The sequence below is a fragment of the Onychomys torridus genome, chromosome 20, assembly GCF_903995425.1.
Source record: "Onychomys torridus chromosome 20, mOncTor1.1, whole genome shotgun sequence".
NCBI lineage: Eukaryota > Metazoa > Chordata > Mammalia > Rodentia > Cricetidae > Onychomys > Onychomys torridus.
This window is the reverse complement of record NC_050462.1, coordinates 17,867,427-17,939,515: the sequence shown is the minus strand read 5'-3', so window position 1 is coordinate 17,939,515 and position 72,089 is coordinate 17,867,427. Positions and strand designations below refer to the sequence as shown.

At 37.6% G+C, this 72,089-nt stretch overlaps 2 protein-coding genes across 2 annotated transcripts; both read right to left on the bottom strand.

Annotated features, from left to right (window-relative positions):
* Positions 1–2,184: 2,184 nt before the first annotated feature.
* Ccer1 (coiled-coil glutamate rich protein 1) lies at positions 2,185–3,411 on the bottom strand. The gene has a single exon (XM_036169585.1). The coding sequence runs from the start codon at positions 3,409–3,411 to the stop codon at positions 2,185–2,187; it is 1,227 nt and encodes a 408-aa protein (XP_036025478.1).
* Positions 3,412–13,133: 9,722 nt separating this feature from the next.
* Positions 13,134–46,212, bottom strand: Epyc (epiphycan). The gene is given in 8 exon segments (XM_036169399.1): positions 13,134–13,573; positions 16,438–16,533; positions 17,694–17,896; positions 18,014–18,172; positions 24,170–24,344; positions 40,272–40,444; positions 42,644–42,807; positions 46,136–46,212. Coding segments are annotated over 8 exon segments (1,218 nt in total). The 3' UTR covers positions 13,134–13,402.
* Positions 46,213–72,089: the final 25,877 nt, after the last annotated feature.

Genomic DNA, 72,089 nt, shown 5'->3' with positions numbered 1-72,089 from the left:
GGAAATGTATCACTAGAGATGGGTTTGGGAGTTTCAAAAATAATAGCAGTCCTAGCTGCTCTTTCTCTCTCTCCTCCCCCATCATCTCTCTCTGTCTCTGTCTCTGTCTCTCTCCTCTCCCCTACCACCTGTGAATCAGGATGCAGTTCTCAGCTACTTTCTAGTACCTTGGCCTGCCATGCATACTGCCTTGATCCCTGTCACAATAATAATGAACTAAGCCTCGGAAACTGCAAGAAAGCCCAAATCAAAAGATCTTCTTGGAGTTGCCTTGGTAATAGTGTCTCTTCATAGCAATAGGTCAGAGACTAAGACAATCCCTAGTACTTATTTTTAAAAAGCCTAGGAGGCATTGAATGTGCTGAATTTAATTTTTTTAGAGACCACAAAGTTGGGAGGATGTTATGATGCAATGTCAGGGAACCAAGGGAGAAAATTCAGTTGGAGTGGATATGATCCTAATACATCACATACATGGCAAAAATTTATAAATAATAAAAATTTAGAATTTTTAAATTTAAAAGAAATATGTCTTACAAGAAGAAATTGGGAATTTTCCAGGTGTGAGAATGTAAAGACATTCAAACTTAAGTAGATTTCTTGAAAGCTATGTGCATTCAACATAGTGATTTTTCATAAACATTTTGAGCAAAGCACATTTGAGTTTTGATGAGTAGGGAATGACCAGTATCAGGGGCAAAGGGTTTTGTTTTCTCTATATACACATAGAGTAACTGTAACTGGAAGGCAAATGATGGCCAATTTGATAGGAAATTTAGAAACTGAGTCTTATAAAAAGCAATACTTTCTTAGCTTACAATGAAATGTTCCATATTTACTGATGTACTTTGTAATGTTTGGTGTGATTTTTAGAATCTTACAAAGAAGTATTTTTTCTTCATTCTGTTGGACATGGGAGTACATCTGCATAGACTTCTGATTTTTTAATACAAATGAGGATATTTTTAATAATTTTATTACTTAAGACCTTATAGTCCTGCAAGTTAAAATCAATACCCAAGAAAGAGATCAACAAGAAAATTTTCTGATCAACCAATGAATACTAGCATTTCAAGTTAAGAAGCCTCGCTGACAAGGTGGAATTCTGAAGAAGCTGTATTCAAATTCTTCATCTGGCTGTTCCTGGACAAATGTTGTCAGCAGACCATACACAACCAGGGGGGAAAAAGAACTCTTTGCACCAAAGTTGCTATCTGAAAAGATGTATTCTCCATAGGTGGTAGTTTACAGATTGTCAAAAAACATTCACACAAGCTCATATTTACACATCATTTTTACTCTCCTTCTTAAAAGAGACAAACTGGGAAACAAAATTAGATATTCCACCCCCACAAAAGTCAACAATCATTTCTTTAATCCATTCTGCAAAACTATGTTTCTATTTTCTCTGAACGTATACAAGGAATATATGCATGATCAAAGGCTTCAAAATCTAAGCCATGTGCCCTTGTTTGCAGTTACCTTGGATCTTAACTAGATGTGCAAGTTGACTTCTGACCATGGGGAATCCTCTCCATGCATGGATTATGGATTGTTGAGGCCATGGCAGATAACCAGTTTCCACAGAAGCAACTTCATGTTCCTCTGAGGAAGATCCATAGCACTGTGGAACAAGGGATATAAATGAGCAATGCCGCTACAGACTGGAAAGGGGTTACCAAAACACAGCCCTCAAAATGAACTCTGCAGGTGGAAAATCTATAGCAGTAGAAAGATCCTGTTCTAAGTGCCCTCAGTAACAAGAGCACTGGTAGACAGTGGCCACCATTTGTGCTGTTTAAGCACATGACAGCCAAAAATCTGTTGATTGCAAGCTCATTAAGCTACTGTGTAAATTTAAATGTTTTTCAATATTGCAAAAATTTTGAGCTACAAAGCCTCACTTGTCTGAAGAGGGAGACAGCAAATGAAAATATTCAAACTGTAGTAATAAAATATTTGGCCTTTAATCATTTCCAATAAAATATATCTGAAATATTCCCCTCCCCCACCCATAGTCATACACAAACACACCAATGTTTAAATATTTTATAATGGCCAACGAAGGTGTTTACATTGATGTTTATTAATGGGACTCACTTTTGAATTTGTTATTTACTAAGTTGTTAATCCATATTAGCCTCAAATCAGTTCCATTTCGTTTCTCAGTTCCCTTCCTGATGGCTAATGGCTAATGTCCGGTACCATAAACAGATCTGCCTCTGGCACATTGGGAATTATTTGTTCTTGGCTTAAATAATCATAGTTTATAAAGTTCTCTCTGTCCTCTTCGTCCCCTACTAGGATTGACAAAGGCATTCCCAGAGGCAAGAATTTGTTTTCCTCTCTCTGCTCTCCCTCCTCCAGCCCCTCCTCTTCCAACATATCCTCATCTTCTTGGTCCTCTTCTCCTTCTTCGCCATTGTCAGCCTCTTCAACTTCCTCCTCATCCACATCTTCTTCCTCTGTGGCTCTATCCTCCTCGTCGTCCTCCTCTTCCTCACTCTCCTTTCCATCACAAACCTCGTCATCACCATCATCACCATCATCACCATCATCATCACCACCACCATCATCATTTTTCTCTTCCTCCTCTACCCGCTGTGGGGTGGGAGACTGAATTTGCTGCACTGGAGCAGGACTGAAGTTTAGAGAGGAATCCTGCATGAAGCCGTACAGATCTTCCGGCAACTCCGAGTCTTCCTCGACGCCGTTGTGGGGCGCCTCCTTGGCAGTGGAGCCTCCCGAGGAGGCCTGGGCTTGCTGTGCCCTCAAAGCCGCTTGCTGGCGCTCCAGCTTCTCTTGCTGCCTCATGTCTTCGTAGACCTGGTTCATGATGAACTGAGTGGTGTTCCGGGGCGCTCGCATCCCGGGCGCCCGCCACCCGTAAAGGTTGACGGGCCGCAGCAGCTTGCTCAGGTCTATCGGTGGGTTCCTCGGGAAGGAGCGACGAGAGTGGCGGCGCAGGCCACGGCCCCTGCGGCCCCAGCGCTTCTTTCTGCCCGGGGGTCTCTCCCAACAGGGGTTCCAGGGCCCGCTCCAGCAGGAGCAGCAGCAGAGGCAGAGCGGGTGCAGACCGTAGGCCCGGATCATCTGCGCTGGGCACAGAGGGCTCTGGAATGCCATCAGGGGTGGGCGCCAGGGCCCTCCGCAGCGCCCCCAGTTGGAGTACACGGCCCAATAGGGCCGTCTGGGTGGTTGGAACCAAGGGCCAGGGCTATGCTGTTGCTTGGGCTGTTTCCTGGAAGCCTCGTACTCAGCTTTGGAGCCGTCGCGGTACCGCTTCTTGGACATTTGAGCGCTCCTCTGCCGTCGATGGTAGGAGGACCAGGTGCGCAGTGGGATGGAGGATGCCCAGCCGCCGCCGCCCAGATTGAGGGGATCCTCCCTTTCGTTGACCGTCTGGGTCATGGTTCAGGGATCCTCCGATGGGACAATCAGAAGAGCCTCCTCAGTTGGGGGGGGTCCCTGAGTGCCACGTGTTCGTGCCTGTGAGCTCACCTTCCCTCTTCCCGAGGAGGATCACCCTCTTTCTTCTCCACCTACTAGCTCTTCCTTTAGAATCACTGTCTTTCGCACCTGGGTTGGCTTGCCCAGGTAGTTTGGGTAGGGTAAGGATGGTGGGGGAGGAAGGTGTTGGTGGGCGATGAACTGTGAGAGCCACTCCCGGGTCCCACACACACCCGCCTCAGCCGAGGCGTGGGCTGGGGATGGGAGAGGCAGGGGTCGCCTGTTACCTTGCTCCTCCCTCTCAACCCAGGTGCTTCACCGTCGCCGTCCTGGCCGGACTGAATGGGCCTCGGCAGGGGCAGCCTTTAAATACCCGCTGGTCCACCCCCCCCCCCCACCCCCCACCCCGCGTGCCCACCGCGTCCTTGGTTGCCCAGGACGACAGCCAATTGGGGTGGACCTGGAGCTCTCTGTGAGGAGGGTGGGTTCCTGCCGGAACTAGATGTTCCATGAACATTCGCAAGGGGGCTTGTGACGCCGGATTTGAGGCAGAGGTAAAGGTGGGCAATGCTCGTACCCTGGCAACGCTTGGGGGAGGGGGGCATTTGAAATTTTTACTGTAAGTCTGTTGGGGAATGTTGGACTGTGGGCCTTCAGCTTCAACAGAGTGGAATGGGGGAAGCCTGTATCTTCTCTACACCTCTGTATGTGGCTGCAGTAAAGGAAACCGGGCCCCCATTTCTTCCCAACTTGTCTAAGTTCAGAAGTTGGATTCATGGTACATGAAACATCATCACAAACATTTACTGTGTGTGCATCCCAAGCATGTAATGCCCCTGCCTACTTCAAGAGATGGTTAGCAGGTTTCATAGATTCGGGAACTGAAGTGCCTTTGCCCAAGGTCGTTGAGACTGATGGACTTCCCAGCTAGCCTGTAAACCCAAACCTGTTTGACCGTAGAGATGAGTTCATAACATCGCTGCACTACCAACTCATCTTTAGTAGACCCCTTGTGATAAGTTAATGGAATACATATGAGAACGCACCTTATTAATTCTCGTGTTCCATAGATGGATCTGTTGATTAAGCGTTATCGTGGAGAATGACATGAACTTGATTTTGAGAACAGGACTGTTCTGGTTCATGACATACTCAAGACATGGTGTTTGACTCAGATAAACGACTATGAATCAGATTCATTTTTCTTTGTGAGTTCTTAGGAAGTTCCTTAGGGGTTCCTCGCTCATACTATGAGCATGGTTCTGTTGTATATAGAACGTATTCCCTAGGGTTGGAAGGAAGACTGAAAAAAAGAAAGCATGGTCCTTAAATATCCAGTGACTTAAAACATGATTTTCATATTGACTTTTCATACAGAATATGCAAAAACACCTGGCTCTATGTCTGAGCAACAATAAGCATCTCTACTTCTTCCTCTCCCACACCAATCCTTGAGCCCATCTTTTGTAGCGACATCAAAGAAGCTTCCCAGGCTTGACCACAGAGGAGAAAAGCTACAATATTACTATCCTGTTCCTGTGGTGAACAGAACTGTGGGAAAGAGAACACTGCCCACTGGGAAGTCAGTACCAGAGGAGCAACATGTGCAAAAGCCCGAAAGCCCTCTAAGGTCGAGTGTAAAGTGTCTGAAAATTGAGCCCAGAATGGGCTTTCTGGAGTCAGGATTCCAGTTGCCTTGGGGGTGTAGATTCCACAGAGGTCATTCAGTTTCATTTGTTCAGTGGCTTGCTTAAGGCAGCCTACTTGACTCAAAATGCAGAGTGATGACTCAGTCTCCAAGGACCCTCTTCTAGAGACATTCTAGGCAGACATTGTTACTGTTTACTCAAAATGGCACAGTGCTAGCCAAGCTCTATTTCTTAAAGGACTCAGTATGGTTTTAAATGTGAGATCAATATGTAAATATTGATATATTGAAATAAATATATCAACAATATATAATATATGAATGTATAAAAATAATGTGTATTTAAAATATATAGTATATATATAGTAATATATATATATTACTATAGTAAAATCTCCCTTTTCTAAATTTAAAAAGATGTGTATCATTTTTCAAATAATTTATACTCGTCAGTTTTTGATCAGTTGATATGACTTTTGGTCAAATAGTATTAGCATATCTTTACTAGTTGTATTGTCTACTAAAATGGATTGAGTCAGAAATGTTTACCCTGTTCTTAAGAAAGCAACATAATGTAATTCATGATTTTTTTTAAAAAAATTCTTTTTCTAAATATATTACTTTCTTACTTTTAACATGTGCCTAAGTGAGTATATGACACATATGAGCAGGTGCCTACAGAAGTCAGAACAAAATGTTGGATCATTTTAAGCTAGAATTACAAGTTTCTGTGAGCTAAATCACATAGACACTAAGCCCTAAACTATGGTCCTCTGGTGCACTCTTAGCCACCAAACCACCTCTCCCATCTCCATCCTCTGGGTTTTCATATTTTCTAAACTTGGGATTATAGTAAAAGCTTTATATATATATATACTGGAAGAGTAATGCAGCCATAACTCAATGTGATTTACTGGCACAATAAACATTGCAGCCAGGAGTATAATAGGGATTAAAAAAAAAAACAACCAGACATTTGTCCTTCATTTATGTACATTAAATGTTGACACATGAATATGATCTCAAAACAAGATATATTTATGATGTCCATATATTGTTTTAGTTGTCTCTATGTATAATCAAATTATGACAGACAAGGTGGCTTAAAGCAGCTTGAGTTCATATGTCAGCTTCTAATTGTTAGGATCCCAGGGATAGTATAGTCCTCCTTTTCACTAAGGATTGACACAAGCTGAAAGGAACAGACCGAGTTAGATTGCCACCTGAGAAACCTATTTGGAAAAATACAATCACAAAATAATTTATGTTGCTGGCAGAATTCACTCCTTTGTGACTGTGGCTGAGGACACTGCCATCTTTTTGTATGTTACCTGGAAGTCACTGTCATAACTCAAAGGCCATCTGCAAGACCTTGGAACCAAAGTTAGTTACTTGTAATGGACTCACTGTACATAGTTTCTCACTTTATTAAGCCAGTGAAGAGAATCGCTTTAGTTTTTCCTAGCAAAGTGTGCCTTGTGTCCTGTCTGTGTCTGTGTGTCTATGTGTCAGTCTATTTGTCTGTCTGTCTGTCTGCCATAATAAAGGCCATGACATTTTTAGAAACAAAATCATTAATGTTTATCTTATATTTTGTTTACTAAGTATATTAAGTAAATCCAGTAAAATATATTTAATCTCTTCACTAGTATTCACTTTGTTTGGACAGGTTTTTTGTTGCTATACAGTGACATAGGCTGGCGTACATTTTCAATTTAAAACATACATCTCTGTTCTTGAATCCTAACACTTGGTGGCAGTAGTAGTTCATCCAAAATTCAGTCAGCATTAGTCTTTATTCAGAATAAACAGACTCACAAACGCCTCATTTCAAAAAGTTGTACCTTTTAAATGACAATAGAATGACGTTTTTTCCTTCCCTTTTTCTCTCCAGTTCCTTCGAGGTACCCACCTTTCAACTCCTGCATGCCACCCCACTCTCAAATCAAGGACCCTTTCCTTTGATTCTGATTGTTACACACATGCACACACACATATATGTACATACATACAACGTACTGAATCCACTTTGGGTTTTAGTGTGTGTAGTTTCAGGGCTGAAACCATACATTGTATTGGGTAATCAATAAGGGGGCTCATCCCTGGGACAGGCTGATTCTTCCTCTCCCAGCAGTCATATCTCTAAGGATAGGATCCCCCATATAATTCCCCCCTTTCATGTTAGCATATCCACTGATACTGACATTGTTCTAGTCTTCTTTACATAGCCATTTCACAGCAGACTCCCTGGTAAACTGGCTCATATGATCTCTGTAGACCCTCTTCTATGATGTCCCCAGAGCCCTATATGTAGGAGTTATGATATAGATGAAGCCACTGAGACTGAGCTCCCCAGTATCTATTCACCTTTGCATAGTGTGCTGTTGTGATTTTTTCTGATGATCTCTATTTACCGAAAGGAAGTTTCTTTGATGATGGGTAGTAGCTACACTTATCTATGGGTGTAAGGGTAAGATTTGGAATATAGTAAGGAATTGTGCTGGACTATCGGAGTGGTGGCAGTAGCTTCTTTTCTAGAGTTTCTGTATTAATTAAGATTACCATTGCTATGGTGAAACACCATGACCAAAGGCAAGTTGCGGACAAAAGGTTTAATTTGGCTTAAACTTCCACACCTTAGTCCATCAGTGAAGGGACTCAGGACAGGATCTCAAATAGGACAGGAACTTGGAAGCAGGAGCTGATGTAGAGGCCATGGAGGAGTGCTGCTTACTGCCTTGCTCTCATGGTTTGCTCAGTTTGAGCTTTCAAAAAGAGCCCGGGACTACCAGCCCAAGGATGGCACTGCCCACAATGGGCCAGGTCCTCCTGTATCAATCACTAGTGAAGAACATGCCTTACAGGTTGTTTACAGCCCAATCTTATGGAGTATTTTCTTCTTTGAGGTCCCCTTCTCTTAGGTGACTCTAGCTTGTGTCAAGCTGACATAGAACTACCCAGGACAACTGACCCCTTTGTCAATTTGACACAGCAATACATTCCTGTTAAGCCACAACCTTTCCTTTCTTGTTCATTTCCAAGATCACATGTTAAAATCATCATTAAATTATACACATACCAAATTTTAAATGTCCCATGGTCTTTAAAAGTTCAAATACTTAAAAGTTCATTCTCTTTAAATTATCCAGTGTCTTTTAAAATCCAACATCTTTTCAAACCCATTATCTCTTTAAAATAAAAGTTAATTGAAATACTTTGTTACTTCAAGAGGGAAGAACCAGGGCACAGTCACAATCTGAACACAGCCAAACCAATCTCCCTTTTAAGGCTCAGGAGTGACTGAAGAAGAGAGGGCAGGAAGAATGTAAGAGCCTGAAGGAGTGAATGATGACATGGAACCATTATCTTCTGCACAGAGCAGGGTAGTTCCACATATGAACTCACAGTGTTTTCAGCAGCTTGTTCAAAACCTGTGAAAACCCATGTCATACCTGTTGTGGGATGTTCTGTATGTTACGTGAGGTGTGTTGCTCTGATTGGGTAATAAATAAAACACTGATCGGCCAGTAGCCAGGCAGGAAGTATAGGCGAGACAAAGAGAATAGAATTCTGGGAAGAGGAAGGCTGAGGCAGGGAGACCAGCCAGCCACCGCCATGACAAACAAGATGTAAGGTACCAGTAAGCCACAAGCCACATGGCAACTTATAGATTAATAGAAATGGCTTGATTTAAGATAGAAGAAGTAGATAACAAGAAGCCTGCCATGGCCATACAGTTTATAAGTATTATAAGCATCTGAGTGATTATTTTATACGTGGGTTGTGGGACTCCGGGGCTTGGTTGACATGGAGAGAAGCTCTCTAGCTACACAGACCAAATCCCAGAATGAGGAGAGGAGTCATGCAAACAATACACCCCAAGCCATAGAGCTGTTGGCAGTTATCAGCTGTAGGAAGAATGGCAGGAAGACTGCATCTTTGAAGAGTGTAACCCTTGATAAGTTGACTACTCTCTAGTGGCAGACCACACATCCAAGGATATTTGAACAGCAAATATTGGTCTTGAAAGACTAAAAAAACAACAACCCCCCCACACAAAGATATGTGAATAAGAAGGTTTAGTGGTGAATTGGGAATGATTTTCAGGGAGTGAGTGAGGGTGGGCAACAAGGGTCAAAAATTTGTATTAATCTCTCAAAGATCTAATAAAAATGCATTTTAATTGTTTGGATATAAGCGATTATGAAGGGGGTGGAAAAATGGGGATGAGGTGGCTTTAACTGGGAGGGGGAGAACAATACAGAAAGAGAAGGAGGGAAGAGGGGTACATAACACTGAGGATGTTTGAAAAAGACACAAAGAATCTAATTTTTATAGTACGTAAAATTACACACATACACACACACACACACACACACACATTCACATGAAGTTAAGTCACTTGGGGTAATAGTACTCCTCCCAAAAGAAATAGACTAAACAAAAGCCCCAGTACCAAGCATAAGAAATCTCTGCCCCAGATATTGGTCAGGGGAGAGCAAGAGACTCCCAAAACATTGTAGGCACTTGCCTTTACCTTTAGAAACCTCCCAGACATTCAGTGTAGGCCCCTATTGCTGAAGACACCACATAATTCAGACATAGGATTCAGAGGATTCATGCTAGGTCTGATTCACCAACCTCTTCTCTGAGAACTAACTTGATAGTGCTGGAAGGTGCTATATAAGCTTCAAAGACAAGAATGCAATCAGTAGTTGTACACAACTGTGGCTCTTGTGAACCACAACAAAGACTAGCATGAAATTACATTCCTAGAAATGCAATAGTAGCATTTATAAGTTGGCAGTAGCCAATATCAATCTAATTGGACATAAGATTCATTTAACAGAAGGGAAATAATGTCTGATTCTGGAAAATAATGCACTAACCATGGCCAGTGAGGGCATAGGTCTTAAAGAAGATCCTTCTATCCACTTTCTAAATCAGTATAATTCCTAACTGCATTTTAAATTCTTTTTATACCCACAGCTAAGTGTAGCTCTAACTCAACATCAAATGAGTTTATTTTTTCAGCAAATAGAGACCTTTGTAGAAAGACACAGCTGGTCAAAATGCGATGAACAATTGACTCTGGGATTCCCAGCAAAAAAAGTGATACACGTACAATACAACTTTTACATTGGAGGTCAAGGAACATTGGTGGAAAGATTGTTACAGAGCCATAGGCCTAGGAAGTATGCCCCAAGATTGAGCCTGCCACATATGACAGGGAAGCTTGACATGGGAAAGCTTTACAGTATGGCTGCTTAAACAAGAATGGAATAATTCTAACACAGTTGGACTCCCAACATAGATGTGGGAAATCTCATGCCTAGAAAGTATGCCCCAAGAGTCTCCCACATACAACAGGGAAGCTGGGCACAGGAAAGCTCTACAGTATGGCTGCTTAAACAAGAACAGAATAATTCTAACACCAGTTGAACTCCCAACATAGATTCAGGAAATCTCATGGGGCCCCAACCTTAGATAAAGAGCTGTAGACAATTAACAACTACCGAGAGAGGGAAAATCAGTCTTTCCCCAGGGATAATCCCCCTCATTGGGTTATCTAATACCAAGTGGGTGGCCTTAAAAGCATATAAATACATGTAACACTATATAGACTCAGCAGGTTGTATTTATATATTTACTCATAGATATGTAATTAATGGAAAAGAAGTGAGCATTTTGTGAACAAGTGAGAGGGCTTGGGGAAAATTTCTTATTCATTTATTTTGAGAATTTGGGACAATATATGGCTACTTTACAAATTTGTGAGGTATGGGTTTTCCCATCTGTGAGCCATTAAGTCATTTTAAATTATAAAGAGAAATTTGATTTTATGGTAAGTACAAAGAGTGTTGCTTATCCTTTCCATATAATGCATGTATAATAAATAATGTCATGCATATATTATCATTCCCTATCACCTTTTGAAAATGCTGTTAATCCTGCAATAACAATAAGTTAGTTTTTGAAAACTAAGAAAGTAGAGAGCATTAACATTGGGAAATGTGTGCTCAGTACAGGGACTCAAGGAAGGAAACTGGAGTCAGCAATCATGGAGGAAGGTTTCTTACTCCTTGACTCACTGGCTTAGCTAATTTTGTTACACAAGCCCATCTGCCCAGGAATGAATGGTGCTGCCTAAAATAGATTGGATTCTCTCACATCAGTTATACATCTCAAGAAAGCCTCTCCATTCAGAAAAGGGCAGATATCCCATGGGCTTGAACAAAGCATGGCACATGAAGTTGAGGCAGGATCAAGCCCCTCCCCCTGCATCAAGGCTGGTCAAGGCAACCCTGCATGGGGACTGGGTTCCCAAAAGCCAGCTCAAGCACTGTGGACAGGTCCTGATCCCAGTGCTAGGAGCCTTACAAACAGACCAAGCCACACAACTGTCACACACACATATATATAGAGGGCCTAGGCCAATCCCATGCAGGTTCCCACATTAGAAAAACTGCTCTAAAATCTGAGTAATTGTTTTAATGTCTATAGTTATTGGATGTATAAATGATAAGGAACATGGGAAAATTTAGTGATTTCAATGTTTTTAATGAGTCCAAAGGAGAACCTGCTATTATTTTGTTAAATGCACATAGTATCAAGTTGCCTTCTAAATACATATTTTTATACATATAGATTGGTGCAGCTCTCAGCCTTCATCAGAGACATTTTTCCCCAGCAGCTGGAGATGAATATAGAGACACGCAACTGGTCAATGAGAATATGTGTTAGTAGTGCTCAACCCTAGGCACAGCATCCATACCAAACCTCCACCCTGCTCAAGGCTCAACCAGTTATTTATCAACTTTTGTGAAAATTTAATAACATTTATTAAGAACTTATATAGCATTTGACCCAGAATCTTACTTCTTTGACTTTACCCATAGAGTTGCTCTTAAGCATATAGTCATGTATGTTCAAACATGGGCATTATTTACAGTTTTGGTGTAAATGCAAAATTTTAATACCCATGGAATGGAATGACAACTTCTCAGAATGCCAGGGGCTATACTCATATGGAAATGGCCCCAGAGACTATTTTGAAATTATATAAGCAATGTTCTGAATACTTAGTATTTTTTGCACTTAAAAATGAATGTTCATATTTTTGGTTGTGAGCCTAGCCTTCAATGGCAGAGCCATCTCTCCAGCTCATGCTGGGCAGTGGTGGCACACGCTTGTAATCCCAGCACTCAGGAGACAGAGCCAGGCAGATCTTTGTGAGTTTGAGGCCAGCCTGGTCTACAGAGCGAGATCCAGGAAAGGTGCAAAGCTACACAGAGAAACCCTGTCTCAAAAAACAAAAACAAAAACAAAAACAAAAACAAAAACAAAAAAGCCCCCTAAAATGAATTTTCATGTGTACATGAACATGTAACAGTACTGCACACACACACACACACACACACACACACACACACACACATATATCACATTTGCAGCAGATATTTCTATAAAAGGAGGAATTATTTTTATTTTTTTCTGGGAGAAATTTTTATAGAGTTATATAAGATCAGTGATTGGAGCTTGGGGTCTTGCTCCTAAAGCAAATCTTTTCCATTATTTCAGTTTTTAACCATGTATTTACATTATGATTAATTTTCAAAGATTTTAAAAATAATCAACTCTCCTTATAAGGCTTTTTTCTGCTCTTGCTTAGCGTTGTTACCACAGCAGCTTCAATATGTTGCATATCCCATATATTATTTTCAAAGCTAGAGAAATACAGGTAGTTACTTGGATAATCAAGGGTATAGAATGAGTTGATGGGTCTTAAAAATGACAGATGTCATTAGGAAACTGTATACCATGATTATAAGGAACACTTTCTCACAAGACCATGTATTTTTCAAACACATTTAATTTCCTTTGCTTCTTAAATGAACTAGATGGGAAGCATACACCAGTGAAAATAAAGACTAGAAAAGTTCAATTAAAATGTGTACATCTTATCAACATATCTAAAGTTTTCATTTGAAATGTTTTCTTTCTTACATATTTAATTTGATGTGAACCCCTAAAGTTTTCAAATTTCATGTAATTTGTAAGAATAGCTGAAATATGTTGTCATTTCATTTACTGTCTACATATTTTATAAACTTATACCTACCTCATGTTTAGTTAACTTATTAAATCCTTATTTTATCGTAACACCCTTAGCTTATTGCTTTATATAATGATGCCACATTCTTCAATGCACCTGAAATATACTGAGTTTGTTTCTGAAGAGAGCTATGAGTCACTTGGCTACAAAAAGCATCACAATTGTGACGTTTGCCTAACATTCTAACATTAGATAAAACTTCCAATGGGCAAACGAGGTAGACACATGTATGCTTGAGGAGTTTTGCTGAGGTTGATAGGGTTTCCATCCAGTCGAATATCCTCTAACGCCTTACGGACATAGGTTAAATTTTTAACATTACAGAAAGTATCCTCATGCATTTCCAGTATGTTGTTATTCTAAAAACAAAAACAAAAACAAAAAAGTGAAAAGACAAGACTTAACACACCTAAGGTTTTGAATAGACTGCAGTCCATTTTGAGTCACCTCTTCTAACTCTTGTATGTGTTCTGTCAGTCAAGACTATTCAGTATTTGATTATTATACACCAAGAATTGTTTGTGCCGCAGGGAAAAATTCATTAACAAGACAGATATGTTCTTACCAGATGGAACATATGGAGAATATAAGTAGGTGAGGAAGATTATTGAAGGAAAGAACTGATTCTAAAAATGATGAAAACTTTGAAGACAATGTGGTAGCAAGGAGACATGGGCATGGGAAGAGCCAAGGGAAGAATATCCAGGGAAGAGAAAAAGAAAGCACAAAGTCCTGAGCATCTGCATGGAGATGCCTCTGCACAATTAACATTCAACTCAACATGCCTGAAGGAAGTGAGAGACTAAGGAAGCAGATGTTGGGGAAATACATTTTTCCTCCCCCCCCCCCCCACCTCCTCCCCCTCCCCGCCACACCCCAGTCCTGTGCAGCTACTGACGTACATTCTGTTTTCATGGATTTCTCTGTTCTGAGCATTTTACATATGTATAATTATGAAGTGCTATCTTCTGAAAGAAATGCATATTTCCAGAAATATTGAATATTAGGAGAAAGAGGAGGTGGCCATTTCAAAATAGCTTAAGAGGCAATGAGCGTAAGTTCACTTAGCATCATATCCTAAAATTGATGTAAGTCATAGTATATGGTGGTGTTTCTTATTTTCTACTACCTGAGAGCATTGCATTAAATGTATATATTCTCATTTATCCACTTACCTGTTAATGAAAAAGTGAATTCTTTTACCCAATACAACCATGCCTTTTTGGCTTTCATGAAAACAGTTCTCATGAATATTTGTATGCAAGTTTCATATGGAGATATGTATTTCCTTTCTCTTTAGCACTTAAACAGATACCAAATCTTTGAGTTGTAACTATATTTTTTTTGCATTTGGAGGAAATCTTCACATATTTTCCAAGTAGCTACAATGTTTTACACCCTGAGTGGCAGAATACACATTTCCTTGAAATCTGACAAGTAGTTGTAGGTACGAATATTAGCTCATTGTAGACTTGTTTATTGCCAATGTGCAGAGATTCAGTTGATTCTATAATATCATGGAATATTACATTATGGATTATGAGTCTTATAATAATATGGAATAATATAGCAATGTGTTGATCTTACACTATTGAGCCCCTATGCTATGCAACGGGCTTAGTTCATTATAAATTGCTACATGCAAAACTTGTAAATGAATCTGAGAAGTGTGTGCATCTTACTAAACCAGACTTCTGTTCTGTGGTATTAGGGTACTAGGACTTTACCTAGACCTTCTTGTTCATTTGTGTTGCGGTTGTGATTGCACAATGTTTATCATTGTTTTGTTAAATGTATTCTATGTATTTAAGGTGTGTGACATTTTAAAAGAGAATAGTTTTGTTTGTCGTGATAGTGTGCACTTAAAATTTGTACACTGAGGAGGCAAAAGCAAGAGGTTCTCTGGCAAGTTCAAGGTCAGTCTGAAGTTTTATTCTGTTGCTATAGCATATTTATATCATTTAACTGATAATGGTTAAACTATTCTTTTATCCTTGAAATAAATGCTACTTGCTAATGGTATGTCATTACTTTTACATGTTAGATTATGTTCATAACATGCATTGATTTGAAGTTTTCTCTTCTGTTGATAGCTTTACTTAAGTCTAATTTTTTTATTTGGATAAAATTAATGTTTGAATGGTGAGTCAGGATGCATTCTTCTTTTCTATTATTTGGAGTAGTTTGTAAAAGATTATGATGTATTAAGGAAATGAATATGAGCAGAAAAATTCAGGAAACCACTATCCATATCTCCAATATTTACAGAAGTACAACAAAAGTATGGAAATGTAAACATTACTAGGAATTAGAAAAATGCAGAAGTAAATGTTAATATGATGTACAGAGAAAATCATTGGAACCAAAGACTACCACATGCAAAGTAAATCCCTTTTTATAACAGGTTGTATTTCAGAAAATAATGGATATTTTTTCCTATTTGTTTATCCCACCAAAAATTAGAAAATACTAGAGAAAGTTGAATATAGCTATAAAGCAAATTACTTGCATGAATGTATGAAGCAAATTATCTCCCATTGTTTCAACAACTAAAAATGTTTCATTGAACACATTGTGTTCATATGGACGACAGTGAAATATATATTTAGAAACTATTAGATCACAGCACTTTTAAAAATGTGTTTTCACTTAATCCTCTAAAAATAAAATGTTGCTTAATGGGAGCAGAAACATTGCAAACTTCCAAATGTGTGTGTTGGTTTTAAAAAAGAGAAGAAGATAGAGAAAAAAAACCTGCTGTTTCTTTAACTGAAGAACTGGAAAACTGTCATTTCTTCAGGACATGTGGATGCCTTTGGACTGTACTTAATTCAATGTAAAATTTGATATATACAAAAAATAAAATTGACAGGTTTTTCTGAAAACTAGATATCAAGCTAGATTTTTATCTTCCCTTTGTGATCCTTATGCATTTTTTCCCTCCAAGTGAAGCTTTTGATGCAAAGAAAAATCTCTGTTATCTAGGTTTTATTTCTAAAATAATAAAGGTAATGACTGAGGTTACCAGCCATTTAGCAGAATACATCGCACCATGATGGTGCAAACACTTTATTAGCTGGTAGAATAAATGTGTGGAGAGACAGGAGCAGAAAAAAGCAATGCACATGTCAATGTTTCATGGTGGATAGGTGTGTTAGTGTTGGCTCTGTTTGTGTTTGTTCTCACTGGAGTTTTCGGGCTTATCTTATCATGAGAAACCTACCTGAAGGTGAAGAGCCCGAAGACTTTCTGGAAGTGGCAGAGGAATGTGGTCCAAGCTGTTATCCGTGATATAGAGATGGTGAAGGTCATACATGTCCTGTAAACACCCATATGGAAGGCTTACTAAGTTTCTTCTCCATGCAGTGATTTGTAAATTAGCATGTCCCTGTGGGGACCCTGTTCTCTAAATTCACTAAACATTACAATTCACTTTTGGAAAATTTGACTACAAACATACTTCTTTATGAAAATTAAAATGGTTTTCAGTCTCTTAGAAAACACTTATGTTCAATATACTTTCTCAGTTTACACAAGGCATCTCTTTTCCATGGAATACTGTTTGAAATTAGATCCTTAAGATTTCATACATAGCAACAGCTTTCTTTATTTTATAGGTTTGGAGAGATAAAAAAAATCTTTTTAGCCAAAGACTGGTTGCTTAGTAAGGAAAATAAGAAAAAATGGTAGCTTGACAAGACAGAAAACATTTAGACAATAACAGGTCTATGCTAAGCAAACAGCACAGTAAAACAATGACGCATCTCCACCCATGTCCTCTAATCTCAACCCTTGCCAGTTTACCATGTGATTCCCTAACCTCCTTACCTACCATTGGCAGCATAATTAATGGAGAAAGTTAAGAACAAGTTCACACCAACCAACACCATCTCCCTGAGTATAATACCTTTGCCTTCAAAAACCAAGTAAAAACTCATCATTCAACCCATATCTAGAGGAGAATTTTGAATGGGATGGGGAGTGTGTAAGACAGCCAGTTGATTGTTCTTGAACTGCAGCATTGTTCTAAGCAGGACCTCCAAATTCAAACTTCTTCTCTTCACTTACAAAACAAATTCGCAAAGGATAACTCAATCTAGACTCTTTATGGCCTTGTGTCTTCAGAGCACTCCTGCTCCCTGCCCATCACCTAATAACATTTTATCTGCCTCTAGGTGGAGTTCTAAAGAAACCTCAATTTTCTGGTGCGAGCCTCCTCCAGGAGCTTTTAGAAGCAGGCATGTGTCCAATTACCCCTCACTTCTAATTGGAGCCCCACTTTCCACTTTTGGTGCTTGACCACTCTCAGAATTAACCGGAATCTATCCTATTTTCAAAGTCTCCATAGGTAATGCAGGGAAGTTTATTTTAGAACTTACTGGTACTATTCCATGAAATCCTTTTGGGGGCATGAAATGGCTAGTCCATGACAGATGTGGAAGGGGAGGACGGGGCTATCATGTGACAGCTAAAACTTACTTTAAATGCTTCTTGCTTAATCCCTTTCCTTCCAAGTCGATTGTTGCTGATATCAATAAACGTCAGAGTGGTTGGCAGTTCTGGAAGCTGCTTTATTTTATTGTCCCTTAGGACAAGCTCCTGGAGACAAGGCAGCTTTCGGAATGCATCTTCATCAATCTCCGATATTAAATTTGATGTCAGATCAATCCTTTTTAAATCACCTAGAAGAAAAAAAAAAGTGATGTCAGTAGCTAAACATTCTTCAGTGTGGTTTACGCAAATAAAACACAAACCACAAATCACAAATTTGCAGTAGATCTGTAATAAAATATCCATACTTAGGCCTGCAAAGTCATTTTTGTTGATCTTTTTGATTCTGTTAAAGCGCGAATAGAAATACGTAGTCTTCTTAGGGAGTGGAGGAATAGCATCAAGTTCATGGTCATCACAGTATACAGTGGTGCTTATACAAGTGCACAGAAGGCAGGTTGGAAAGTCTGAAATGTATAGGTAAATAATTACATGTCAAAAAAGAATTTTAAGGACAATGTAGTTCTGATTATTTAGTTGTAAAGATTAAAATATCACTCAGAACTTCCTAATATATTTCACATTTTCTCAAAGCATTTTTGGCAAATGGTACATTAAAGTCAAATCCATAAGTTAAATCATCTACAACATTGCTTGTAAATCCTATTTTAATGGATATGTTATAGCTATGACTTTTGTACCTAGAAGGAATTTTGTTTTTAAAACATAAACATTGGGTTTATATTTTTTATAAAGTTAAATCACCATGTGTTCATTACATATATGACTCAGTATCTAAATATTTCAATAAAATGTGTTTCAAGAGAAGATCATACAAACCAATATTTATTCATTCAATAAATATGTATTTCATATATGTGATATGATGGTGGCTACTGAAACACTGATAAAAAAAGACATACAGCCCTACTTTTTTATATTATGAATGCTAACCACAGAAATTGATATCTTGAAGTCTGATATGAACATAAATGTAGAATCATTTGGCTTAGAGAATCACGAAAGGGAATCTCTGACGCAGCAAATGTCAACCTGTTATATACATATAAAGGAGTTGAAACATAGGTGAGAAAAACAAAGAAGAATACATCAGGACAAGAAAGCTACATTTGCCAAAGACCTTTCTCTAAGACTCAAAGACAGTCCTAGGGGCTCAACTCGGAGGAGGCCAACCATACTCGAGGTGAGAGCACTTTTGTATTGTGCTGCAGGAGGTCTTCCCTCATTTATAGATGGACAGAGTAATTGTGCATTCTTCCTCATTAACAACTCACTCTGTCTGAGCAGGTGATCAGATTGAAAGTGTACCATGGGGATGAGAGGATACGAACTGCAGAGAAGAGACATGTTGTGCATGATACATTGTGGTTGCTTGGCTATGGTAATATGGCAGCAAAGACAGAGGGGGCTGAGACTGGGGGAGGCAGGGAAAGAGAGTCTCTATTTCACGACATGATTACTATTTACCTGGAGAATGATAAGCTTCAAAGGAGACAGAAATGAACAGAAAGAAAGTATAAAAATGGGGCATAGGGCCGTATTGGTGGACACCAAGTGGAGGGAGAGTTTGAAAGCAAAGGATATTTAATTAGCGTAGTTTGTTGGGTAAATAAGCCATGGAAGTGTTCTTGAACTTGGTATGGCAGGCATATACGGACTTTGTAAAGTCTGTAAAGAAATTGGAGGCAAGAAAAACAAGACAATGTTCTAGAGGTGTTTACTGGACAAAACGGCAATAACTAAGATGTATTTGTGCTTTGGTAAAGCAATGTGTTCTAGCTTCATTTCTGCTACTGTGTTAAAACAAATTGGCAGCCCACCCCCAAATGAATTAATGTACCATGGGTTTATGTCATTTTACAGTTCTAGGTTACACTTTATCACCACAGGGAAGTTACAGCAGCGGGCTCTTGGAGCAGCTTGTCACATCACATCCACAGCCAAGAGCAGAAAGAAATAAAAACATGCATGCTGGGTCCTCAAGCAGCCTTTTCTACTCCTGTAATACAAGTCAGGGTCCTGAACTGAGCAGTGGTGTCAGCCACTTTAATGCTGGATCTTCTATCTTTATTTAGGGTAATCAAGACAATCTCCACAGATACATTCAAGGGCCCATCTAATATAGACAATCCCGAGTTGAGACTGCCTTTGCAGATGATCCAGTTTATTTCAAGTTGACAATTAAATCAACCATCACAGTAGGTGATCACAGTGAGAGGGATTGCAAGTTTGAACTCCATAGCGGAAGTAGTAGGGATTGGACCTTGCTCAATACCCCACAAGTGGGAAGACATACAGTCTCTCAAATATACGAGGAATAAATGGATGGAGGGGCGATTGTTAATATAGGCCGAGGGTGGATCTGCCATGGCTGAAGAGTGCATTTTCTCTGTGAAGTAAGACATTGACGAGCTGAGGGGTAAAAGATAGTTGTGGATGAGAGCAGTGAGGGATGAGGTGAATGGAGGAAAGGAAGTAGCTTTGGGACAGGTGAAAGGCTGTGAGGTGAAAGAAGCAACTTATATTCTAGACTAGGAGAGGGAAGGGAGAAAATTAAAAATATATATATAACATAGCATTGTTCAGGCACCAGTTTGTCTCAGTTTGCCTGGAACTTTCCTGGAATACTCATACTTAGACCAAGAGGAATATTTGTTCACCTTAGTTAAGGGAGTCCTTTTGTCATTTCTGAATAAGAACTGATAATGTATCCATTAATAACTTATTGTTTTCTTTAAATAGGTGTATTACACAACACAGTGAGAACTTTAGAATAAAAAAAATATTTAGCCAAGAAAAGTAAACAGAATTCTTGAAGGAGGATCTGCAAACTATTTAATGTTTGTGATATCCTCCAGTCATTGAAATTTCATTACTTCCACTAATAAGTCTTAAATTAGGGTGTTCGATTTTTACAGTGTTGTCTTATATTTTAGCATTAATTGCATAGAATGATTTATACATGTTCATATGGATTGTGATTTTTTTCACTGCTCAGTGATTCTGACCATTTGGATCGGATTAATTTGATTAAAAAAAGTTTTGAATTTTAAAATTTTCCAAGCTGTTAAACATTCATACATGTTTGCTTCTTTTCTGGGAAATTAAAATGTAACTAAAGTTTTAACTTCATTATATATATCCTCAGTTTACTCAGCTATGAAAGTAAGGAAAATATCAATTTGTTGATACTCAGAAATTACTGAACCCAAATTTGAAAGCTTTTAAAAGGATTGTGCCCAAGCTATGCTAACAGGGCTAGGCTTGGTAATATGGGCATGGAATGGGTAAGAGAGGCCCTGGGCCTGTGTCCAAGCCTGGTATTGTAAACCTAGCCAACTCTTCATGACGTGGGAGGTCATAGACTCTGGAGGAAAACATGCTAAAACTATTTTCCTAAACCGATATAATTTCTAACTTTCTAAATACATTCTAAATACTTATGCTTATGTCCACAGATAGGAGTACAGTTGTGTAGCTTGATCTGCTTAAGAGACCTCCTGGCAGTAGGATCAGGATACATCGCTGGTGCATGAGCTGGCTTTCTGGAGCCCACTACCTATGTTGGGACACCTTGCACAGCCTTCCGGCAAGAAGAGGGACTTGGACCTGCCTCTACTGAATGTACCAGACTCTGCTGACTCCCTATGGGAGGCCTTACCTTCTTGTAGGAGGGAATGGATGGTGGGTTGTAGGGGGAAGGCTGGAGGGGTGGGAAGAGGGAAGAGGGAGATCTGTGAGTGGTATGTAAAATGAATAAAAAAAAATAACAATAAAAAAGAGCAATTTTTGGTCATCAAAGTTTCTCTTTACAACAGATGGAGAAATTTACAGAGATCCATAAGTGGTCAAAATTCATAGACTATGAGGTACCCAGCTACAACTGATGCATCTACAATGCACCTCCTACAGCTAAGTCTTAAGGGAAATTATGCAAGAGGGTGTAGAAAGATTGTAAGAACCAGATGATTAGGATGCTTGCTATTAGTGTCTTTTAGAGCAGGCAGGGAAGATATAGCTATGAAATATATAAAAAAAATGGCTGTCCACACAAGTCTTGCATAATAAGAACACTAGTAGACTTGCCAACATGGATGTAGGAAATTTCACAAGCTCTCACCCCTAGAATAAGAACTAAATGTAGCCTGTGGCTACTGAAAGAGGGGAAAACAATTTTACTCAGGGACAAGCTCCCAGGCAAGTTATCCAGTCATATGTGGTCAGCCCCAACACACTTGGGTATAGGAGCAAGACTAAATGGACTCAGGACACTATGTATAAGGAAACTCGTATAGTGGTGTGTGTGTGTGTGTGTGTGTGTGTGTGTGTGTGTGTGTGTGTGTGTGTATGCGTGTGCACATGCGCACACACGTGTGCATGATTGTGTTAACCGATAATAATAATAAAAGAAAAAGGTCACCAAATTGAGAGGGATTTGGAGAAAACAAAAGGAGTACTTGGAGAGAAGAGAGTCAGTTGTAAAGATGATGTAAATGTAGTAATCATGTATGTAATTCTTTAAATAGTAAATAAATTAGAGGTTGTGTAGTATGTGTCTGTATTGTCCCTGGACCAACTGAAAGCATGAATTTGAGAGAAAGCAATGGGGGCTTGGGTAGATTTGTAGGGATAAAACAGAAGGGGGAAATGGTGCAATTATAATCTAAAAATATCTTTTAAAAGCCCAAGGTTCAGCTGTTACCCCATGTGGCCAGCTTTTGAAAGATTGAAATTTCCAAACTCTTCTAACTGCTCTAGACACATTTAGTTTTCCTATGTGGGCGCTTTCTTTGTGGAATTTACACCACTTCCTTATATGTGTATCTTCGTGGCTCTGTTTGTGACATTCTATTACATGAAAATGTGGAAAGAATGTGATATATTCCTTAAAGAAAATGGCTTGAGATTTTGTGTCCATGTCTGCATTTCATGATCACTAGTTCACTTTGATAATTCTGCACAAATTTATTGCATGCTAGCATTTTAGTTTTCTTATTTATAAAGGAGGTGACCATTCCTACTCTAGGGGTTTGTGATTTTGCCAGGAGTTGACATATCACTGTCAATGATGGGATAGAAAGGCTGCAACTTTACTGTAGAACTCAATTTTAATAACTGAAAATTTAAACAGGGAATTGAATGGCCAGAGCATAAGGGAATGTAGAAAGGAAACTGATATATAAAGAAGTAGCTATGTAGGATATGTAAATTGTAGAGATCTACTTTCTCAGACTGAGAGGTGGGGAGAACCATTTTTCCTAAAAGTAGTCTAGAATCCTAACAAGTTGACTTGCAGCCTGAAATCACTACCCTTTCTAATTATGTCTTTCTTAGTGACAAGAAAAAAAAATGTATTAGTAACACCCTAGAGAGATCATAAGAGGTAAAGGAAGGATACAGTGTGCTGTTGCTACCGTCCACAGACAGCAGATGCCCAATTAGCACATGCTATCCTTATTCTAATCAACATCATTATGTCTTATGACTTTGAACTTTGCTGCCTTGATCTCAGAGGAAGAGTTTTTATGAGCTCATTGAATGTTGTGTTCTGGAAATGCATGCCACGAAAAGATTTCAAGTAATTAAGCCAGGCAAATATTTTCATCCTAAGTCTGATTATTTGATCACTTCCAACAGGCCAAAGATGCATTTAAAAAGCTATTGTATATCTGACAACAAAATGCATTATAACTCCATGCTCCAAAATGTATTGCAACATTCTAGAATTGTTTTCTTTGAATTACTCATGTTTCTTTTGGAGTGGAGTTGAAAATTGGCAAATCATTCTAATTGTAGTTTTCTTTCTTCTTTGAAGGTTTCACATATTTACACCATATATCTTGGTCATGTACACCTTCACTCTCTCCAAATCCCCTCAGTGTCCTCCATCTCATATCCCTCCTAACTTCATATGATCTTATTTATTTTTGTTTATTTTGACCCACTGAGTTCAGTTAATGCTGCCCACATGCACATGGTTGTTGAGTTTATTCATTACTGCATTGGGAACCCAATTACTCTCCCACTAGGATAGGAAGAGTCTTTGGAGAACTTCTCTCATCCATACTGGAACTTTTAACTGTCTTGATCTTGTGTAGGTAACTACTGCTGTGAGTTTTTGTGTGCAACAGCTAAATCATGTCCACAGGGCAGCATTTCGTAGCATCCCCCTCATCCTTCAGAACCTATATTCTTTGAGCCTCCTCTTCCAAGATATTTCCCGAGCCCTTGGTTGTAGTGGACATTCCTGTAGCTGTTTCAACTCACAGTTGCTTATATTAAGGAGTTTGAACAAGAATGAGTCTGTATTTTCACGACCCGCTGTAATAAGAAGCTTCTTTAGGCATGGGCAAGACAGACTCTTTGTGGAGTGGGATGAAGCTTGACATTTTTGAGAGATGGCAAAGTGTATTCAGTTATAATTCAGTTTCAACTTATCTGACCTTCATTGGTGTGTGGTCCCAGAAGCCCTGGGAATTCTGGCTCCTGTGGGGAAGAGCCGTCTATCAGCCGGGGAGTGGATTCTTCATCCTTGTCATCGTCCTGAGTGTCCCCTAGCTGTGGGCCTGGGGTGAGGAGTTCTCTATTCCCAGAAAGCCTCTCTGTCACTTTTTCACCCTGAAAGCAAGCAGAATTTCACAGCAACCTCAATCACCCTCTATGTCCATGGTACAAATTTAAAACATGCCCATTTGTGCCACAAGATGTCACTCATGTTCTTATGTTCAACATAGTGTGCCTCGCCCACCAGCTTGAGGCAGCAAGTCTCTCAGAAATACTGTTATTGTTTTCAATTAAGTTTGTTTCTCACATCTTGGGGGTTGGTTTGAATGCCTTTTTTTTCTATTTTTTTTAGCGTCATTTATTTCTTCATTTGATAGGTTTAAAAGTCGCTCACTTAGTGTTTCCTAATGATACATAGCTTTGTGAGAACACATTGTTGTTAAGAACAATTCACTTTAATCTAGGAGTGTGCAAAACAAAATTCAAAAGTCCCCTTCACTCTTGAGCCCAGTTCACTCTCTTCCTTTGAATAGCTGTTGGAATACTGAGAATACTGTAAGGAATACTCTTCCTTAAGGTTTTTAATTTCTGAAATTCAAATCTTCTTGCTATTATTGTACATTATTCATAATGGCCTTTTAGTGAAAATTACCCTTCCTACTGAGGCAAAATCTACAGAGGCATGAAAAGTATATAATTTAAAATATGGGATATCATTTCCTACAAGTATTTCCACATGGATACAGCAACAGTATCTGATAATGTTGTAACTGACATTTTTGAGAGATGTGGCAATGGGGCATTTACAAATGGTAAAAAAATATATATATACATTTTTCAAAATACTTTTTTTTTCAAATTTCAGTATCTTTTCACCTAACATCCTTTTTGTTACAAGTTGTTGCTTCTAAAAATATTTAGAGGCACCCTCATTTCCAGTACCTTTCATCTACACTAGTGTTTATTCCTTTCTGTTTCTTGGTAAGTGTGTTCTTCTCGATAACCTTGTAAGCTCCAGATGGAAATTTGCTTAAGACATTTAGAGCAGCAATGTCCTGGTTCTGTTGTCTGTTATTATCTTGATGTCCCCAGAAATCTTACATTCTTGATTGATCACATCACTATAAACCCATCTGCCTTTATTTTCACTCATTAAAAAGGCAAAATCCCACAAATTACTTCTAAGTTATTTATTACCTGCATGGTGTAACAACTACTTAACATTTTTAAAACAGGAATGTAATTAGGCTGGATATTTACTGCTTGTTTTATACAATCATGTAATTTTTTTAAAGATACACTTATTTTTCATGCCACTTTTGATAGATCTGTATACATTTCATTACTAATTAAAGTAATATTTTTTAAAGGAACAATTTCATAGGCTCTCTATTTTAGCCCCTTTCTAGCTTAGATTTCTGCTCATTGATTAATTAATTTCTTACCAGGGCCTATTAAGTAGTAAACACTGCATTAAGCCTTTATCTTTGTATTCTAGGATTCAGCATAATAAGCAACCCATAAGGTTTATGGATATTATTCTTCAAAAAATTCTTGTACAAGATGGTTTTAATTCATATCTACAGATAACCTTAAGGATTTTCTGCAAAGAATCAGAGAAGGTGGCAATGCCTATTTTCAAGAATTCAAAACATGAAATCTAAAAGCAAATGGCTTGATCATGTAGGAGCCTTCCAGAAAGATTCAGTAAAGCTTGGCCAGAAATCTCCAGCTGCGAAGCTGGGGTGCATCTACAGAGAGACACATGGTTTCCATCAGTGTGGTCATAGTGAGGCAGCTTCAGAAGAATAGCTTTCCAGAAACTAAAAGTAGGCTCCAGGAAGGGCGGAAATGGAGACAGATGTTTCACAGAATGGAGGAGTTGCCTAAAGGGAGGAAAACATTCCAGACGCATAGCCTTGAATCTTTAACTTTGTAGGAAAATGTTTGCACGTCCCCTGTCCCACTTTTTTTTTTTTCAGATAATTGTTTTTCCACTGATTTGATGTGAAGCTGTAAGGTCTCGTTTGTCATCTGATATAACGAGGCCAAATGGCTTTTGGTGTACATCAGAAATTGTTTTGTTCATGCTTGCTTGCAAATAAAAAGAACAACCTCTAAACCAAGGAAAGGGAATGCATTTTCATTTCAGCAAAATTACAGAACTATAACCCCATTATACTGTGCCTGGAGAGTCTTCTGCCTGGTAGACACATTTATTCTGACTATTAAATAGAAGTTGTTTGGCTTCCGTCTTTCCCCCTCTTTTAACAGTCTTTAAACTGCAATATGAAGTTAGAAGCAATTTCTTCTCAAAAATAATGCAGTCAGGGAACTGTGTCAGAATGATAGACTTTATACTTATGTTTAAGAAACCTAATTATGGGTTATAAACACAACCCCCAGCCCCAAATATCCTTCAGCTATCATTGGTATTACTCAAAGGAAAGCACAATTGAGTCTCTTATGTAAATATTCATCGATTATTGCAGATTTTTTCTCTATTCTTTTCTTCCTTTATCTTTTGCTTTTACTCTGATTTGCTTCCTATGACTTAACTTTTTAATCTGGGTATTATACCTCTCTGAGCTTTATAAGCATTAAAAAAATAATCACTACACTTGAAGAAATTAACATTAACCCAGTGCCAGGCAGCAAAACAAACATTAACTTTATGTTTTGTTTTGTTTTTTAAATTTTGGCATTAACTTGTGCATTCCTGGCACTTTGCTTACATAACCATGAACTATAGTATTTTTCATGGTAGACTATATTAAGGAGTATATTCTATTTCTATAAGAGTAGATACAAGAAATGACACCGATTGGAGACAGTTTCATGGGTTTGGAGAACTCAGCAAATGATACCAAGGAGAGGTGATTTCCAAATAAGAATTGATAACTTCAGGGCTGGTCAGCGTTTGTATCCTGCAGAGCTGGGATTCCAGGTAGTCATCCCAGCACATCAGTCCCCTCTCAGGGCACAGGACCTGACACGATGTGATGCGAGCAAGACCAAGTGTCTGCTACTTGAAGAAAGCATCTCAACGAAAATAAATGCATTTTTATATCAAACATTACTGAGATTTTTACTAAAATATTAATATTGATACTAATAATCCTGAAAAATATTTAATGTTTGCATTTATTATCATTGGCAGTATTATTCTTATACATAAAAGAATCTCCTTATGAAAATATGTTGTTCTATTTTAAGTGACAGTAGTATTTTGTCAAAATTATTTTGACCAAATTCATGTTTTGTTTGTTTGGGACAAGGTCATGGGCAGCAATATGACGAAAGTACATATGACAGTGGAAAAGAGCACACTGAAGAATAAAATAGACTTGAAAATGCCAAAATAAAATCTATTGACTTTGTATAGCAACTTAAAAGGTAATACAAAAGTTAAAAAAAATAATAATATGGAAACACATGAATTATGAACCAAAGGCTGTGGAGCCCCCAGCTGGATCAGGCCCTCTGGATAAATGAGACAATTGAATAGCTTGAACTGGTTGGGAGGCACCCAGGCAGTAGGACATGGACCTGTCCTTAGTGCATGAGCTGGCTGTTTGGAACCTTGGGCTTACACAGGGACACTTTGCTCAGCCTGGAAGGAGGGGACTGGACCTGCCTGTACTGAATCCACCAGGTTCAAATGAATCCTCAGGGGAGTCTTGGCCCTGGAGGAGATGGGAATGGAGGTGGAGGGGCTGGGGGGAGAGTGGGGGCAGGGGCAGAAGGGGGGAGGACGGGGGAGCCCATGTCTGATATGTGGAATTAAAACACAAATATAATTTAAAAAAAGAAAAAAATAATAATAACTTGCCAGGGTACGATGTGATTAGTAATTCAGACATGCTAATATTTTAGTAGTTTTTCATCTTGCCTCAATGTATGTTTACTTTTCATAAATGTGTAACTGTAAAATTTACCTAATGTCTTGTACTCAGTCGAATATTTAAGTAAAAATAATGCAAAAAAATTCGAAGTTGTTTTGAAGACTCTAATCTTTGTCTTTTGAAGGACTGTGAGATTTTCCACTTTAGTTCATATGTTTATTTTGTTTCCTTTTATTGGGGATGAAAACTGCAATATTATGTCTTTCATTGTTAGAAGGATCTCTCCTTGAGTTTTATACACATTTAGTCTATACTCTGTTCACCTTAGCTCCTCAGGCTCTGGAAACTTCCTCAGTTTCTGGTATCCTCTCCAGGGTGCATCATCTAGTTCATATTGAAAGTCTTCAAATAATGTTAGTAGGGCAGTTTGGCAAAGGAAAACATACCTTTATTTCATATCAGATTCACTTCAAGCTTCATTTCTCTTTATTTCCCAAATTCACCAAGTAAGCATGTCAGGGGGACAAGTTAAAAAGTTTAGTGAGTGCTAACACCAGTAATCTTGTGAAGTTGGAGCAGCAGAGGGGTGAAAATACCATATGAGGAAACTTCTAAATTCTAGTTATTTATTTCTAATGGGTTAATTTGGCTGCTTTTTTTGATTTTTTTCGAGACAGGGTTTCTCTGTAGCTTTGGAGCCTGTCCTGGAACTTGCTTTGTAGACCAGGCTGGCCTCAAACTCACAGAGATCCACCTGGCTCTGCCTCCCAAGTGCTAGGATTAAAGGTGTGTATCACCACCACCTGGTAATTTTTCCCATTCTAATATCAAACAAATTACTCTTCTAAGTCAGCCCCATGTGATAGGACATCTTTATACATACTGTGAATATATGTTGCTCTAATTGGTTGATAAGTAAAGCTACATTGGCCTATGGCAAGGCAGCTTAGAGGCATGCAGGAAACCCAAGCAGATATACAGAGAGAAGAAAGGAGAGTAGGAAGTCACTGTGAGCTGCCACCCGGAAAAGCAAGATGTGAAAGTACCAGTCAGCCATGAAGCCATGTGGTTACATATAGATTAATAGAAATGGGCTGAATTAAGTTGGAATAGATAGCTAGTGAGAAGCCAGCCATAGGCCATACAATTGGTAATTAATATTAAGCCTCTGAGTGATTATTTTGTAAGTGGCTGTGGGACCTCAGGGTTGGGTGGGACCTGAGAAAACTTTTGACTACAGCCCTTAATGAGTTACAAAGCTTGGTAGAACAAGACTCACTATTGCCAAGGGGACCATAAAACACCTTTTGGTTGACTTCTGTCACGTTTGCCATTATAAGCATGATAGAATTCAGCTTGTCAATAGGAGAAGGAATTGGGGGCTGAAGGGATTAAACAGGGTTGAGGTAACAGGATTGAAGAGCAAAGTGTTAGTGGGTGGGCTCATGCAAATGAAAGATGTAAGAAAGGTTTAATGAAAATTCACTAGCTAGTCAATTAGTTTCTAAATACAACATTTAAAAAAAAAAAGAGTTTGAATAGAGGTAGCCTACATTAGTGGACAAAACCACTCCCAGAAGACATGGGTTATTAAATGAAAATCACAAAGCAAAGCACAGGCTACCGGTACAAGAAAGACCCTCCCCAAAACAACACAAGCTACTACCAATGCCCTTGGTTTCCACTAGAGCTACATAGTAAGACACAATTGCCAAAGACAACATACATTTTTGTTATCAGTCATCAAAAGAAGCTCAATCTCAAGACAATTTGGAAACTTTCTTTCTCCTCACTAGTTTTTATAGTACAGAATGGTGGTATGTTGACTGATGAGGGAGAAAAAAAAATCTCAGTTGTTTTAACTAGTCCTTGATGTACCATGCCCCAGGACCCACCAACCTGCCAGGAAAAAAGCATCCCCAGGTGCAATAGTAGCAAATATGTTATGAAGCAGCTAACTGCATTCTTGTGGAAGAATGCTCCACAGGAAGAAATTTCATGACTGGCATTATAGTGCTATTTCAAAACTTGTGCCCTAGGAGGTCATGGATGTTAGGATAGAACTTGATATTTTTATTTACTTAAATGCTCATACTATCCAATTACCTTCTAAATATTTATATTTATACCTAGGTCAGTGAAGTTTATTTTACTGTGAGCAGAAATCAATAGAAAGATACATAACTTGTCAAGGTGATGAGAATAAGTCCTAAATGGGTCACGTTCATTCATCATCTGCCCTCAATCAAGGCCCAGGAGACATTGTGGAGGAGGAGGAAGAAAGAAATTAAAGTCTGGATAATGGGATAGAGTATTGTGATATGCTGTCTTCTGGACATGATATGGCTATCCGCTTTCTGAACTCACAGAACATGAGTTTGTCAGCACAGGTGATTGTGATCTACCCCGTACTATGGAGCAATTAGCAGTTGTTAGCTGCTAGGATGGGGGAAATCATTTTTCCTTGAGGGTGTGGCTACAGAGATGGGCATCACTGAATATATATAATGTATTATCCTAATGAAGAAAAGAAGACAAACATTTGGGAAGAAGATGTGTTTAGGGGAAGGATAGAGATGGAGCTTGAGGAGGAAGATGAGAAGTGGATATGTATTATCTCATATTCATAGTATCAAAGGAGAAAACCATCACATACACAAATACATATAAAATCAATTTAAGAGTACAACATAAGTGACCCTGAAAAAAAAACCAGTAAGAGTACCTCCACTTTGAACCTGAAACTCACTGACAAACACACTGATTTCAGTGTTTTGAGTGTGGTTTCAATATTGGGAGACTTTTAAGCTATAGAAGTAATTCAGGTCTAGCCAGAGGGATAGCTTAGTAAAACATTTACTAACCATATGAGAGGCATGAGTTTGAATTCTAAGAACCCACATGAAAACTAGAGATCAGGACCATCTGTAATCTTGGGATTTATGTGGGGAGATGCTCATGAGCCAGCTAAGCCCATATCTGCAACAGAAAAAGGAAAAAGAAACCCTGTCTTCACCAAAGTAGAAGGTGAGGGAGGGTTGGTAGCCAAGTAAGTCCTCTGACCTCTGCATGTGTGCACCATGTTTACACACACACACACACACACACACACACACACACACACACACTTCAAATATTTCACAACTTCAGATAATCCCTTAACCAGAGAAGTATACAACTAAAAGAAGTGTGAATCATAGGCAAATTCTCTAGAAGTCACACTGCTGGAGTTCCATGGAAGGTTGCAAGAAAAGAAACAATGTATATGGTGTCTACCTTTAAGAGCCATATTAGAAAGCTCCTTGATTTTATCCAAGAGTCTTTCATCTGACAGAATACACACTTAATGAATATCAAGGATCATAAATATAGAGTTTGTATGGAAAAATGGGAATGCCGATTCATTGAATATGCAGAAAGTAAAGGAAATTAAAACAAGTGCTGGTGCTTGAGATTGCCATATAGTATCCCACTAACCATGGAGAGGAGGGAAATTGCTTTGGCTGGGATATGAGCTTCGATAAAGGTCATCAAAATCACCTTGAGTGATTGTTACTAGAAACTTAACTACAGCTTCTGATTCTTTAGGGCAGATAGAACCTTTATATCTATTTTTCTGTTTGTCATTGTGTGGATACTTTCATAGGAATGATGTTGACCATGAAAACCAGAGGCATCAGGTGCCTCTGGAGCTGGAGTTGTAGGTGATTGTAAGCTTCCTGAGTGGGTGCTGGGAACTGAGCTTTCAGCCCTACTGCAAGAACAGCATACACTCTTCACTGCTGGGATATCTTTCATTACATTTATTTATATTAGTGACCTCAGACACTGACCAGAAAAGGTGATAGAATAATACACAGGTAAAATATTTTTATCACATCATATTAGCTAGCAGATTCTCAATGAACAAAAATTCATGGATAATTTATTAGCATATTTTGTGAGTAGAATCATACAAATTTACATTGATATATATATATATATATATATATATATATATATATATATATAATAAATACACAGTTCCCTTTCATCTGGTGTATTTAAATGGCATGTTTATAAGACTACTAGACTGAAAGTCTTGAGGAAAAGAAAGAAGTGTATTGTATACTATTATTTTAATATGTGTTACATTTGGTTATGCTGTGGAACATTTGTTTAATAATGCAAAGATGTGTTGCATTATTGTATGTTGTATTTTTTTTTAATGCTGTGAAGCTGGGTTACTTTGCCAGTCAAAAACACATGGTAGTCTAATAAAGAGCTGAATGGCCAATAGTGAAGCAAGAGAAATCCTAGAGAATGAGAAGAAAAGAGAACAAGGAGAGGAGGATACTAGGACCCAGCCACACAACCACACAGCTAGCCATGGAGTAAGTGTGAAAGTAAAATATATGTAAGTAAATAAAGGAAAAATCCCAGAGACAAAAGGTAGATGGGTTGATTTAAGTTAAGAAAAACCGACTAGAAACAAGCCAAGCTATGGCCAAACATTTATAAGTAAGACTAAGCTTCCTTCTGTGATTTATTTGGGAGTTGGGTGGCCAGCCCCCAAAGATCAAAGAGCTAAGAGTAGGGGAAAAAAACAAACAACAACTGCAGAAGTGGTCTGATCAGTGCCCCTGAAATGTCAATCTAAGCACAGTGGAGGTTAGCACTTATTATTGCTTAACATTCATCCTTTCCATGAAAGAATCTACATCAGCAGAATATAAGCTGCTGTAGATTTTTTTTTGGAGCCTATTATAAAACTACCTGCAATTACTAGATTTTCTCTGTGCCCTAGGCTCTCCATTAAATAGTAACATGTTTGTCTTACCCAAACTTCAAAAGGTATATTTGGAATCTGAGACTGAGAGGGATTTAAAGACTTGCCTAAGGTCATGCAATTGGTATGACAAAACTGCAGCTCATTTCTAGGCAATCTGACTCCATTTATTGTATGTGGTGACAAACTGCATCCTGATACAGAAGTGGGTTCATAATGCATAACATCTCCTGCCACCTTGAAAGGATGCACACTTGGTCTACAATGCCAGGGGAAAACATACAGAAGTAAATCTATTTAACTGTGTACTTATTTAGTTTGGAATGCCACTATGCCACCCAATTTTTAACCAGTAATCCTTGGTCTTCAGCAGATCCTATTTAGCTTATAGATTCCCTTTCTGTTACTTCCTAGAGAAAGTATTTGAAAACGCATGCCATTTAGAGATTTATTAAAACACAAAATAAAGATTATATTGATTAAAATGGATCTCTGAATTTACTTGTCTCCCCAAATATATCTCATAGTTGAGCAAATAAATTTTGGCACTACTCAGTAACTATTATGTCAACAACTCTATTTTAGGGTGTGAAAAGACTCTGAGCTGTTCAGCCTGTGTTGCTAATGATGTATTCTGATGAATTTGACACCCTGGCACACAGATATGTTTGTCACTGAGGAATTCTACTTTAAACCTGAGCCTGGTCCTCAAATATAATAAAGTAATCGGTATTAATTATTTAAAAGAAGTGATTCTGAACACTTGACAGTAAAAACTGTGCTTTCTTCTATATACCTTGAAACTGGATCAGGGAAAAGTAGGTTTGGCAGTGGGCACCCTCCTCACATTTCCATGATCTGCTTTCAGGTCAGAAGGACCTGTTTTTCTTCTGTTGAGCCTTTAACAATGTTGACAGCTAAAACTCATATTGCGATACTGTGCCAATTATAACCATTTGAAAGCTGCTATTTTTCTAATGACTTAATTTCATAGAAAATAAAGCTCTATTTGGACATAGTTAAAAGAATTCAAGATTAGAGATCAAGCAGAAAAATAACAGAGGCTGTTAGTGCCAAAGTCTTCTTGCTTTGGCATTAAAAGAATCTAGCTTAAATTTCACTCTGAAATTTACTGGACAAATAACCTTGAGCAAAATTTGAGTCCTCAGTTACTATTATTCAATGGACACAATAATGTCTTATTTTCAGAAGTTGTCAGAATTAATTTATGGGTATGGGCTCATAAAAATGTAAGACAAACAGAAGTGAATGATTGACAAAGATTATGAATATATTTTCCCAGTGAGACACCATGATTGTATATTTCTTCATGTTGCAGCTTTACAGTTTTAAAACAGCTGAAAATAAGAATCATATTGTTTAGAACTCTCTATAAAATAAAATTATGGAAAATTTGTCAGATTAGTCTATTGAAAACTCATCAGGAAAATTCTCCTCTGCCCCTTCAACCAGAGGCTCTTCAGTGAACAGGGAGGTTCATTTTTATTTTTCATCAAACCTAGAAAAGAATGTTAATTTAAGGTTACTACATTAGAATCTTTCTTTTTTTGAGACAGGGTTTCTCGGTATGTAGCTTTGGAGCCCCTCCTGGAGCTCACTCTGTAGACCAGGCTGGCCTTGAACTCACAGATATCTGCCTGCCTCTGCCTCCTGAGTGCTGGGACTAAAGGCCTTTTAATCTTTCTTTTAACAGAAATACATTTCATATGCAATCTGCATGTTTAAAACTTTAGCATGCACTGTGTAATTGGTCCAAATGAAGCAGAAGCATTGGCATAGAAAGATGAAATCATAGCTTATATTTTGATACCCAAAGAAATAAATAATAATGATGCTAAAGAGGGCCGGCAGAAGCACCTTGACCGAGGTTGTGCCATTTTCACTCCAGACTCCATTTTACCTTCAGGGTGAAAGGAAGTTCAGATTCCCAAGCCCTAGGTGAGCCGAGAACTTTCTAGTAGCTGACCAACCTCCCCCATAAACCATAGAAATATTCGTTATGCATCTTTTGTTCCTTAGAAGCATCATGGCTGTTCCTAATCACAGAAGGAACAAATGAATCTGATTGGATTGGATTGACTTGCATTGTGAAGACTTGCACTGTATATTAATTGATGATGATGCACACTCAAGAAGCCCCTAATTTCTAAATCCTGATTGGTGGAAATTGTAACTGTGACTTGATAAGATTTTTTTTTTTTAATTTTCATGTTTATAAACCCCACTTCTGATCTTGTTTATCACTGTCAGGAGAAACAAGGCTCCTGAGTCCTTGTCCTGAAGCCCTAATTGATCAGGAAAATATATTCATAATCTTTGTCACTAATTTTGTGGTAAATTATTAAAATCTTTGGAACCCATAAGTGTTGTCTCCCTCCTTCCTTGTGGCTCATAATGGGCTAAGTATCACAATTACTACTAATTTAAGCATTTTTTTTTTTCAGAAAACAAAAATTTTTAAGACCATCTAAATCCCCATACAGAGAGTACAGGTCACTAATACTGAGAGGAAGAAATTCACCTTTCCCAGGAATGAGTTACCTAATTCATTATCCAATACAAAATGGTGTTATCCAGTGCAAAGTACACAGAAATTATAGGCACACAAACAATGAAAATGGACTCAGCAGGTTGCATTTACACATTTGTGCATCTACTTGTAACCATAATAATAAAGGAAAAAGAGCATAATTTGAGGAAATAGTGGGGACAGCAACTCGTGAATTGCTGGGGGAAAGGACAGTAAAGAGGAAATGATGTAATTATATTTTCATTAAAGTATATTATATAAAAAATAAAGATTCTTGATCAATTTTCATTTTTGATAACCTATTGTATTTTTGCTATCTAAAATGTTATTAGATTTTAATAAAGAGTCCAGAATTAATTCAACTCTTCTAAGAGTTGTATGTGCATAAAACTCTGTGATTAGATCATTGAGGGACACACTATAATAATGACAGGAGAAAAAAAGCCATTTTTTTCACAGCTTTCTCTCATTCCTACAGCACCCCTGAAATAATTTCACTCCCTGGAAGAAAATTATTCTCCATCATCTTTGAATGTAATTCTCAAACTTTGTTTCAATTTTGAAACTATTTTTATAAGAACAAATCATCCGGATGAACACTCTTCTTTTTTTTTTTTTTTTTCCATTGATTGTCCACATTTACATGATTTTTCTGAGATGCATAGTTAGGATAACAATTGTGTTTTGATTGGCTACAATAAGATAAATGAACATTTGAAAGACTCGCTTAACTCAATGAATCGTTTTAGAAATAGCCAATGGGTAGTACTAAACCATTCATAAGGAAGTCGCTCATTCTGCAAGACAAGCCAATGGATCTTAAAGGAATAGCAGAAGAGAATTCGCTGACGAGAATGAGGCTTCAGATTCTACAATACAATTTAGTCTCTGATGTAAGACAGCTGCCCAGGTCTAGACAAGCAACAAAAAATGTGTATAACTTCTTACATAGTTACTAAAATACTTTTGTATTTTCGACCGCATATCTATGTGAGGTGGGATTTCTTTAGAAACCAACCAAAGTAACCTACCACACTCAAGGCAAAGTATACACAAAGAGAAGCTGATCTCCATTAGGCCAAGCACTGATGGGATTCGCAAAAACATAAAACAGAGCCATTGTTACCACTCGAGTTTTTTCATGAAAAATGACTGCCTTTTCATAAAAAAGTATCATTTATTTTTATGCATAATAGGTCTATTGTTAATTTTAAATCATATGCTAAATAACCATAGCATGTTCATTAAATAAAACAAAACCTTTAAAAGTTCATGATTAGAAAGTTGTTTCTCAGCACTGGAGGGGTAAACAAAGAAATCATTCTTATGAAAATTTTGCCAACCTTATTTTTGTTAATATTTACTTATGGATATTTAATCCATCTCATTTTAGACATTAAAAGAGCAATTTTAAGACAGCATATAAGAATTCTTCAAAAATCTCCACAGGGTCTTAGGGTGACTAGAAAATAAAGGTGGAGGAAGAAACAAGAAACCAAGGAAGGAGACAAAGATGAGTTCCAGAACTGAGAGCAGGCAAAGCAGACTAATGGGAGCCCTCAGCAGCATAGGGCATGGTTTAAACAGGGGCAAAGCCCTTAAAAGTTTGCACTCCTGTGACTGTGGCAGGAAAGACCGTCCTTCTACACATCTTCAGAAAGAATATTGTGTGGCGTCATCGCACACTCCCTACACCACCTCACAGCAACCATAGTGTCAAACTCTGTTGGATTCTCTAATACAATGGTTCTGTTTATTGAAGACATGGGGTCAGTGTGGGTCAGATTAAGAAAAATTAAATACATAGGACTAAGCTGTAGTTTGTGTGGGGAGAAGTCTAATTAGGTGGAGCCTTGTCAGTTGCAATAGCAGGATGTAAGTGCCATCAGCACCATCATTGTTAGGGAACATTTTTCTAAGGCAATGTAATACTCACAGATGGTCCAATATTCTTAAGACAAATTGGAGTCCCTTTTAACCTAGGATAAATGGACTATTCATAACCTAAAAATTAAGTCATAGAAATAAAAAACAGCAAATAATCACAATAAACAGAAACAGTTAAACCACACAACAAAGAACACCAGCCTCTGAAAACTGAAGTTTTTGATGAATGGTTCAAGCAAGTACAAAACTTTTTTCTCCTAACCACTAAATATGGGAGATATACGTTATACATATGATATGTACATAATGTACAATATAACACATAACTACATGATATATTTGTGTATGTGTATGTATGTAGGCTGTTGTCAATAAATGAAACATGTATTGCAGAGTGTCTATGCACAATTATTCTTTATAGCCTTAAGTTATTCTTTTGTAAAAAAAAAATCAGGTCACAGACAGAGCTATCTATAAGCTTACTTCTAGTTCATATTATACCAATATAGACGCATGCTTTCCTTGCACTTGTAAGGGTGTTGGAGCAGTTGGAATTCAGTCCTGAGAGGAGTTTTTCTGATGAAGACCTAGTTAGTGATGGTGGTGTACCAGAAACCAGAGGCCTTGAACCAGACCAATGACTCATTGCAATGAACATTTTGCTGGGTGGGGCTGATTGGACAAAAGTGATATACTGAGTGACACACAACAGCTCCTGATGCCACTAGGAAATGTTGGAAAGATGGAGAAGCCAGGTAAGTTTCTTGTTTGTTTTGTTTTCTTTTCAATTAAATTTAGAGGGGCATACTTCACGGGTGAGGGGAAGATAAGGAGGGACTGGTGTATGAGTGAGATTGGGGTGTGTGATTTGAAATTTCTAATGATTCGATAAAGAATTATGTTTAAAATAAGAAACACAATGTCAAGCTAAAAGGATAGTTTGGAAAAGTGTAGGAATCAAGGGAAGGAATATACAATCTCTTAGTACTCTTCCGGGGATTTATTTTCTGTTGTGAGATAGTCTTGTTTGTATATGTAGCCTTAGCATGAAATCTTAGGCAAGTTGTTCAATAACTTTGTCTTCATCGTGACATCTGTTCAATGGAAATATTAAATAGCTCTTCTTCAAAACTTTTGTTCAAGGAATAAAGTGAGCATGAGCTGTGCCTTTAATGAGGGATATTACCGAGCAGCAAGAGCTGAGGCAGGTACCATGTGGTGGGAACACAGGAGTATCTTCATTTAGAACAGTGCTTCTCAACCTTCCTGATGCTGTGATCTTTAATATAGTTCCTCATGCTGTGGTGACCCCCAACTAAGACATTATTTCAGTGCTACTTCATAACTATAATTTTGGTACTGTTATGAATTATAATATAAATATCTGACATGCAGGATATTTGATATGTGAATCCCAAAGGGGTCATGACCCACTTTGGTGGAGTAAGAAGCACTGATGTAGAATAGTCAAATGCTGAGGGAAGGTTGTATACCAAATCATCTTTATACTGCCATATTCTCAAATTGCTTGATGGCAGGAGGTTTTCTATTTGTTTACAAGAATACTGGAACAGTTTGGGCAATGTACAGGATTCTGACAGAGATGAGTGGGCTTTACATTTTATGTAGACAACATTATTTCTTTTATGATCTTGCCTGAAAAAGACTCAGGACTAATCTGTATTTCTTAAAATGTTCATTGAGTTCTTCTGAAGAAAATCCTTAGCCCACTTTTCAGCCATACTTAAACATAATTGTTTGGTGACCATCATTAAATGTTTTATCCCCAAATTCTTTAACTTTCTTTTTAATGCAGAAATAAATCAAATAAGTATGAACTAAAATATTTATCTTGGCAGATAACTGCTAAGAGACTGAAACTTTATTAAAAACAAAAGAAAATGAGATAAAATATGAGCAAAGAATCAGGCTGAGAGTGAAGGAAGAAAAAAGTATGAAAATTGTTTTGTTATGAAATCTGATTTCTGTTTTATGAGGCAACATGAATGGTATTGAACATTTCAGCATCTTACATTTCACACAAGTTAAATGTGTTATCTCGTCTAGATATTTTGTAGTCAAGGCCATAAAATATAGTAATTCTAAGATTTACATTTGAAGGAGGGTCCAAAATTTGCAGTGATCCTTTGAAGCTAATCTGATTTTATCCCTTATTTATTTATATCTACTTTTTGTCAATATTGTATATAAATTGTGGTTCAAGGTCTGTATGCATTCTGACTCATGAGAATTAGCCTGTATCCTTTAGTTATGTGAAGGTGTAAGAAGCCCAGCATTTAATTAGAAACATGTCATATCAGATTTATGTAATGGGCTGCAACCTTGCCAATGCCTCCTTTGCTGCCTGGGAGAGGAATCAACCATCCAGAAATGCATATTACCTCCTGGTGCACAGCATAATGCTAAGTCAGTATGCTCCCTCGGCCTGCTTCTGTTTTTCTGCTTGTTTGTTTTATTCTCACATGTTTTTCTCGGTATTGCATGAATGTTTTAACACTTCCTTTCCTCTCTGACTGCTTTTTGAAATTGTACTTCTTGTAACTTAATGGATTGTTGCTCTTTTCAGGCTAGTGAGATGTGTTCATGGGTGAAGGCACTTGCATCTACCTAAGGTTGCTCACCAGACCCCAAATGGTGGAAGTAGACAACCAACATCATCAAATTTTCCTTTGATCTCCACACATGTCCTGGTGTACAAACAGATGTATACACACACACACACACACACACACACACACACACACACACACACATTCAAATGCTATTGTTTTGTTTTTCCTGTTGGGAACCAAAAGACAGTCTGAGCATTCATACTGGAAAAGTTGCACATGTTGCAGCCAAATATTTATAGGAAATTGAGATCCAACCTTTGCTTATAAGTAAGCAAAATCTTTTGCAGAAGCAAATAACCCCTTATCAATCATCCTTCCATGTTTTTAAAAGCCTCAAGTGTGGGAAGAAGACATTACCTCTGCTTGGTTGATAGGTATCTGTTCATAATTGTAAAAGGTTCCCAGGTCTTCCAAGATGGCATCGTAGACTTCTGAGTCATAGTTAAAGAGCTCTGTCGTTGGCGCCGTCAATGTAGCATCAAAGATGATAAGTACCAGGGCAATTCTTGCTAGCATTTTTATCTTTCAAGCTTTCCTAACCATAAAAACATAAAATTAGGCAAAAACATGATTGATAATAGCTCAGAAATGGTTCACACTACATAGAAATGACTGATCAATGTCAGCATCAAGAAATTCAAGCTGGTAGCTTTTTTACAGCAACAATTTAAGAACATAGCATATACAAATTGGTAATGTCAAAGGACCATTGAAGCCACATGTTCCATTCACACATATCTTCATATTTTTATAATATAAACTACAGTGAAACACATTTCTTGTTATTCACAGGAAGGGAAATAATAGGATGTGAAATGTTTGTGATGTATTGATTCACAAATCTTTTGCCAGCTGGTAATTATGAGCATCACAGCTCCCATTACCACTTAATAAGCACTAGAACTCTCATTAACTTTGGGATGTAGATGTATAATGAGGATGATGATGAAGATGGCCATTGATTATCTTGACATTTTACAGAGAAGGAGACTGAGACAGAGTTCATCACTGATACAACCGACACTCATAACTCTTCCTCTTGTATCCTAGTCCAAAGCTTTTCCTTTCCAAAACAAATAATAAGGTTGATCCCTCTTATTAGTCCTTTTCTGACTCTTGGAATCTGATTGCATAGATAATTAAATTTATTTCTAAATTAGTATTTAATGCACTATTGCCTAATGTGTTAGTATAGTGTAAAATTAACTTTTATTCCTTAGTACTTTAATTATTAATAATTGAGACTTAGACTCAAAAAGCAAAAAGAATACACATCAGAAAGGCAATGCTTTCACAATTAGGAGGGAGTATGCACACACATAGAAATGGTGCTGTCTTTTGTTCTGTAATTACTAGGAAGCAAAATTTGTTTTCTGTTATAATGTAAGACTTTGCAGCAGTTCAAACACAGTCATATCCCTATCATCTAAAGGATTTTAGATCTGTGTGTACTACTTTGACTACAGTTTAGTTTAAGAGCAGAAATCTCATGCTTAATTTTAAGTGTTTATATTGGCAATACCAAGAATATTAACTAATAGTCAATTGTTTACCATGCAAAATAGTATGGTCTCTTCCTTAATGTGTAGTATGAAAAGACTTTATGTTTTGGATATCTATTTTGAGTTTAAGGACAGTATCTGTGATATTAGTATCCCAGAAAACACAGAGAAGAGAATTTATTACTTTTCTACTTAAATGCACCTTCAGTTACTTGAAGCTCCTTCCTATGTTTAATTCAAATACTTTTTCTTCACACTGGATGTAATTGGATCTATTTCTGTTGCCTTTGGAAATACCTTTGCAAGCTGTGGATTTAGAATTGTTAGAAGAAATAACCAGTGGTCTTACTTAGCAGGACAGCATGTTTCACAAATACTCCATGTACCATGCTCCCAGAGTCAATTGTAGTGTATTAGCAGAGATATAACTGAAAAGAATGTTTCCTTGTACATGTCTAGCAAATCCCATCATTCAAAGAAAAACATCCATTTAATTATTCTATTTCTCACTTCATGTTCTCTCTCTGGTTACAAGTGCCTGCATATGAGAGGTCATTAGCATGTAACTTTCCCAATAAAGCAACCAGAACAAGGACAAGCAGCTTGTGTGAAGGAAAACTGATAGGAGTGTCTATATATGTTTTGTTCCAAATACTCATCTTTCTACATTGGTATCTTTATATTTTTATATATCTTTATATTTGTATTTAATGTAGTTGTTAGTTGAATTTTCCAGTGTGCTGTTCACTTACCATCATATTAGAATAGTCCAAAAATTAAAGCTTACTTAAGCTTTAAAATATTTATCACAAAAGACATTTTAAAAGGAAAGTGACATATAATTATCAGTACATTTTAAATGTCTGAAGCAAAACTAGCTTCTACCTCTGCATAGTATTTCAATCAATATCAATCAATATTGTCTGTCTCTACTCCCAAAAGCTGTGGTCAGTGTCAGGGCTATTGGTTTAAAGCATATATTGGAAACCACTATAATTTTATGTCCATCTGTTACAACTATTAAGATTAACTATTTTGCCCAATGTTATTAATTCCTAAGCTAATCCACAATTTTGGATTTTCCAAGAATAATATCAATATACAGGCAACGGTAAAGTTAAACCAAACCCACTGGAGCAAAGTCCAGCAGGAGATCTTAAAACAAGTTGAATTATTTTTTAAAGGTTGTTATACTAGGATGAAGAAGAAGAAAACAAATGTAAAAACTTACCTTTGGCTCCGACTTGATGAAGTGGTATAAAGTAACCGAGGCAGCAGAGCCCTTGGTATTTGCCCCTGACCAACGGATATGAGTTCTGGTCTGTGGGAGGTGGAATTTATAACAGTCAACTTTCTGTTTGGAAAACCTAACCTGGAGAATGCTCCTCTGTCTTTAAAAACCACAGCACATTATTTTATAGTCACACGAGCTAAGCTGCATAATCCCAATTACACAGCACACAAAGCTTGCAATGATGTTAATTAGAGTTATAATTGCCAACACGACACCTTGAAATATATAAGTAAAAATTGTTAGTTTTAATATGTCTCGTCTATAACAAATTCACCAACTATGAAAGGAAGTGAATGAACATGAGGTTATTGTAGATGAGGGGTTCTTAAGTAAATAGTCTAATAAATAATTCCCCCCTCACTTTGCATGTCTTGAATTACATTCATCACTTTTCAGTAATGTTAACTGAAATCTCAAATGTTACAAAAGCCTTACCCATTTCACTGTGTGCAAGAAAAGATATCCAAAATTATTCCGATTGCCAGGACTGCTTTGATAACAGCGAACAATGAACCTTTTGCATGAAAAAAAATTTAAAAGCCTTATTTCTAGAAATAATGCATAAAATATGATCTGAGTGTTCTAGAAATGATCCTTCTACTCTTTTATCTAACAGAGCCAAACAAATCAAATTACATAAGAAAAAAATCTTCTCTAAACAACAACAAAAAGAATGTTTTAAATTTTTCTTACAGGAAATAGTTTGTAAAGTTGAGGTTCATTACAAACAGGGAGAGAGAAAAAAATGTGTGTTAGTTTTCCATGCCTTACTTTCCAAACTACAGAAGTCCTTCCTTCTAGAGAACAACCAAAGTAACATCTGCTATTCTGTTAACATTTTATAGACATCTAGAACCCCTACTCGGTGCATCAAGAATCTTTCTCATATGGCCAATGTTAGTAGTTTCATTGGATTCTTAAATTGATTTTGGTTTTGGGCAAACTTATGTGGACTATGAAGGTCTGTTCTCAGGCTCTACCCTTTCTCTTTGTTCCACTTTCCCAAACTTCTCTGCCCTCAAAACACCTTCCTCCACCCACCCTGTTGACAGTTCTCTAATCTGTCATTTGCACCATCCACACTTGCTTTTAACTGACTGGTTTAGTTTGTTGTATATGCCTTCTGTTGGGACCAGCTTCAGTTAGAATGGAAACCGTGATTGTGACTACGGCAGGAAGTCCATGAAGATCACCCAAAGAAAAGAAAGACGATCTTGCAGCAGGACATGTGGCGGAAACTTTTAAGTTGTAAGGGAAAGGCCAAATCGCTCTTCCTGTACCAGCTCTGTTTAGCAGCAAAGTCCTTCCTGCACTGAGTCAGACACTTTGCAAGCTCTTAATTCTTCCAAAGCACTCATTGGAAGTATGACTATCATTGCTCACAGACGAGGACATTCAAAGTCAGATGCTAATAATCCAACATTCCATGTGGCACAAAAACCAGGTTATTTCCCCTTGACTCAGGACCCTGTTCCTTGGATGATACTGAACCTAGCTGATGGATATGGGGTTGGGGGATTAAAGCAATGGCAGCTCTCAGTTCCTTAGATTCTATTTCAGACATGTTTTCCTGTCCATAGTTTCTAGGGCTCTTAGATTCTTTAGAATTATAAGTAGGTTGGTAATAATCCACAACATAACTAACATTTCCTTTTTTTATCTTATTATTTAAGTTTCTTGTACATATTGCCAAGGAATGGAAGCATTAGATAGACACAGAGTTTCCTTCAGAGTTCTGGCAGAATTTTCAGGATTAGTTCCAGAAATAATATCTCCATATTGTTCATTGGTAAACTGGTGTTTAAATGATATCTTCCTTCAGTTTTGGAACACCATCTACCAAAGTAGTAGAAGCATCACTTTTTATCACAATTTAAAAGTCAGGACTAGTTGGGGATGTTGGTATAGTACTTCCCAAGTCTATGGAAAACTCCAGGTTCAAACTGGAGCACCTCCTAATCAGAGCACAGTGATGCATGCCTATAATCTCAGCACTTGGGTAGTCATGAAGGAAAATCAGAAGCTTAAGGGCATCCTCTGATACACAAGTTTAAAGCCTGGTTGGGATACATGAACCTCTGTTAAAATAAAACAAAGTAAATAAATAGACAAGTCACTTGTCATAGTATAAAATTTCAGCAAAAAAAAAAAAATTATACTTCCTCAAGCTTTTCAAATTAATCACACTTCCATTTCTTATAGAAATTGGTAATTTCTTGAATCATTTCCCTTGGTCTTGTTTGGACTTCTTGCAAAGTTTCAAAATCTATTTTGGACTGTTAGTGCTCAAGCTTGTAACAACCTCCTGGGGGCTTAATCACCACTGAGCAGGGAGGAAGGATTAATTACCAGTTTCAGTCTGTTTTATCCTTAGTAAACATCTTTTAGTCTCCTGATAATTTTCCTAATAGAGACTAAGCTTGTTTATCAGAAACCCAGAGGAATCGGTATTATGACAAGTTGTATTATCTCATAACTGAAGTTTTATGGAGCCTTTTCTCCTTTAAGCTCCAAAATATTTTACAAATCTTTTGGCTACAACTCTTTACAGAATTAAAAGCTAGACTGATTGCTTTAACTGCATTAGTGCTGGGGAAAAAATAACACTTCTTCTAATGATTGCCTTCTTTCTATTCTGTAGCAATGGTGATCAAAATGCAGTAGTAACTCCAAGAATAATCTGTCACCTTCCCTTGGTGTTGCTTCTAAAAGGCTACATCAAAGCAGTGCAACTGAGGACACATACATTGCATCCCCCTGATGCTAATCAATGAAACCAAATCTCACAATCCTCTGTTATCTTCTTAGAAAGACCTATCACCATGAATCCTCCATTGCCTTGGATGCTTTCTCCACACTAGTAGGGTGCAAGACCCAATTTCTACCACTGTTATCATAAACCTACATGCACCATGTTGCCTGTACCCACAGTCCCATGCAGTTCCCTCCTAGCACCATCCACACCTGACCTGTTGTCTATATACATGTGTCTTCTGTTTCTTGGAGAAGATCTTTCTTTCTTTATCTTGAGAATTATAGTGCCTGGCAAAAAGTTTCTCTGGCAGTCATTTTCACTTGTATTTTACTCCCATAACTCAAGGATGGGGAAACTTCTTCCCAACATTTTTTCTTCCAAGAGACTTCTTCTCTTTGCTCTGTAAACAGACATATCTATTCTGACTTTATGATACATTGCTTAGTTACTAACCCTCTAATCAGGGTTTATCACTCAGCTTTCTTCCTAGCTTCCCCTATGTTCCACCCATACCCATATCATCATTCCCAGTGACATGATTCTCTATGTGCATGCTCCGTTTGTCTTGGTGGCATGCTATTGTGTTGTTTGTCTCATTTATAAAAAGATCACATTCCTAACCAGTCACCTACCATCATTGTCACACCCTCCAGCTGTTAACCCTAGTTACTTCATTGTCTTACTAGGGTACTCTTTAATGTACTTGTCTCTTGCCTTCTGAGAGCTGCATTCCACAGGCTTTATCATCTTTTCACTACCTTCTCTTTCTTGTAACACTCATAGCAAAGAAACAATGATCATAACTCTCTACACTGGAATTCATCTTTTTTTCCCTCTCTTTCCATTATCATGAGAAGTTATAACTACTGCTATTTTGACTTTAAATCAACAACAAGAAGCTTCAGTGTTGACTGGGAGACAGTGGTTTTTATGTTGATTCTATTACTAACACTAAGGTAAGATGTGTTTTTGTCACACCATTTTCTATACCAGCAGTTCTTAATCATGACCCCTTTGGGAGTTTGAAAGACCCTTTCACAGAGGCCTCTTAACACCATTGGGAAACACAGATATTTATGTGATGATTCATGATAGTAGCAAAATCACACACAAAAAAATGAAGTTACAACAAAAATAATATGGTTGAGGGTTACCACAACACAAGGAACTGTATGAAAGGATCCAGTATTAGGAAGGTTGAGAACCACTGTCCTCTACTCTTTATCTCATTCCCAAAAAGGGATAAATAACAAGTGCAGAGCTTGTCACAAGCTGGAGAGAAAGGGGCTGGAGAGACGGCTCAGAGGTTAAGAGCACTGAATGTTCTTCCAGAGGTCCTGACTTCAGTTTCCAGCACCCACACGGTGGCTCACAACCATCTGCAATGACATCTGGCGCCCAACGTTTGTGCTACGAATTTGCCAAAAAGCTGCTTGCCTGTGGCCTTGCGGGCCCCTGCTCAGAACCGAGCTACTCTCAGCCGGTTGTGGTGACACATGCTGGTTGGATTTACTGAAGAAGGCAGAGGCAGGAAGATCCCGAGTTGAGGCTGGTGGCCTAGGAGGCTTGCTAAGGAGAAGCTTAGGGCCGGGTCCAGACAAACAGTGGCTGTGGGACCATGGAGGCTGTGACTGCTGCTCCAAGTTGCTGGCTGCTTCTCATTGTGTTGGTGACTGCAATGATGCTGCTACCTGGGACAATTGTTTTACCACTACTTGTTCAGAGAAGAATTGCCAGGACCATCACGTTACAAGAAAGTATCAGCAAAGGTCAGTTTGGAAACATTTGGCAAGACAAATGGTGGCGAGAAATTGCTGTGAAGATTTTCTCTTCTAGGGAAGAACATTCATGGTTCTGAGAGACAGACATTTATCAGACTGATTGCTCCAAACCACAAAACAACACACACACACACACACACACACACACACACACACACACACACACCTACAGGGAACTATGATAGTGACTTTGAAATCTTCAATAGGATAAAGGGACCCCACAATGATGATTCTACATGGACTGTGATGAAGCCATTAAGCTGATTAATACCACAGAAAGATCAACTTCGGACTACAAACTGGTCAGGACAATTTCAATGAAAATATAGAAATGAGGTAGATCACTGAATCTACCCTGAGAAAAAAGATAAAGAAATAATAGGATAAATGGGTACATCATTAAATCTACACTAAAAAGAAAAAGGGAAAGATATAAAAAGGACAAAAGGTAGATTATTGAAACTTTTATGAAAAGAAAAAAGAGAGAATATGAATATGATAAGAAAAGATCAAATTTTGAATCTGCTTTTAAAAAGGAACTACTTGTTTTAAATAGGATAAGTAATGAAAATATTTTTGTCTGAGTTTATCAAATGTTACTGGGCTGGACATTGTTATATATTAATGGAGTTTTTATCTGAATCTCTCAAATGTTAATGGAATAGACATGTCAATGTAAATCTTGACTGTGTATATTGTTTATACTTATTGGATATGATTTTTCTTGTATTAGTTATAACCTTTTTTATATTTTAGACAAAAAAGGGGAAATGTGGTGGTATTGTGTCCCCCAAAATATTGTGCACCCTAATAAATTTATCTGGGGTCAGAGAACAGACAGCCACTAGATACAGAGCTAAAAATGGTGGCTAGAAAATGGGTCAGAGCAAGCCATAGCAGAAGTTGGGTGGTGGTGGTGCACACCCTTAATCCCAGCACTTGGGAGGCAGAGCTAGGCGGATCTCTGTGTGTTCAAGGATACAGCCAGCATGGAGATACTCGCCTTTAATCCCAGGGAGTGACAGCAGAAAGGGAAAGATATATAAGACGTGAAGACCAGAAACTAGAAGCATTTGGCTGGTTAAGGGTTTAGGCTTCTGAGCAACAGTTCAGCTGAGATTCGTTTGGATGAGGACTCAGAAGCTTGCAGTCTGAGGAAACAAGACCAGCTGAGGAACTGGAGAGGTGAGGTAGCTGTGGTTTGTTCTGTCTCTCTGATCTTCCAGCATTCACCCCAATACCTGCCTTAGGTTTGATTTTATTAATAAGATCTTTTAAGATTCCTGCTACAAATGAGTGACTAGCTTTCTTCCCTCAGATCCACCTGCACTTATCATAAAACGTGGACTTCTCTTCTGTGTCTGTGCAAGAAGTGAGAAGTGTGTTCCTTACACAGTGCCTGGCCTTTTGTTGTTTTTATTTTCTTACAGTCCATGTTTGTTCACTGATCTCCTTTCACCCTCTCTTCCTGTCACTTTTAATACTGCACAAGCATCTGCATAAGTGTTATCACAAGGAGGCTTTCTTGATTCCTGCACACGAAAGTAGACTTATTCTTTCCCAACCTCTTCTATATTACTGCTTGATTTTTTTTTACCAATCTGTTTATATGCATAGATCCCAGGCTAGCCTCAAGTCTGAGATTCTCTCACCCACTTTCCTTGCTGCTGAGATTACAGGAGTGTCCCTCCATGCCCACCTGCTTCATTCTGTCCTTACAAATTACAGACTTTATATAATCTATAGTACGTATCTCTAGGATACAAAGCCCATAAAAGTTATGCCATCAACTTTATTAGTCAGAGCCACAATTATATCTTCCGTGTCTAAGAGAGCCCTTGATCCACAATCCACACTCCATGTTCATTTCTTTTTTTATGTGCAAATGTATAATATGTCCATGTCCATATGGGTGTGTACATGTATATGAAAGTGCCTGCTTGTTATGCCCTCTATCTTAATTTTTGCGACAGGACATCTCATGAAGTTTGGAGTTCAACAATTCCACTAATCTCACCGGCCAATTAAATTCAGGCTAATCTGCCTGTCTCTGTTTCCCAAGGGTTGGGATTAAAGACTCATGCCACCACATGTGGCAATTTACATTGGTGCCAGGGATCTGGACATGTTCTCACGTTTTAGTGGCAGGCACTTTAGCCATTGAGCTATCTTCCCAGCTCTCTCAACTTTCATTGTTCTTCTAATGAAGTAATTAAATGATTGGCTGAATTATTAAATCAACCTACTTAATGCATGTCAAGATTTCTTTGGGTTATCTGATAGCTTCAGGGCTCTTTGTACTGATGACAACATCTTGTTTCTTATAGAGCTCAAAAATTAATTTCTCATTCTGTGCTGTCTTCATTACTATTTTCGGTTGTGCCTAAACAAAAAAGGATGCTTTCTAAGCTGTTGCCCGTGGGTTTCTTAAAGTAGGCTTTACTTTTATTCATGAATAAGTCTGTCTACTGTTATACATGGAAATATATGGCATAGACTTATGCTTGCACTCTGAGTTTCTCTACCAGTCAGTTTTCCTTGTGGTTAACAGTATAGAACACAAAACACCAGACTGGCACAAGAGAGGAGGTTATACATTGAATTAAGTGACTGAGAAGAATGGGGTTCTCTTTCTAGGGCTCTTCTTTAAGCCTGAAAATGGAGGAGTTGGTAATACTTGCTCCACATCTTTTACCTTTCAGGTTTAAATCACTATATATATATAATGAAAATATTTTCCTTTGTGTTACTAGTTACAATCAAAACAATTGATACATGTCATTCAAAAAGCTTTTTAGATGTTTATTTGAGAGAATTTCATGTTAATATTGGCTGTCTACTAACTTCATTCTTAGCTCTGCTCAAATATGACCTCTGTTATTCATTCTCTGACTGTAGTGTTTAAAATAAGAACAGTTTCCCCACAGTATTTAAAACAATGTGGCTTTATTGTGTAAATGATTAGCTCATATATTACCATTTTCAGAATGGTATTTCCATAAAGACATTATTGAATTGACTCTCATTTGTTGGCACATTTCTAGTCAGTCAATAACAGGTATTTGATAAATGCCCATTATCCAATAAACCCATGAGCTAAGTCAGACCTTGGTACAAAAGCTTTCCCTTAAATTTTTGGCGTCCTGAGAGGTCAGTGTTCTCTAGTGACTCAGTGACCCCTGATAGAAGAAGAAGGAATCATAAACAACAGAAGTCTTGGAATCTTAGCAGAGACATATTCTGAGAGGTTTTTTTGCTGATTACAAGCTTCATTCTCTGAAGTTATGATTCTTATCTGTCTTCTAAGTAAAATGGATGGAAGATGCCAATAGCAATGGGAGGGCGTTCTGCTTATAACATTCTGCTTTGTGTTTAGCTTATGACAAATGAAATTTTCCCAATAGTTATTCAGATTTCTTATGTTTAATTAATAATTAAAATAAGAAATCAGATATGGTGGCACATGTCTGTAATTCCAGGTAGTTGGGAGGCTGAGGCCTCCCAAAATCAGAAATTTGAGGACATCCTGGACTGAAAAGGGAGTACAAGACCAGCTGGACCAATTTAGTAAGACCTTGCCTTGAAATAAAGATGAAAAATGACTGGATAAGTAGCTCAGCAGTAGAGTGCTTGTTCAGTATTTGTAATACATAGGCTCATTCCTTAGCAGTAAAAACAAGTAGATAGATGATAGATAGATAGATAGATAACAATAGATGAAGTTACTATAATCAGACACCATCAACGTTCTCTGTGTTATTGTAATGTGACTCTGAGTTGTTCCTTTTCACATGTCTTGTTTATGTTGTACTTCCTGTAATTCTCTTAAAAACTGTATTCAAATAGCTTTAGTTATGAGCTATTAAGGCTTAGAATAAACTGATTATATATTTTTAAATATGAGAGGCCAGATGTGCAAAGTATGTGCAGTGTATAATTCTAACCCAAATGCCATTCTAGAAAAGAGAAAATTACACAAAGAATTTAAATAAAAAAATATCAGGAGATTAAAAAAGGACAGAGAGATGGAATAATCAAACGGAGGGATTTCAGGGATAACAAAACTGTTCTGTAGTTTACAGGAAATGGTGTGGGTGGAGGTGGTGTCTGCTACATTATATATTTATCAAAACCCACAGAATATAATTCTGCTATACATGCAGATCTAGGGAATTCTAAAAGCTATCGATAAATCTTAGTGAATGAAGATGTAATAACATTGGCTTATTAGCGTTGATGAATGTTGCATACTAACACAGACATGTCTGACAGCCAAAATGTTTGGTGTATCTGTTGTGTGGATCTCTGCATTATCAACTTAGATTTTCTGTAAATCTAACTTGGACTCTAAATTTGCAATACTGTCCTTTATTACCAGTAACATGAAGTAATACAATTTTTTATTTACTGATTTGTCTTATTTGTTTAAGATGTTATATCTTTTCAGTATGTTTGGGGATTGAGCCCTGGGGGGGATTTCCATGGACTAGTGAGAACATGTAGTCTATCTGCAACATTGGATTTAGGATAAATCATGTCTTGAAAAGAAGTGATTTTTCTTAAGTTTCCCTCACCCCACACTGGGATGAATGCCTTCTAGTATGGCCTGGACTTCTTCAGTCATCAGCAAGGTGACCACATATGTACATTGTACACAAACTCAAGAAGTTTTGTCTTCATTCATAAATATTGCTTACTTTGGAAAACATGTGAAATCAATAGATGCTTTTTACCAGAGTAAGAGAACTAAACACAGTCTGTCTGTGGGACTCTCAACTGCCGATCCCCGACGTGCACCTATGAAGATCTGCACAAGCCTGCTATGTTGGCGATCTTAACATTTGGCTCCTGGGTTCTTCACTCTGAGGTTAGTGATGATTCATACCAAGTCTTCTTCTGGCTGAAGCTGCCCCATCCTTGTCTAGCGTGTTTAATTCTGCTGGCCTGATTTACAATAAGTCAATTCATGGACTTATTTACAAGATGGTATGCTTTGCACCTTGGCTTTCAGAGCTGTTATATATGAATAGGCTTGTGATTCAGAGCCCGGAACATTTTCCAAAGTTCACTCCTTCACCTCGGTTATTAATGTCGTGCTACTCTTGGCAACCAGGGATGGTGTACAGCACAGGTTTAAAATTCGTTACTGTCTGTTTTCTCACAATTTTATAAGTTCTTTTATTTTAATTTCCAGATATGATGTTTGAAGACATGTATTACTGCCATGATTACTAATGAAAAAGTACTTATATAATATAAAGAAATACATCTTAGCAATAAAGGTTCAGCAACTACTATTATTTGACAAAATATATCAATTATCCTTTTAGGTATTATTCTGGCTATATACAATTCATGCAGAGATTAAATTTTGTCTCACTTTCTTCTTATAATGTGGGCTATTGCGTAAATACCTCCAGATTGAAAGGTGCTCATGCTTTTAATTGAAAATTTTACACATACTTTTTGTAATAATTAAGAAATCTACCACGGAATGTCACACTCAGGCAAAATCACATAGGTGGAAATATGGAGTATGTTTTTTGCTTGGCTAGTCTGATATGATTTGATTTTTATTATTCTCCTGAATGCTGTGATAACAAGTATGTGCAACTACAATGAGCTGAACATACAGGTTTTAGAAAGCTATTTCCCTTTCTTCTTTCCTGACCTCTGGCATCGGCCTGTTACAATCTTTGCACCCCTCTTGAGGCTGAACTTGCCACAAACTCTGCACTTTGATAAGTTGTGAGCTTCTATGTTAATTACTGTATGTTGCACACAGAAACTTCACTGATAAGGTCTGAGAGTCGCACTAATCAATGGATATCGAGATATGAATCTATAGGTACAGAGAACTGAAAGCATCCCAACCTTGTGTTGTTGACCAGATTTACAGTGCCAGATGTATCTTTCTTCCTGTGGAATGGGTCTTAAATCGTACCAATAAGTATTTGGTTATTTGTTTTTGGGTTTTTCACTCTTTTTTCTGGGGGGGGGGGGGGGGGGCTGCCACCCAGCTCCCAAATAAATCACACACAGAGGCTTATTCTTAATTATGAGTGCCCAGCCTTAGCTTGGCTTAGTTTCTAGCCAGTTTTTCTTAACTTAATTTAGCCCATCTGTCCTTTGCCTCTGGGCTTTTCCCATTCTTTTACTTCTGTAAATCTTACTCTTCCTCTGTGGCTTGCTGGTTGTGTAGCTAGGTGGCTGTCCCCTGAAGTCCTGCTCCTTCTCTGGCTGCTAGCTCTCCTTCTTCCTCTTCCTCCCAGGTTTCTCCCTCTATATATTCTCTCTGCCTGCCAGCCCTGCCTATCCTTTCTCCTGACTTGCTATTGGCCGTTTAGTTCTTTATTGGACCATCAGGTGTTTTAGACAGGCAAAGTAACACAGCTTCACAGAGTTAAACAAATGCAGCATCAACAAAAGTAGCACACCTTAAAATAATATTTCTACAACAGTGACTTCCAAACATTGTGCCACGATTGCACCCATGGTTGTGTCTTATTATGAATGTGTTCATTACTGTAGTTCATAGAGTTCACAGATGGCTAAGAGTCTTAACTGTTCATTTATTTAAAGATTTTAACTTGATAGCCTACATAGAACCTTCTGACATCCTTTTTTTTTTGAAAGACATTTTTTTCAAGGGATGTTGTTGCTTTTAATTTACTGAACTACATCATAGTCTTTTTCAAGTTCTGTGTTTGAGAGCCAATTTGCATTTATTCTTCTTAACAAAGTACAAAAGCACCGTGTAACAGTGATTATCAAGTTTGAGATTATTTTATTTTTTATCTTTATTTATTTTTTTTTCTATCATCACCTTGATACAGTACAAATTCTTATCCTAAAAGGGAAATTTTTCACTACAGCTTGCCCATTGATTGAGTAAAACCAAAACTTACTGTAAGCCACAATCATCCTAGGGGCCCCCTGCTATGTAGCCTCTCTGGTTCTTTGGGTTGCAGTCTGATTGTTCTTTGCTTTATATCTAGTATCCACTTATAAGTGATTACATAACATGTTTGTCCTTCTGGGTCTGGGTTGCTTCATTCAGGATGATATTTTCTAGTTCCATCCATTTGTCTGCAAATTTCATGCTGTCATGGTCAATTTTATGGATAGATACCACATACCAAACTTAAATCAAGACCAGATAAACTATTTAAATAGACCAATAACTCCTAAAGAAATAGAAACAGTCATTAAAAGTCTCCCAACCAAAAAAAAAAGCTCAGGACCAGATGGTTTCAGTGCAAAATTCTACCAGATTTTCTAAGAAGAGCTGATTCCAATACTCTTCAAATTGTTCCACACAATAGAAACAGAAGGAACATTACCAAATCTTTTATGAGGCTGCAATTACCCTGATACCCAAACCACACAAAGATGCAACAAAGAAAGAGAATTACAGACCAATCTCCCTCATGAACATTGATGCAAAAATACTCAACAAAACATTGGCAAACCGAATCCAAGAACACATCAAAAAATTTCCAACATAACCAAGTAGGTTTCATCCCAGTGATGCAAGGATGGTTCAACATATGAAAATCTGTCAATGTAATACACCATATAAACAAACTAAAAGAAAAAAGAAACATATGATCATCTCATTAGATGCTGAAAAAAGCCTTTGACAAAATCCAATACCACTTCATAAAGGACTTATTTATTTATTATGTATACAGTATTCTGTCTGCATGTATGCCTGCAGGCCAGAAGAGGGCATCAGATCTCATTACCAATGGTTGTGAGCCACCATGTGGTTGTTGAACTCCAGACCCTTGGAAGAACAGCCAGTGCTCTGAATAGCTGAGCCGTGTCTCCAGTCCACCCTCTGATATTCTAAAAGCTAGCCAGCAGGGAGACGGCTTCCTGGTTATTACCAAGTTCATTTATCCATGTTCTGTGACTAAAGTGTGTGTGTCATTAATGATAGAGTGTCACTATCGTGTTCTGGTGATCAGTCACAGATTATCAGAGTCTTCTGGACAGAACAAGACCTCTACACTGATGAACTCCCAGAGATTATGGATGCCTTCACAAGATCTGTACAGGATCAAGGCAGTCAACAGTCTAGCTTTTCAGAGCATGGCTCACAAGCTCCTACTCTTAACTGAGGTGCTGTTGACAGTTGATGGGTTTTGATAAAGGGAAAATGAGTTGTCTTAAGTGTGTGGCTCCTGGTAATTGGACCATTCTTCAAAGGATGGCTCCACATCTAGGGGTACTTGAGCAACACAAAGTTGGGGTTGGTGACTTATTTTTATAAAAACAAGGACACAAAGTTGAGTAAGAGTTAGACATTTGGGGTATAGATCTGAGAAGAGCTAGTAAGAAGAATGAGAGAAGAATATGATCATATTGCTATTGGTGAAATTATTAAGGCCACTCCACGTAGTTAAAAGGGAGGTTTATTTTGTAGGGTAACTTACAAATGAAGGGGTAGGTTGCAGGGTCTGGCAAAGGTATAGCACAGTCCGGCGGTGTTCTCTGGAGAACTCTGCTCGGTCTACCTCTTGCGTCCAGCATCCCCGAACCAAGCGAGCGACCTCCTCCTGATCCTCGGTCTTCTCCTCCCTCCTCTGCCCCGCCTTGTGGGCGTGATCATTACTGAAGCCTCAATGGGGGTTGGAACTTCCAGGCCAATGCTGGGATGGCTATCCACTACATATTGCCTTGCATTAAATTCTCAAAGATTTAAAAAAAAATAGTACATTAAAAATAATATTTCCCAGGGTTGGGGATTTAGTTCAGTGGTAGAGTACTTGCCTAGCAAGCGCAAAGCCCTGGGTTTGATCCTCAGCTATAATAATAATAATAATAATAATAATAATAATAATAATACCCAAACTTTTCTCTCCATAAATATTTTTTAATTATATAATCAGGAATGCAATGTGCTACAAATGCAGAAATATTTGAGGTAGTAAACATTTCTGCTTTCATTGTGTGTCCTTTAAAGTTATGAAGTAGATCATAAGTTATCACATGTATTATTAAAAAATAAGACAGGTAAGTACATACCATTTTTGTCCTTCTGAGTCTGGGTTACCTCACTCAGGATGATCTTTTCTAGATCCATCCATTTGCCTGCAAACCTCATGATGTCATTGTTTTTCTCTGCTGAGTAGTACTCCATTGTGTATATGTACCATATTTTGTTTATCCACTCTTCAGTTGAAGGGCATCTAGGTTGTTTCCAGGTTCTGGCTATTTCAAACAATGCTGATATGAACATAGCTGAGCAAATGCCCTTGTAGTATGATTGAGCATTTCTTGGGTATATGCCCAAGAGAACAGCTGGGTCTTGGGGGAGATGGATTCCCAATTTTCTAAGGAAGCACCATATTGATTTCCAAAGTGGCTGTACAAGCTTGCATTCCTGCCAGCAGTGGAGGATAGTTCCCCTTGCTCCACATCCTCTCCAGCATAAGCTGTCTTCTGTGTTTTTGATCTTAGCCATTCTGACAGGTGTAAGGTGGTATCTCAGAGTCGTTTTGATTTGCATTTCCCAGATAATTAGGGATGTTGAGCAATTCCTTAAATGTCTTTCAGCCATTTGAACTTCCTCTGTTGAGAATTCTCTGTTTAGTTCTATAGCCCATTTCTTAATTGGACTGTTGGGCATTTTGATGTCTAATTTCTTGAGTTCTTTATATATTCTGGATATCAGCCCTCTGTCAGATGTGGGGTTGGTGAAGACCTTTGCCCATTCTGTAAGGCTGTCGCTTTGTCTTGTTGACTGTGTCCTTTGCTCTACAAAAGCTTCTCAGTTTCAACGGGTCCCATTGATGGATTGTTTCCCTCAGTGTCTGTGCTACTGGTGTTATATTTAGAAAGTGATCTCTGGTGCAAATGCATTCAAGAGTACTTCCTACTTTCTCTTCTATCAGGTTCAGAGTAACTGGATTTATGTTGAGGTCTTTGATCCACTTATGTACTCACTCATATGAGGATACTAGATGTAAAACAAAGATGACTAGACTGCTACACAACTCCAGGGAGGCTACCTAGAAAACGGGACCCTAGGAAAGACACAGGGATCACCCATTGACAGAGAAATGGATGAGATCTACATGAACAACCTGGATGACAGTGGGAGTAATGAAGGGCAAAGTTTGAGGGAAAGAAAGCTAAGGGGAACAGGAGATCCCAGCTGGATCAAGAACAGAAAGGGAGAACAAGGAATAACAGACCATGATAAGTGAAGACCACATGAGAACAGGAATAGGCAGAGTGCTGGAGAGGTCCCTAGAAATCCACAATGATACATCCTCTGTAGACTGCTGGCAATGGTCGAGAGAAAGCCTGATCTGACCTAGACTGGTGATCAGATGGCCAAACACCCTACCAGTCGAGCTGGAACTCTCATCCAATAACTGATGGAAGTGGATGCAGAGATCCTCAGCCAGGCCCCAGGTGGAGCTCCAGGTGTCCAATTGTCGAGAAAAAGGAGGGACTGTGGGAGCGTGAATTGTTGAGACCAGGATTGGAAAAAGCACAGGGACAAATGGCCAAAGGAATGGAAGCATGTGAATTGTGAACCAAGGGCTGTGGAGCCCCCAGCTGGATCAGGCCCTCTGGATAGACAATTTAATAGCTTGAACTGTTTGGGAGGCATCCAGACTGTGGGACCAGGACCTGTCCTTAGTGCATGAGCTGGCTGTTTGGAACCTTGGGCTAACACAGGGACACTTTGCTTAGCCTGGAAGGAGGGGACTGGACCTGCCTATACTGAATCCACCAAGTGTAAATAAATCCCCAGGGGAGTCTTGATCCTGGAGGACATGGGAATGGAGGGGAGGGGCTGGGGGGAAGGTGAGGGTGGGGGCGCAAGGTGGGAGGACAGGGGAACCCATGGCTGATGTGTGAGATTGAAACACAAATGTAATAATAATTAAATAAATAAGACAGGCAAAAATAAAATAACCCTCCCTTTTTTTCATGCCAAGTATAGCCATTATCCCAATTTCTCTGGGGTAATTAGAAGTAATAAGGAGGATGAGAAATAGATGCATAGTGTCCATTCTATAAAACCATGCAAAGAATATTGCATAATAAAGGAAAATGAATTGTCCAAATAGTAAAAACCAATGGGAATATAAAAGAAGGATATTTGTAGTTACAGCCTCTTACAAAAACAAACAAGAATAAATACCACACAGCCATAAGGAGGTGGCATAATCCTAAGACTAAAAACAATTATGGTAACAGTTGTACCTGGGCAGATGAGTTTTTTTTTTCTCTATGAGATTTAATTTTGAGAAAAATAAAATGGAGAAAGAGAAGTGAACAAGCATATAGACAACCACACTTGTGCATTTTCCCAGGGAGATGTTCTTCATTTGGCTACGTGCTGCCTGCCAGTTTTTTAACCTCAATATTTTTGGAGAAGTAAAAGCTAATAAACTTCTCACAAATGCCAACCTAATTCATGAAAATATTTCCCATCAGCCTGGAATAAAACATTGGCTTATTCTTTGGAAACAAACCTCTTCAAAAATTAAGTTTTTGTACAAACGTTAGATATCAAAGTGGAGCCAAACAGAGCCAACTTAAAATATCAAATAACTCTAAGTTCCCTAAGAAAATCCAAACTACATATTCTAATCCATGGAATAAATTAAAAAAAAAAAGAGGTATGTATATCCAAAAGTCAGAGAGGTTAAAATGGAAATCTAAACCACACCAAAATATATGTTGCTGGGAAGCAAAACAACAAAAACAACCAACAAATAAAATGAGAAAAAAAAATAGTAAAATCATTATGCTGAAAACAATGCAAATCAACAATTACATTAAAAGTTAGAAGACTAACTAAAGACAAAAGAAGAACGCATCAAAACTAGGAAATGTTTTTCAAACTAACTCACAGCAAAGAAAATATTAGAATACAATGTAAAAACAATTTCCATTCAAATCAAAAGCAATACCTGTCCAAATACACTAGATGAAAAGTTATTCATATGCGTAAGTTAGTAGAATGGATATTTAATCTGAAAGGAAAATAAATTAAATTAAACACGATTTAAAACTCATTGTAAACTATCTAAATATAAGAAAGAAAAATCAGACTCTGTGGACTCCCCATGGGAGACCTTGCCTTGTTGGAGAAAGGAGAGAGGGATCTGTGATTGGTTTGTAAAATGAATAAAAATATTCCTTAATAAAAAACAAATAAAAAAGAAAGGAAAACAACCAAAATAATGAAGTTGGAAAATAATTTAAAATAATATAATAGAAAATAAAACTGAGCACAATCCCGGAAACAAAAATCAGTACTTGAAAAAGACAGGCAAGAAAGATAGCTCAGCAGCCAATGCCACTCACTGTCACACCTTTCAACCTGAGCTGGATGCCTGGAACTGACATGGTGGAAAATGATAGAGTTGACTCCTGCAGCTTTTTCTCTCCTCCACATGCCCAACACACAGACACAGACACAGACACACACAGAGAGAGAGAGAGAGAGAGAGAGAGAGAGAGAGAGAGAGAGAGAGAGAAAGAGAGCAATAAATGTGAAGTATAATTTCAATTAATTAAAGTGGTAAAACGCTTTTACAAACCTTACAAATTCGTAAAATCTTTATGACTGGCCAGTAAGTAAAGGTATTAACAGTTCCCATGGATACCTAAAAACTAAATAATGATGTTTAGGAGAAATCTTTGCAAATGAACTTCATTTATATCATCTGTCATTCATTGAACTCAATAATCATGGGCTGTTATATTTTTATGAAAATATTTTAAAAATAAATGAAGTGGGGAGATTAATAAGGTGATAATAGTTCATATTTACTGAATGATGGTGATATTTGCTCCAAACTTTTCCAAGTATTTGATTAATGTGTTTGTCTATCTTTGCTGTCAACCTGAGAAGATTGAATGACACCTTGTCCATGGAAAGAAGAGTCAAACAACAAAAATGTAATGTGATTTGTCCAGAGCTTAGAAAAAAATGAAACCCCCCCCAAATAAAGACAGAAAACTGAAGACATAGCATATGCAACAAAAATTAGACGCTGTAATCAAATGAGGGAGCAGAGAGTAATTGAAGATATGAAAACACAACACTCCATTAAATGATGCTTTGAACTGTCAATGAAACAAAAGAGTTGGGGGAGTTAATCAATTTTGTGTTACCTATAAAATCAAATCTCTTTCTGACAAGCTGTAAAAACAAAAATAATAATATCACCACCTTTCAGTTTCTCTTTCACAGGTCAGAATAAGGTGGAAGTAACAAAGCAATGTAAACAATATCGGTATCCATAAATTCAAATATATTCTGGAAACTTCTGTAGTCATTGACTTACATCTGACTGTGCTGACTAGTCACAGAATAAACATGGCTGCACTCCAAGCCAGAGAATTAAGTTTTCTGTGCCTGGGCTGTGGGGATGGTTGTGGTATTTGCATAATATGTTTGTTTAGATGAGGATATTACAATATCAAAATCCTCATGATTTTGTTCAGGCTGAAGTGTAGTGTATACACAGGAACATGCAGATAAAGATAATGATTAAAATTAATAACTCAGACATCTCTGCTGACACCTGATGATAACCTGATCAAAGGTAGCAGCAGATATGTTAGGATCAAGAGCCAAAGTGGAGTTCAGGGAATCTTTATACATTAAGTATAAAAGCATATAAAAATAAAATCATTATGAATTCAGTTCTAAAGAAAAGAGTACCTGGAATCCACACAGAGTGATCTCTAAACATGACACAATGCAGTGACTGTGTACACATTTATTTTACTTTTCATATTTTGAAAGTTTTGAATTGAATTTTGTTACAGATTCTCAAAAGTGTTCTTCTGTGTTTCCAACTATGAACATAATTTTACATAAAAGTATGTTAAACATAATAACTAGTATTGCAAGTTTTTTTTATTTTTTATTTTTTTAATTTTTTGAGACAGAGTTTCTCTGTGTAGCTTTGTGCCTTTTTCCTGGAACTCACTTGGTAGCCCAGGCTGGCCTCGAACTCACAGAGATCCACCTGGCTCTGCCTCCCAAGTGCTGGGATTAAAGGCGTGCAAAAGGGACAAAGGCTTTTGAAAGGGACAAAGTTACAAACACCATGCATGGTGACCTTTAGAGACACAGTCTGCTATTGTTCAGTGATGGTGAGGACGATGAAAACATATGTGGACTAAGAATGGGAAGTTGGATGGACGTTTCTGAACTCCAGGAAGGGATTGTGTTTGCACATGTGTTTGTAATAGGTAGATCCATCTGCCGTATCTCTTACACAGAGGAATGTATGAAGAATCCAACTTGTAGAAATAGAATTTCCTTTTCAATTTATTGGGGGAAGCTTTAGGGTTATGAAATATTAAGTTTAGAATTCTCATTTCAAAGATGAGCCCATTCAAGATTTAGAGACAGAAAGGAAGGAACGTTTTGGGAGTGTTTTGCTTTCTTGATAAAATATTACATTTCATATGGTTTTATTTTCAGCCACACATGCCTCAGTCATACTGTAAACACTTGTGGGCATGAAGCAAATTTTATGAGTTAGCATTTTATTTTGTAATAGAAACAGATAATTGAGTGTGTTGCTATTCCTCATTGATTTTTCTATGCATTATTCTTCTTCTGTGCTATGGAAATTACTATACTCCAGGTTTGATGCATTTAGTAGACATTATTAACTGGTTTTATTCAACATTAGCATATTTTGCTTTGGAATGTAAAGTATATAGTCCCAAAGCCAGTCCTAAGTAGATAAAGGTTAGTAGAACTAATAACAGAGATACCATTTTCAGTAACACTTAACCAACCACTCAATAAATATTTATTACTCTGGAATCATTTCATTTTATGCAAGAAATTATAGTCAGGTATAATATTTAAATAATTAAGTCTTAACTATTCTAAGCTTCATTTTTTTCATTATCCCATTTTTATTAATTCTTTGGGAATTTCATATGGTATATTCCCATTCTGCTCATGTCCCTTTCAACCCAACTCCTCCTAGGTCTACCTATCCTCCTTATCCACCTAACTTTGTGTCAGCTTTTTCCTGTTTTCTTTCTTTGCCAAACCCATCAAGTACAATTTGTGTTGCCCATACACTTGCGGATGTGTGGCCTGCCCCTACAGAATGATCTACCTACCAAAAGCCACACACTTACGGCAAGTTGACTCCTCCCCATTCCAGCATCTATCCATTCCCAGTGGGTCTTTAAGCAGGGATGGGATTTTGTATTCTCTCACATTATCCATGCTGGCATTTTGTCTGGCTTGAGTTTTTGTGGGTCTTGTACATGCTATCACAATCATTGTGAGTTTAAACATGCAACTTTCCAGAAAATACTGTTTGCTTGTAGTCATCTACCATTTCTGACTCTTACAATCTCTCTTCCACAATATTCCCTGGGCCTCATGGGAAGTGGTGGGACATAGATGTCCCGTTTAAGGCTAAGCATTAGTAACTCTCTTATTTTTACACCTAGACTAGTTGTAGATCCTTATGTTAATTGGCATATATTACACAAATAAGCTTCTCTGATTAGGGTTGAGACATACACTACTCTATGGGTATAATGATAAGTTGCCATGAAGTGGTTTAATACTATGACCATTTAGAAAAGTAATGATAGTTTTTCCACTAGTGACTATGACCACAAGTACTTGGATCCAATAACTGTGCCAGGGATGGGTTTCATTATGTGGAGAAGGCATAAAATTCATCTGAAAAGTGGTTGGATACTCTATGACATATGTACAACTATTGTTATCAGTGAACATGTCTTTCCAGTATGGTCATGATCATTGTTCACAGGGTTCACATAATTTTTTCTCAAGGCATGTGCATAGTGCATAGTACCTCATAACACCATGAAAGCTAGCTAATAAAGATGAAGCTTCCAAGTGGGTACTATCTTAATTCTTCATGACTTATGACATAAGTATATGGTATTTTTAGGAACAGGAGCTTACTATCAAGTTCTGAAGGTAACAAGGACCAAGGACCAATGGCAGTTTCTGATGGTGTTTGGTAAGGATGATGAGACCCAACTCCAAAGGCAACCCATTCCTGGAACTGTTTTTTTTTTTTGTTTTTTTTTTTTTTTTTTTTTTTTTTTTAACATGCTAGCCTGTGGTGTCTAATAGGAATATTGTAGCCCCACTACAAGGTAACTACATTTAAAGTCTTTTTGTACATATATGTGTGTGTGTGTGTACATTCTAAAACTTCTATAGTTTTCTTTTTATTATATTATTATTCTTTGAAAAATTAAATGTAAATATGATCTGATCATATTCTTCCCCCATGGCCTTCCAGATCCCTTGCCCTCCCTACCCACCCAACTTTAAGTTCTTTCTAAAAAAAGAAACAAATACAACAACAAAATCCCCCAAACCAAGAAAACAAAATGAAACAACGCCAAAAAGAAAAACCAAAATGAAACAAAAGCTACCAAACAGGATTCCATATGACTTTTTGAAAACCTAGCCAATAAACTAATTGTAGATTCACATTAGTTTTCAATCAACTTAAATATTAAGCCTTACGAAGTATGTGTACATCACCATAATTATAAAAATGGCAATATACTATTCTATTCATTATCCTATTAGGAGTTAAGACATTGACATTTTAGCTAGAAATTGAGAAAACACAATAGTGAATTTGTGAACACTAAATACTAGCGTTCTTCATTTGTGGTAGTAGATATTTAACTAGAGGTAACAATTATGTTAAAACAACTAATCTCATCAGAGCTTTTATGACAGTGTTGCCCTCTACACCTGTTTGTTTTCAATGACATACTCATAAGAACCTGTTTCCAAAGTGTGACTGAAACCAGCAGCTTAGGAAGTGTAACTGATAAGCTATAAGATGTCCCATGCAAAATATCATGGGCCACAGCAAAATTTATTCTCATAATCTCTATTGGGAACTATAAAATATAGCTGATTTCTTTTGCTTTTATTGAAAACCAGTAAGACTTTGCACAATATTGTTGAAACAGAATAACCTAACTATGAATAACTTATTAGATATTGTTCAGCAAAGTTTGGTACTGTCCTTACTTCCAGTCCATAGGTATGAATATTGGTGCAGAGATGGACCATAAAATATCACATCAGTTAAAGTCAGAGATTTTCTTGTGCTTATTATCTTGGGTCGGTTGCAGTATTTACTCTTTTCTACCAAGATCTCTAAGGAGAGATATGACAAGAAAGAGGTCAGAGAGAAAAGAGGGAGAGAGGGTAAAGGAGGAAAACAAATTATAGGGAGGGGAATACACAGTTCCCATTATCCCCCTTCAGATTTTGTTCAAGATGAATGAGGCTGGGTCATTTCACTCAACCTTCCGGATTCACATCACAAAACTATCTGAAATGCCTTTGTAGGACTGCAGAGGTACTCAAAGAATAACTAGGAGGTACTCAATGAGGGACTCAGAAGATACTTTTTCTCTATAGTATTATATCCTTCAAGCTTGACAAATCTTTGCTAGATGACTCGATAACAGGCTATACTTTTATTGTTCTTTGTAACTACTCTATCTCCTAGGACTATTTCTAACCCTTGGGAGATTTCAATATGGGAAGTCATAATCAAATGCACACAGAAATGATGGATGAAAGAATACATTGTAGTCAATGGATGATACAGAACTAACCCCATGGCATTTTCTAGGCTCTTTGCTTCATAATGCTTTGTCAGGACGTTTTGTTTTAAACCTCACAGGTTTTGTGTGTGTGTAGTTTTATGGTTTTGTGGGATTTCTGTGTATGTGAACATGTGTGTCTCTGTGACAGTTTGTATTTCTTATGCTTTTTCTTTAGCTCTTTTTCTTATTTGTTTCTTTGTGTTCTCTTCTTGTATTGTGTTTATTTAATTTTATCTTATTTTATTGTTATTTTTCTAGTGGTCTGTAACTCTAATGAGAGAGAGGAAGAAAGGGTGGAGATTTGGGTGTGTGGAGACAATAGGGGATCAAAATATATTGTATAAAAATAATCTATTATCAATAAAGAAATATAAATAAAAATAAAATGTATTTTTATTAAAAAAATAAAATGCATTGTAAATGTAAAGAGAAATCAGCAAAATAACGAACTTTTAGGGAAGAGAAGTTAAATTTAGTCATGTTGAGTTCTTGGTACTAAAATAGCAACTGGGCCAGGGTGCTATTACCAAAGCTGTGGCATGTGGATTCAAGTTATTAGAGAAGTCCAGATTCCAAACTGTAACTACAGGCTGCAGAAGTGATTAATGTCAATGAAAGATAATTAAATATGTGAAAATAAAAGCTCTCAGAAACCTCTTAAAATATGTGTTTGTTTTGATCACAAGCCCACTGACCTCAAATTGTCTAAGACCTTCCTCCTTGAAATTATGTATTTTAACCTGAAAAAGAGATTTTGACGATATAAAACAAATATCTGTGGAAAAACGATTTACTGTGCCACTGAAGGCTGATTGTCTAACCAGATATGTTCCAGCTTCTTTTTCCTTTTTCATAAGTTAACTTCCTACTGTTTAAAATGGAGATTTCTCTCTCCAAAACTTCTTTATCTTCTGCTTCCATGATTAACATCTGGCATCAATTGTAGAATAATTTGGGAAGCAATTTTGATCATGAGGGCTATGGGAGGATCTGGCTTGTTTGGGATTGAATTTTTTATTACTTACACATGGTACCATTCTTTCCCCTTTTTCCCCCCTCTCTACAAAACTCAAAATTAAAACACTGAGCAAACTTCTTGCCAGATTCTGAGGAAATATTGCTGGTTCTGTGTGGACCATCATGAAGATTTGTGAGCTTTTTCCAGTTAAGTTCATGGATACTTTCATTTCTCCTGTGGAGATTTGTTTAGTCTTGCTAATTACTCACTTTACAGATGGTTTTCTGACATTGTTTTCTTCTTCAGGAAAATGGTTAATGTGCCATAGGAGTTTTTTGTTTTGTTTTGTTTTGTTTTGTTTATTTAGGTATGGATAAAGAAAGGAGGAAGGGAGGGAGGGAGAGGGAGGGAGGGAGAGAGAGAGAGAGAGAGAGAGAGAGAGAGAGAGAAATTTTTGAACATAAAATACATTTAAGTAAGTACCCCTAGAGCTCAGTATCAGAACAAGAGATACCTTGGATGGTTAAAATTTATTCTTTTTTCAGATGGCCAACCCTATGGTGAAGGCAGAAACTGTTCCCCTTTGCTCCCATCTCTTAACAGGATCAGGAGTGGATAAAGTCTACAGATGTTGCTCTCTTCTCTGTTTTGCATTTCTGTGAATAAGCACTGATAATAAAGCATGACACCTTAGATGTGTCAGGAAAGCAATCTACTATTGACCTACATCCTAAACCCTTATTTTTTTTTCATTGCTGCAAATGTCACCCCAAACCACCATTCTCTTTGATGCATGTTCCACCACTGAGCTGTCTCCACAGCTCAGTGCATATGTTAACATGGATACTTTTCAATCTTTATAAAAAAAAATTCAGATGTTTGGGATTTGGATACAGCTATTTTATAGAGAAGAAAAACTGATTCATCAGAATGGAAAGAGTCTCTTATAAAAACAACAGCATCCTCACCTGACACTGGATATTTTTATGAGGTGTGCCATGTAGTCTCTCAGAGAACCCAGGAGTGGTTTCATCCCCATCACTCTACTCCTATAATTGTTTATGATCCTATCCTTTGTTGAATTTCCTGCCTCACTTCATTAATTCCTTAATAGTGTAACTTCTAAGAAACATTTACTCCCAAATTCTTGTCTCAAAATCTCTTGGGTGGATAGTTGAAAAAAATGACAAATGAAGAACTGGATTGTGCCTAGCCTTTCCAGTCTTTTGGGATGAAGTTAGTTATAGGCAGCAGTCTATTTCAGCTGTAAAATATATTTTTATCGTGTTTTTTAAACCAACAAAACTAAACCTAGTTATTTCCTGGAATCATATACAAAGTCAGCTGTATAGTTGACAAACATGCCATCTAACTTTTCCCCAGCCACTGGGAGTGAGATCATGTTGTTCATGATTGATTTAAGATAGAAGTAGGAAGTGTGTTGAACTTTTCCCTTGGCCTATTCTGCAGACTCTTTTCGGGGCATTTCAGATTAGAAATAATATGCCTGTTGTTTGAGTTATCATAATTCTTCCAGGTTGCTTATTGAATTAAAACTGCTTTTTTTGGTCAATAATTAATTATTACATGCATAAATCAGTAAGTCCTATTCATATACCCTCTGAGTCACTCCTGGTGATTAAAAGCTGATGTCATTGTCCTCTCTAAGTGCATTTTTCATTTTGATCATTCCTATAACCTTAAAGGGGAGAATACCTGCCTGCCTAACAGGTTAACTGCTTATAGAAACAGATCCAAGTGCTATCTAGAATCAGATTCTTAAAAGTCACCCTGCTCTCATAGTATAGATAAAGAATAATATTTAACATCTACCTTTCTTTCAAAATAGACCAATTCATTTCTTTGCTATACCTGACATGCTGGTTATATTTGTCAATAGATATTTCATATTGTCCCACACTTCCAGGAATTACACAGATCAATATATGCTTGTTTAAACACTGCAAGTAAAGGCTGACTTTTCACTTAGACAAAGAGGCTTGCTGTCTCTGTGTATTTACTGCTCTCCAAGAGTACTGCTAACACCACTGTCATCACCCTCAATAAAAGGGTGGAGTACAGTAGAGACTCTAAAACCATTATGCTTTTGTTTGCCAAAGAGTTTTATGTTCTGGGAGTTATGTAACTTTTGATAGATGATGCTATGTAATATATTCCATCTGGAATCAAAATGCTTGTCATTTAATAAGGCAGATGAAGAAAGAACACTTGGACATCTTTACAGTATTATTGTAGAATAAGCAATCTTCAGAGTGTAACAAATGATACCTAGAAAAAATGCCAACTCTTCCTTGTATGCATGAAATATGAAAAATTAAATGTATGGCTATTTTTCTTGTGAACTTTTCCTTTGGCTTTGCCAGTAAAGAGATGACATAATTCATTCCAGATTCGTGTTGCTTTTATGACTCCGTGTGTGTGTGTGTGTGTGTGTGTGTGTGTGTGTGCGTGCGCGCACATGCGCGCGCGCACTGTAGGTGCTTAGAGGGGAATATGCTAAATGGGACAACATTTTAGAATACTCATCTTTATTTACCACACTGTACAACTTAAATTTGGCAGAATTGTGACATAGTTTTGGCATGGAATCACAGAACTAATTATGTAGCATTTAATTGCAATTCTGATTGGTACTCATTTACATGGCATCTGTAAAGGTCATTTAAAAAGGGTATGAGTTTATTATATTTTGTGAGCATTCTCAATTTCATAATTTAATTTCAGAATAACTGAATATTAATTCATTGCCTTCAGGGTCCTTATTCACAGCTGCTTTTTACAGATTCAGAGCTTTGATGTGGCAGTATTCATTTTACTCTGCTGAGATCTTTCAGCAAACATTTGGAACTACTCCTTGGAACCAAATGATTCTGTCAAATAACTTAGAAATTGTTGAACTATCTTTGTCCTTTAGTTTCGCTGAGAAGTGATGCAGTCACTCATGCTTTGTAAAGTTCATTTGCTGAGATTCCCCCCTGCAAAAGAAGTCATTGCATGAGCAGATGAAGTGATAGAGACAACACTACACTCATTAATTTCATTTACAGCTGAAGTTATACTTGTTTATGTTTAATGCTTTGCATATTTTTAAGTCTGATGACTTAAGGCCAAATATCTTCAAGGGAGTCTCTCCATGTTCAAGATGACTTTCATTCATTTTCAAAATCCAGTGGAATTAGTCTTAAAACTGTACCAGCTAATGCTATCAAAGTATCTTCAGAACTATGAACTTCTAAATGTCCACTGTAAGTGGGTATCCAATGTTGGTAGACCAAGGGTTGGGTTGTCAAATAGGGAAGGAAAGATGCAAGCAATCTATTTTGTATACGTTTATTTAACAATAAATGGCACAAGAAAATGAGACAATTATGTCTTTAGATGATATATTTTATTATTTAACAAAGTGTCTGTGACTGAGTGATTGACATAAGAAAGATTTCCTTGCACTGCCTTTGTGGCTCTATGTCAATTGTTGAGGGGCTGGCTTATAGAGCGGGGCATCTATCCCCCTTATAAAACAGAGCTGCTACTTTGTTCTTCATAGGGTGTGGCTCACAAAGATTGCATATCTGCAATATGAGTGCATAATACCATATGTAGCCTCTTTTATAAAGGTTTCAATTCCTTTTATTAGTGTCTTGGTTAGGGCTCTATTGCTGTGAAGAGATACCATGACCACCCCAAGACTTATAAGGGAAAGGCTTTAATTGGGGCTGGCTTACAGTTCAGACATTTAGTCCATTATCATCATGGCAGGAAGCATGGTGGCATGCAGGCAGACATGGTGCTGGAGAGTTAGTTGAAAATTCTGTATCTGTATCCGCAGGCAGTAGGAAGAGACAGTGAGTCACTAGACCTGGTTTGAGCTTTTGAAACCTCAAAGCCCACCCCCAGTGACACACTTACAACAAGACCACACTTGCTCCAACAGTACCACTCCCTATGAACCTATGAGGGCCATTTTCATCTGAACCCCGATAACATAAGTCCCATGGACCACTTCTTACTGGCCTGACCTTTTAATGTCATCACTGGCCCATTACATTTCAATATACAAACTTTGGAAAGCATATAGCCAAACCACAACACACACTTAATTTTGCAGATTAACTGTGTGTACCCAAAATTGCCATCTTGAAGCTATAACCCTGAGTACCTCAAACCATTCCTGTGGAAGTAGAGGTACATAAAGTGTGATTAAGTTAAAATTAGATGCTTAACGCAAATCCTTATCCATTCTGATTGGCATCCTTATAAGGAGTTAACTGTTGGTTTGATGAGTAACATAAGTCACGAGACTGAAAATAGAGGGGAGAGACCACAAGAAGATATGAGAAGGCAGCCATTAATCAATAAGCGCAGTGTTGAAAGAACCAAATTGATCTGGGATCCCTCAACTTCAGAGCTGAAAGAAAGTCAATTTCTGTTTTCCAAGCTACTCAGTTGAAGATATTTTATGTATATCTGAAACAGGGGATAATGACTACTTCCATCAAAATCAATAAATCTGTATTTCAAGCTTTGGGGTAGGTACATTTGTATCTGATGCCACATGCCTAGGCTCTTCCTGATTCCCCTCCCCATCTTCAATTTAAAGGAATTCAAGTTTCTCATGCTTCCTTTTTCTTTTCCCAGATGACTTTAGGGACTGACCCTATGATCTGAGTTTTCGGAAGTAGCTTTGTTTTTTGATACAGAAATCCTGTTGATTCTTCTCTTTCCATTGGTCTAAGGCAGTTTCTCTATCTCTACATCTAGATAGTGTGGCCAGTCTATTCTGTCAATTCCCAACAGCTTTGAATTGTTTGTTTGAATGCAAGCAAAGGGGCCTAAAAATGTCACAGATGGCAGGGTTCCCCACTCCCAGTGGAAACAAACCCTATTGTATATTTGTCTATAACTTTTCTGATAGTTTTTGCAAAAGCAAAAAAACAAAAAAACAAGCAACAACAAAAACAACAGTAATCATTCCTGCTAGTCATTTGACTGTTCTGATCTTTGTTCAGGAAATTTTTAACTTGTCTTCTGAAACCTCAAAAGTCTCAGACAAGAGTCCCTTTCTGTACTTGGATTTTTATTTGCTCAGCTGAATGTCAGTTAAAAGGTGATATTTTCAAAGCTAGAACAATAAACAGAAATTTAAACAAAAAAATCCTGCAATTTTATGGTTCAGTATTCAACTTGCTTACAAGATTTTGATTATATATAAATATATTTCTCTGTATATTTAATACAGAGTCTCACTACATAGTCTTGTCTGGCCTCAAACTCATTGAACTGGTTACTCCTTGGTTGTCAATTTAACTACATCTAGAATTAACTAAAATCCAAAAATGGAGGGCACACCTGTGAGGGATTTTTACTTAATTTAAAGTAAGGTAGTCCATTTCTAATCTGGATTTTGATAAAAACAAACAAACAAACAATAAGAACAACAACCCCCCCACACACCTTTAATTCAGATTATTTGAGCTAGGGAAAGACACACCTTTAACCTAATCTTGAGTTGGGAAAACACATCTTTAGTACAGATCATGTGAGCTGGGAGGACCCACTTCTAATCTTGGCTATACCTTCTGCTGGAAGCCTATATGACAGAGAAGCAGGAAACCTTTGCTCTTTGCCTGCTTGCTCTAACTTTGATAACAAGTCCATTCTTTCACTGGCATTGCAGTCTACTTCTGTGGGATTCCAGTGTATACCAAAGGCCATCTGAGAAAGACATCTAGCCATGTGGACTAGACACTAATGGATTCTTGGGCTTTCCTTTAATGTTGTTGGATTAGCTAGGCTACAGCCTGCAGTCATTCTAATAAATAAATATATGGAGAGAGAGAGAGAGAGAGAGAGAGAGAGAGAGAGAGAGAGAGAGAGAGAGAGAGAGAGGTTTGTTCCATAAGTTAAGTTACTCTGGATAACCCTGACTAGAGATTCATCTACCTCTGCCTCCTGACTGCTGGGACTAAAGGCATGTGACACCACATCCAACAGTATAATATTATCAATACATTTTTTTGTTTTCTCAAAATGGAATTATTTTTACCAAGGTATCTTACTATCTAAGATGCATAAAGAATAAATTCTTAGAGATCTTTTGTTCAATAAAACAATTTGCTACTTTACTAAATCATAAATTACTTCTAATATATGCAAACAAAATTTTTGCAAAAGTTGATCAAAAGGAAACAGTTTAGACTAGTATTTTAATAATCAGTTGC

Coding starts and splice junctions, on each gene's coding strand:
- Ccer1 (XM_036169585.1), bottom strand. CDS start 3,411: ATGACCCAGACGGTCAACGAAAGGGAGGATCCCCTCAATCTGGGCGGC.